General features: G+C 40.1%; 2 protein-coding genes and 1 long non-coding RNA gene across 4 annotated transcripts; 2 read left to right on the top strand and 1 right to left on the bottom strand.

Moving 5' to 3' along the window:
* Positions 1-14385: 14385 nt before the first annotated feature.
* Positions 14386-14964, bottom strand: LOC127536067 (uncharacterized protein C14orf93-like). The gene is made up of 2 exons (XM_051955465.1): positions 14875-14964; positions 14386-14718 (listed from the first exon to the last, which is right to left on the bottom strand). Exons 1-2 carry the CDS (start codon positions 14932-14934, stop codon positions 14386-14388), a joined length of 393 nt encoding a protein of 130 aa, XP_051811425.1. The 5' UTR covers positions 14935-14964.
* A 4377-nt stretch (positions 14965-19341) lies between these two features.
* On the top strand, positions 19342-41227 carry LOC127536284 (NACHT, LRR and PYD domains-containing protein 3-like). Its single transcript, XM_051956212.1, has 8 exons — positions 19342-19739; positions 21421-23269; positions 29488-29661; positions 30086-30259; positions 31774-31947; positions 34006-34179; positions 34774-34947; positions 37856-41227. The coding sequence occupies exons 1-8, from the start codon at positions 19460-19462 to the stop codon at positions 37869-37871; spliced, it is 3015 nt and encodes a 1004-aa protein (XP_051812172.1). The 5' UTR covers positions 19342-19459; the 3' UTR covers positions 37872-41227.
* Positions 41228-46688: 5461 nt separating this feature from the next.
* LOC127536290 (uncharacterized) lies at positions 46689-52306 on the top strand. Of its 2 annotated transcripts, none has more exons than XR_007945279.1 (3): positions 46689-47087; positions 47520-48522; positions 52187-52296. It is a non-coding gene; the product is annotated as an uncharacterized LOC127536290 (long non-coding RNA). The 2 variants fall into 2 exon arrangements; XR_007945280.1 differs by lacking the exons at positions 46689-47087; positions 47520-48522 and adding exons at positions 51580-51907; positions 51992-52103 and having other exon boundaries at positions 52187-52306.
* The last annotated feature ends 8485 nt before the right edge of the window (positions 52307-60791 follow it).

Raw genomic sequence — 60791 nt, 5'->3', positions numbered from 1 at the left:
TGCTCAAAAGTTTGTCTCATGCACTGAAATGGATTCATGTCTGCAGAATACGTAGAGTTTATGCTATACAGTTAGCATTGTTCGTATGAAAATGTCGGTGTCTCTGTTAGATTTAACTTCTATGCCGATGGTTTTTCTCAGTTGTCTTCATGTTATGTTCTGAAACCATTGTTGTTAACTTCAGATGGACAAAAGTATGAAATAAGATTAAAATTGATTCAAACCTGGCTGATCTGTCAAGCAGTTTTCAGGACTTTCAGAGTGAAATTGCACTGCAGATTAAAATTTTAAATGAATACACGCCACTATTCCGCAAGAATGTCGAGCGAAAAAAGACCTCTCCGTGACCAAATTAGATGTCAGACGTGAAAGCAGCCGTTTCCAATCACAAAAAGAGGTATTTAGTCTCTTGCCATGTGATTTGTGGCTTTCTGCGACACTGAAAAGGTCACAGAGCGAAGCTTCGGGTTTCCGTTAAACTCCTGCAGCTGCATTCCTGCACACCTATACACCGCTCTGCCGTTGCCATAGCAACCGGAGCAGGTACAGGCCTCAAGTCGTGGACGACGAACGAACAATGATCAGCGTGAACAGTTGTCAAAGCAAAAAGCACAAAGGAATCTGGTCCTTGAGGATCATCATAACTAATGGAGTTTTTGTGGACTGTCACACTAAAAGCCATTTCCTGAAGCAGAAGCTCGATGACCGGAATCCGTTTCCTGAAGAAAGAAGCCTTCAGGCAAGAGCTGCAGCAATTTTCCACAAGTTAGACCAATTGCAGATTTCATTTTGTTGTTTTGCTAAAGATATTTTACCTCCGGCTGGATTCTGCTGGTCGACTAGTCACTGCTTGTTGGGTAGCAGCTGAAGTTGGAGCAGGTCTTAAGAAAGAAGCTCTAAAAATAACTCCAGGAAACGAGTCTCTTCCTGTCGTGCAACTTTGGAAATAATTATTCAATCGCCTGTGTTTTCCTTCTATAAAGTCGCCACAACATGCTTTTAATACTGTAAAAAACTGTTTGAATTTAGTCATAGTGGTTGAAATTAAAACACAAAAACTCAAAATTGCTCAAACTTTTGCTAATGATGCACTGGGAAAAATAATTAAAATACATACATAAGATGTACAGCAATAAAAGCAATCTTGCAAGAATGGTGTCTGGAAAAAATAGTAAAAATTAAAAAAAAAATGTAAAAATAGAAAAATGACAGAAAATAACTGCAAAATAATATATTCCAAGCTGATTTTAATACAGTAAAACTGTGAAATTTAACACCATTGTGCAAAAGAACCAATTTTAAGATTTTTGATTATTTATGGTTTTGGTCTTTTTTAAAATCCTGTTAAAAGGGTGTTTTCCTGCACTGTCACCTTTTGGCTGCTCTGGGGGTCAGAAATATGGTTTCTGTAAAGTGTTTTGAGACAATTTGACTGTAATTGCACTATAATAATAAAACGGTGAATTGAATGAATTAAAAAAAATTTTATACGGTAAACGTGTAAAAAAATTAAATACTAAATTAATTAATTACTTTTGCAAAAATACAGATTTTTGATTATTTACAGTTTGGTTATTTTTTGTTTGTTTCACAATCAACATATAATATTTTTTCACAAATACTAAACAAGAATTAATTGTTATTGTTAAAAATATTAAAAATATATATTTTACCATTTTGTGTCCTAATATACATAATTATTCTTTCATATAATGATAACTATCTGTAAAACAATTGTTTTATTTCTTTAAATATAATTTTTAAAAAAAATTTTAACTTCATGATCAAGTCTGTTTAATTTTTTATGGTTGACGTAATTTTTTTCGTGATTTTACCAATTATCTGTAATTTTAAAGAACAGGGAAAATTTGTTACAAAAAATTGTTTAAAAATATATATATTTACCACTTTCAATCCCAATATAGAATCATTTTCTTTCAGTTAATGACAAATATCAGTAAAAAGACTGATACGTTTATTTTATTTAAATAGTACAGTTTATTTTTCTGTGGTTGACATGTAAATAAAATGTTTTGGTTTTTTCCATTATTTTACCAGGTATTTTCTGCCATGTAACAAAACAGGAACAATCTGTAAAATAGAAGTAAATTGTCCAAAAATGACTGTTAAAACTGCTCAAAAAATGCTAATTTACTACCATGTGTGATGAAACCAGTGCAAACCAGTTGTTGAAACACCCTGAGAGCAGAAGAGAGAGAAAGTGAAAGTGAAAGTAAAGTAGACGGGACCAGTAACAGTAGTTTGGGATGAAATCTTGGCAGCTGTGATTGACTTTGTTGTTGTGGCCTTCGTCATCTGGAGGTTCAGAGAGTTGATCAGGTATTTTAATGGTTCCACCAACAGGAAGAACCTCTCAAGAGTTCTTCAATAAAAGTAGAGTTGCTGAATGAATCTCCAGCATCAGCCTTTTCTTCCGCTGATTGTGTCCTTCAGTGTGTTGAATCCAGATCTACTGAACGTCATGTTCTGGTGAATCACTGGATGACCTCCAGCCTGCAGACACATTTACTGTACTCAGGCTTTAATTCACATCTCTTTGTCCTTCTACATAACTGTACTTTTACTGTAGATGGGTGACAAATTCAAACATGTATTCAATACTCTCTGTCTCTACAGTATTTACTGCATCTAAAGTTGAGTTGTGAAGTTTCTGGAGGAAATAGAAATACTAACCCTAATTTCTGGAGTTTCAGACCCTGAACTCTGTATTGTTTAATTAATAATTATTAATATTTTATATTGACTGACTGTGTTGAATGATCTGAACACAGTGTTTGCTTCTGATCACAGTTTTGAGGAGATTAATGAATGTAAAATGTAGTTTTGTGAATGCAGAAAGTAGCAAGAAGTGTTTCAGCAATTGTGAAAAATGGTTTTATATGCAAAAATTCACATAATTTCCAAGTGACACACAAAAGCATTCCAGGAAGACCAATGAAGGAACAAAAAACAGAACAGTCAACTAATATTTAAAAAAAAAAAAAAAAAAAAACTAACTATTTAAATGAAAAAGTGTGTGAGTGGGTCTCAACTTGTTTTTTAATATGTAAGCTCTGGTCAGAGTCATTAACTACTACACAAGTCTTTGTCATGGGCCCCGTTGCTACTAGTAGACTCCTATATGTAATAAATTTTATTTTTTTATTTTATTTTTATTTATATATTATATATATATATATACTATATATATATATATATATATTATATTATATATATAACTATATATATATTATATATATATTATTATGCTCTGATCGGAAGTCATTAACAACCACATTAGTCTTTGTCATGGTGCCCCGTTGCTAGTAAACTCCCACAATGCTCTCTGTTTAACATGAACTGGCCTGTAGTTACAGATATTACACATATTTGTAAAAAAAAATTTTTTTTCAGATTGACATACAGTAAAATGTCATAATTTATAGTCAGATGCTGTAAAAGATATCCTGTTTGTAAAAGTAGTTTTTTTATGTGGACATTATGTGCAGTTAACACTTATATTATTTTATTCTGTTTTTTTTTGGGGGGTTTGTACAAGATATCTGTAATTTAACAAAACTGGGAAATATATAAAATAACAGCAAAAAACTGTTAGTAAATGCTAATTCTTACATTGTTGGCCCTCTTTGCAATTGCGATGGTGTTGGTAGTACAGGAGAAACATAATTTATTATAGAAAACTTTCTTTACTTTGACTACCCAGGTTATTTGTTCCATTGTTCTCCTTTTTATTTGTCATCTTATTTTTTTCCTAACAGAGTTTCTGACTTTGCTGCAGCTCTTCTTTTCTCTCTTCACGCTACTCTGAGCTGAAAGTTTCTAATATTAATATCAGAATGATATAATCCTGTTTCAGTCTAATGCAGTCTGATGTCTCCGGAGCTTTTAGAGTCCGATCTCTGCAAAGGAGGCTCCAGATGCTGCTCACATCTGGGGAACATCAGGATAATAGAAGCTCTTTTGTTTGCAAACTAATGTTATCCAACTAAACTGGATCTCAAATCTGTTTTTAGGGAACATATTTTAGTCTTCAAATAATCATCACTTACGATGTTGTAGGTTGGTTGTTGGAGAGGTTTTAGGTTTAGTGGTTAGATTTAAGAAAATATTACAATTTTTTCATGCTACAACCAAAGTTGTCTGGTTTGGTTTGGGAAAAAGTCATAGTTGGGTTGAAATTGTGACTTTTCACTGGGAGGAAATCCACTTCCTTCTAAATCTATCTGAGAACATAGCTTAGTTGTATAAACTAAACCCTACGGTTTTCTCCTGTACTTCCTGTTCTTCCCTCCAATGAAATTCAAGTTAAAGTTTTAAATTAACATATTTGTGTGACTTGTTTACTTTTGGTTTTCACCCACTTACTGGTTTGGTTTGGTGCCAAGGAAAAATATTGTGATTTGGGTCAAGATGCAACACTTTCACTGCTTGTTTAAAGCTTTTCCTCCATTTTCTGGGTTACCGTGGTGACAAGTCCATCTGATATATGACTGGTTGGCTGAAAAGAAGCGACAGTGAGCTGTAAAGATGTGTTTATTTGTGTATCCCTCGAAAACAAGAGCTGAAAATGAAGCCTGGTTTGTAGAAATGTAATTTTGTGGAGACCTGTTGGTTAAAAGTTGTGACTGAACCACCAAAACCAGTAAACAACATCCAGCCAGTTGAGTTTACCACCTTATATGTACTTTTTGCAGAACTTAAACCGTTAGTGTCACATTATGTGCAACAATCCAGAATTACGCCTGCTGTTTTAATACTTCCTTAACAACACAACTAATACTATATATCAGTGTTTTAACAGATTATATTGTACATAAATCAGTAATAGAGTCTCTCAGCAGGCAGGTTTTGTGCACAGTGCATGAGAAATGTGTTACAAAACAAGGTGACATGACTAAAATTCCTTTGCCATGTTTCATTATTTACTCTCCGTATTGTCTGACATAACTGATGCCTGCTTAGAAATATTAAAAACCGTGATGACGAATGATCCATCGCTGACATCTTTCTGGAATCAGTCACGACTTCTGACTGCTGTAAACAGCTTCAGATATTATTCAGTCCGTGTTTGTTCTGCTGCTGGTGTTTTCTCTCTGACTAAACCCTGTGATCGTTCTTTCCTTTGTGTAAATCAGTAAATGTGAGGCTTCGCAACGTCGCTCTTCATCCATCTTCCCTGCTTCCTGCCAGAAACCCAACACCTGTTTCAATCGCAGCAGATCTGTGTCGGTCTGGAGGCCATTTCATGAAGCAGATCTTATTTTTAGCCTCGTTCAGTGACTGCAGTCTTTTATCTTAATCATATGGCTTCGTGTCTGAATGTTCACCCTTTCTTACCTGTTCAAAAAGTAGCAAATTACAAGATCAGAACAAACAGAAAAGCACTCAGAGAGCGAGTCCTCCTCCAAGGCTGCTCAGTCGTTGTTCATTTCTGACGGCTGAAATCTTGATAAAGTTGTGGCAGAAATCAACATAGATTGTGTCCATTTAATATAGATGTACCCACAAACAAAATGACCTTCCTCTGATCACAGGGTGTGTTCTGCATGTTGTATGTTATGTACGGATACTGAATCACTTGATCTAAATATGCTAGCGGATGGCATGAATTGATGGGACTCAGAAACACCCCACAATTTCATCAGTTGTTCCTTGTTTAATTCCGGACAGATAAAATCCTCAGCGGTGGATTTGTAGTAGGATCACAATCATGTGGGTCATCAGCGGGCAGCTTTCAAATTCCTTCCAAAATGACTGTAAATGGTCCAAATGGCCCAAAATTTGAACAAGATGTGTAAGAATGGTCATGAAAAAACATGAACCATGTCCAAAAGACTGAACATTTTATAAAATAACTTGGAATTGGTTCCAAAATGAGTTTAAAAAGCACTCAAAATGCCTCTCAATTCATGTAAAATGAGTGAAAATTGGTCTTAAAACTTAATCTGGACAAAAATGGGCAAAACTGACTTGTTTTGTCCAAATTTGCTAAATGGTCCTAATTTTTTATTTTTTTATATATAATATTCTTATATAATATATTTCTATATATTTATATATATAATATATATATATATAACATATATTCAATGTGATTCATGCAGCAGGCAGCGATGTAGTGTTCACTTGTTGTCATGGTTACAGTGACGGCTGTGCCACTATCTGGCAATGATACAGAAATCTGTGGATCCAGACTATAAGCTGCATCCACTGCCAAAATCTAATCACTTGGTCCTTGTGTCATTTCTGACCTTCCCTAAAAATTTTATCCAAATGTGTTAGTCCATTTTTGAGTATGTTGCTGACAGACAGACAGAAGACAGACAGACAGACAGACAGCAGACGACAGACAGCGACAGACAACAACGCCAATCGCAGCTAACTTCGCCAAGGCTCTGCATGCTTTAATACAACAGAATGAGCTAAAAATGAAGTTGAAGTAACTTATTGAAGGTTTTTCCCCAAATTTCAGCACCAATATTGATCCAAACATCACAAACATTTTTTCTCGTTCATTTTCTTGACAAATCTCACGTTATATTCCAAACTGAAATGTCCATAAAATACAACTTTCAGTGTCTTACATAGACTTTCACACCAACCATAAACAAAACTTTAACAAACTAAAGTTGAACTGAAGTCTGGTTTGTTGCTTCCAGGTGTTTGAAGGAGTCTTTCCTCTGAGTTAGTTAAATATATTTATACAATAACAGCGCTGCAGATACCTTTATTGATTACTTACGTATTATTAGAAATAATCCCTGACAGAGAAAAGGATGGATCTAGATCTAACTGATGGACAGAAAGTCAAGTGTAAACTTTTGGCAAAACAATGACAAACAAATGCAAACAATGGTGACGGAGACAAAAAAAGCACCCAGAAAGACTCACAAAGTTAAATTAAATAAGAATAGGAAGAGAAAAGAATTTTATTTTATTTCATTAAAAACAGAAAAATAAGAAAAAACTGGCGAAAAATGTGATGATTCTGCAGATATTTGCCTTTATTTTCAGCATTTTACCGTTTTACAGTATTCAAACCATTGTTGAAAAGTTTAGTAAGCATCAGATTTGTAGCTGAGGTGACCAATTGCCCCTTTTTTCATATTAAACATCATTAAATTTATTATTATTATTATTATTATTATTATTTATATTATTATATTATTATATTTATTATTATTATTATTATTATTATGTACTGTAATATTAACTAGTGTGGTTGAAACTGTTAGCTGCTTTATGACTATTTAAATTAAGTACCTTAATCTAAACTGAGTTTTTTCACATTTATATGAATTAAACCAGGTATATAACGATGAAACATGTTCTATTGTTTGCTGTATTGGTTCATATTCAATGTTGATAACAGATAGATAATAAATTTATGTACGATGACTTTGCATCTTAAAACCTCATGTGGACTCTCAAGGCAAACTAGGTGTGTCTGATTGATGTGTCGAGTTTTTAGAGTTTCTCTTCATTTTTACCCCCACCGGCTATCGTACATAATTATTATTTTTATCTGTTATCAACCAATTGATCATGAACCAATACAGCAAACATGAGAACATGTTTCTAAAATCGTTTATACCTGGTTTTAATTCATATAATGTGAAAATATCGTTTAGATTAGTCTTAATTTAAAATAGTCATAAAGCAGTAACAGTTTCAACCACACCTAGTTAATATTTTACAGTACATAATAATATATATAATATATAATAATAATAATAATAATAATAATAAATAATAATAATAATAATATAATAATACATTTATTGTTTAATATGAAAAAAGGGGGCAATTGGTTCACCTCAGCTACAAACTGATGCTTATAACTTTTCACCAATGGTTTATACTGTAACGGTAAATGCTGAAAATAAACGCGATACTCCTCCGCCAGAATCAATCACATTTTTCGCCAGTTTTTTCTTTATTTTTCTGTTTTTTCCATGAAAATAAATAATTGATTCTGTTTCTCTTCTATTTTTTTATTTAATTTTAACTTTGTGAGTCTTTTCTGGGTGGTTTTTGTCTCCGTCCATTGGTTTTCATTTGTTTGTTCATTGTTTTGCAAAGTTAACTACTTGAACTTTCTTCCATCAGTTAGATCTAGAATCCCCTCCTTTCTCTGTCCAGGGTTATTTTCTATATACGTAAGAATCAATAAAGGTATCTGCAGCGCGTTTGTTTATTGTATAAATATATTTAAACTAACTCAAGAGGAAAAAGACTCTTCAGAACACCTTGAAAGCAACAAACCAGACTTCAGTTCAACCTTTAGTTGTTAAAGTTTTTGTTTAATGGTTGGTGAAGTCTATGTAGACGCTGAAGTTTGTATTTTTATGGACAATTTCAGTTTGGAATGAAACGTGAGATTGTCCAGAAAATGAACGAGAAAAATGTTTTGTGAATGTGTGATCAAATATTGGTGCTGAATTTGGGAAAACCTTCAATAGTTCCCTTCACTTCTTTTTAGCTCATCTGTTGTTTAAAGCAGCGAAGCCTTGCGAAGTTATGCTGCGATTGGTGTCTGTCTGTCTGTTGTCTGTCTGCCTGTCTTGTCTGTTGTCTGTCTGTCTGTCTGTCTTGTCTGTCCTGTCAGCAACTTACTATCAAATGGACTACACATTTGGATAAAATTTTTAGGGAGGTCAGAATGAACCAAGACCAAGTGATTAGATTTTTGGCAGTGATTTGCAGCTTTATAGTCTGGCTCCACAGATTTCTGTTCATTGCCAGAATAACGTGGCACAGTCGTCACTGTACCCAGAAAAGTGAACACTACATCGGCTGCCTGCTTGATTGATCACAGATAAATATGTATATATATATATGATATATATATATATATATATATATTATATTTATATATTAATATTATATATATAAAAATAAAAAAGTTTAGGACCATTTTAGCAATTTTTGGACCAATATCAAGTCAGTTTTGCATTTTTTTGTCCAGAATTAAGTCATTTAGACCTTTTCACTCATTTTAACATGATGAGAGGCCATTTTGAGTGCTTTTTAAACTCATTTTGGACCAATTCCAAGTTATTTTATAAATGTTCAGTCTTTTTGGACAGGTTCTGTTATTTCCTGACCATACTTACACATCTGGTCAAATTTTTTGGGCCCTTTTGGCCATTACAGTCATTTGGAAGATTTGAAAGCTGCCCGTGATGACAATGATTGTGATCCTACTACAAATCCACCGCTGAGGATTTATCTGTCCCCGGAATTACAAGGGAACAACTGATGAAAATTGTGGGGAGTGTTTCCTGAGTCCATCATTCATGCCATCCGCTCATATTTAGTCACGTGATTCAGTCTTCGTACATTAACATACAGCAGACACACGCCTGTGATCAGAAGGAAGGTCAAATTTTGTTGTGGTACATCTAATTAAAATGGAAAACTATGTTGATTTTGCCACACCTTTTATTCAGCTTTCAGCCGTCAGAACTGATACACGCTGAGCAGCTTGGAGGAGGATGCGCTCTCTGAGTGCTTTTCTTGTTTGTTCTGATCTGTAATTTGCTACTTTTTTGAACAGGTAGAAGGGTGAACATTCAGACCGACGCCATATGAATTAAGATAAAAAAGACTGCAGTCCTGAACGAAGGCCTAAAATAAGATCGCTTCATGAATCGGCCCTCCAGAACGTTACAGATCTGCTGCGATTTGAACAGGTGTTTGGGTTTCTGGCAGGAAGCAGGAAGAGATGAAGAGCGCGTCGAGCCTCAGATTGTACTGATTTAACTACCAAAGGAAAGACGATCACAGGGGTTAGTCGAGAGAAATACACCGAGCAGCAGACAAACACGGACTGAATAATATCTGAAGCTGTTTACGCAAGTCAAGTCCGTGGCTGATTCCAGAAAGATGTAGCGATGGGAATCATTCGTCATCACGGTTTAAATATTTCCTAAGCGTCATCAGTTATGTCAGACAATACGGAGAAAGTAAATAATGAAACTGGCAAAAGGAATTTAGTCCAGTTCACACCGTTTGTTTTGTAACACATTTCTCATGCACTGGTGCACAAAATGCCTGCTGAAGGCCTCTATCTGTTAATGTACATTAATCTGTTAAACCCTGATGATAGTATTAGTTTTGTGTTGTGTAAGGAATTGTATATAACAGCAGCGGTAATTCTGGGTCTCCCTCTCCCCACAATATTTAGTGACACTAGGTTTAAGTTCGCAAAAGTACATATAAGGTGTAAACTACACTGGGGAATGGTGTTTTTACTGGTTTTGTTGGTTCAGTCACAAACTTTAACCAAACGGTCTCCACAATTACATTTCTACACAACCAGCTTCATTTCAGCTCTGTTTCAGTTGTGTAGTGGTTTATTTTTTCATAACACATCCTTTACAGCTTCATGTCGCTTCTTTTCAGCCAGCCATCCGATATCTGATGGAACTTGTCACCTACGGTAACCCAAAGAAAAATGGAGTGAAAAAGCTTTAAACAAGCAGTGAAAGTGTTTGGCATCTTGACCCAAATCACAATATTTCCCTTGGCACCCAACCAAACCATAAGTTTGTTTTGGTGACAAAAGTAAACAAGTACAAATTATGGTTAATGTTAAAACTTTAACTTGAATTTTCATTGGAGGGAAGAACAGGAGTCACGGGAGAAACCCGTAGTTTGTTTTATACAACTAGCTAATGTTCTCAGATGTAGATTAGAAAGGAAGTGGTTTCTCCCAGTGGTAAGTCACATTTCAACCAAACTATGACTTTTTTCCCACCAACCAGACACGTTTGTTGTAGATGAAAAATTGTAATATGTTTCTTAATCTAACACATATGTTTGGTGGCTAAACCTAAACTCCCAACACCAACCTCACATCGAAGTGATGTTGAGAATTTGAAGACTAAAAGTATTTCTAAAACAGATTTGAGAATCCAGTTTAGTTGGATTATTAGTTTCAAACAAAGAGCTTCCTGTTATCCTGATGTTCCCAGAATGTAGCAGCATCTGGAGCCTCCTTTGTCAGAGACGGACTCTAAATGTCCGGAGACATCAAGACTGCATTCAGGACTGAACAGGATTAAGTATCATTCTGATATTAATTTAGAAACTTTCAGGCTCCGAGTGCCGTGAAGAGAGACGAGAGCTGGCAGCAAGTCAGAACACTCTTGTAATAGGAAAAATAGATGACAAAGTAAAAGGAGAACATGAAACATAAATAACCTGGGTAGTCAAAGTAAAGAAAGTTTGTCGATAATAAACTGCCGCTCGCCTTTTAACAGGATCACGGAAATTTGTTCACATAACTCCCATCCCTCCACTGGCTCCCGGCATACCTCCGTATTGATTTTAAACTTCTTTTATTTGTTTTTTAATGTCTTCATGGGTTGGCCCTGTACCTGTGTGATCTGCTGATCCCCTACAACCCGTCTCGCTCACTGAGGTTAGCAGATCAAACTTTACTGGTGGTGCCAAAGACCAAAAAGAAGCTGAGAGGTGATCGTGCTTTTTCTGTGGCTGCTCCTAAACTTTGGAATGAGCTCTCACTAAATATCAGGCTGGCTGATTCTCTTCCTACTTTTAAATCTCTTTTAAAAACACGTTTTTTTTAACTTGGCGTGTGAGTCAGCTTAGAGCTGACTTTTATTGTACAACCTGTGTTTTATGTCTTATTTTATATTTTCACTATTTTATTTGCATTTTTTAAATTTATTTATTTATTTATTTATTTAGTTTTAATGTGTACAGCACTTTGGTTGACAGTGTAGTTTTTAAAGTGCTTTAGAAATAAAGTTGGATTGGATTGGATGTAGTTCATCTCTCAGGTGTGGTGTTTGCTCTGAATTATTTTGGTTGATCATTGAGTAGGCTGTATTGGCTGAACGAGATTGTGTTGGTTCGTTCCACTCACGTGGATCTACATGAACTCTGCTTTATAAGATATATCTATTGCTAATTAGTACCCAAAAAAGTTTCTACTCACCGTTTCCAGACATTTTTTAATAATTAGCGTTTTTGTGTCAGTCTTTTTTTTACTGTGGCGTAGTGATATTTACACGGGCGGATTAGGATTTGCAGTGCGTGCAGCGGTTTTTGGTCACGTGGGCCAATAGGAGCCGAGTTCTGTTGCTGTGGTATCAGATCAAAACAACATGGCGTCGACTGTAAGATCACGAAACGAAAAGAAAGACAAGGAAACCGGCTTCAAAAGTTACTACAAAAGGATCGAAACGATGCTATATGCATCTCACAGATGTCCAGGGCGAAGACGTGCAGGACTTTACACGGAAACGGTGGGAAACTTACACAACCTGCATTTCGGCTGTATTGGGACCATGGAAAAAGTGCCTAGAAAGTGAATTTTGCTCCACTACGCTGGATCTGTGTGTTCAATTACTGCAACCCCAGATGAAGCGTGAGTTATTGCAATGCATTAACATTTTATTAGTAATCAATTTATTACTAATTATCGGTCCTTGGACCAATACTTTTCCTTCTGTATGTAAATGATATTGAAACTGTCTCTAAATTATTGAAATGTATCTTGTTTGCGGATGATACCACTTTATTTTATTCTGGTAAAAATATAAATGATGCACTGCAAACTGTAAAGAAGGAGTTAGAGAAAATGATGAAATGGTTCAATGCAAACAGACTGTCTTTAAATATTAGCAAGACTAAATATATGATCTTTAGTTGTAGGCGCAAAGACACTGATGCTACACTAACTATACAAGATTTTGAGATTGAAAGGACAAATGTAATACAATTCTTAGGTGTTATGATTGATGAACATTTAACATGGAAAGCCCATATAGAGCATGTTAAAACAAAGGTTTCACAAACCATAGCAGTGTTACATAAGGTCAAAGAATCACTTAGTAGTCGCGCTTTGTTTCTGTTATTTAATTCACTTATTGTTCCATATCTGACATATTGTATTGAAGTGTGGGGAAATGCCTGTAAGACTTATATTGATCCGCTCTTCCTTTTACAGAAACGTGCCATTCGAGTCGTTAACGGAAGTGGCTACAGAGACCACACAAAGCCAATATTTGTAAAATTGAAATCCTTAAAATTTAATGAATTGGTTGAATTCAATGTCCTCAAAACAATGTATAAAGCTCACAAAAAAACATTGCCAGAGAATTTGCAAAACAGATTCAAAAAGAGAGAAAGTCGGTACAAACTAAGAGGAACTGAAGTCTTTTTGAAATCTGAGTCAGGCACAAAACCAAAAGAAAGATGCATCTCAATCCAAGGCGTCAATCTGTGGAACAATCTGAATTCTGAAATTAGAATGTCTCAGTCGATTTGTATTTTTAAGAAAAGAGTGAAAGAGTTGTTATTGAAGAGATACGATACTTGTGAATAACTGGAAATTGTTTTCTTAGATCATGTTAAATATCGGTTAAAATGGCTGTGTGTGACAGCCAAACAGTACTGAAATGTGTAAAAATTGTTATTGATAAGGGGCAGATACTATAAGCTACAGCTTCCCTCTGCTCCTTTTCATTCATTTAACAGATGCTGTGTTGTATCGTTTTTAATGAATGAAATAAATAATAAAAAATTTCCTCATGTTCCCTGATCGCCTCACATGCAGACTATGGTAGATGCCGCTGGGTTCTCTCAGACAGGTCTATGACCAAAAATGGCTTTGACAGAAATGCTGTTGTATGAAAAGCCAGATTATTGACCCTGTGAATTCTGAAAAACCTACCCAGTTCTCCACAGTCCTTGAATGTTCTCAGGGTGTGAACAACCACTCAGAACGGGCTGAGGACGCCCTAAAACGGAATCGATTTGTGGGGTGGGGGGGTGGGGAAAGGGGGGGAGTGACGTCGCACCTGGGGGCAAGGGGGGGGGGGAGTGAGACTTTGCACCTGGGGCATGGCAGAGGTGTGAAAACCGATTAGCATCCAGCCTTCCTGTCTACCAGGTCACTGATTGGATGAAACAGGACATGGCAACAGAAAAAAACTGTGTCATGATTGGTTGAAAGATCTGTTGCTATTGGTCAACCCCTGGGCCATGAATCCCCCCTGCACCTTACCCCCCCACCTCCTCAGCCCCCACACACAATAATAATACTTATTATTAATATTTTAATAAGGCATTAATAAATATGGGCCATGTAAAGTGTCTACTCAGTTAACCTGCATACTTGTCCTTGTTAACCAATGGGCTAAAAAATAACATTTTGAGACATTTTGGAAAAACAAGCGCTTTATTGAACAAAATCAAATCAAAATTAAAATAAGCTGTTCTTTTAAAAAAAATTTAAAAAAATTAAAAGGAAAAAATGAAATAAAAAAGTGCAAAGTTTCAAAAAAAAAAATATACATTTCAAAACAAAAATTAAAACATTGTTGAATGTCACTCCGGGCTGGTCGCAGGCATCAGCTCTAGAATTAAATGTTTCCTGGCTGCTGCCCTGTCGTATTTCAATGGCTTCAGTCTTTCAGACGGCTGTCCATTGTAGAAACGTCTGTGATGAAGAGCTGTGTACCTTCCATCAGCTTCCAGCCTGGCCTGTAGGGCAGCACACAAGTTGGAAAGCTCCTGGCTGCAGAAGGATGGAGGCCACACAATCCATCCATGCACGCCATCTACACTGCCGTCCTCCTCATCCGACATCATGTCCGCTGTGATGCCATTCCAGAACTCCTCTTCGTCTGGAGCAAGGACCGTCTTCCTGGCATCCAGCAGCTGCGAACACAATCAGTACAAGAAATCAATACATTTACTAATGTAACTGAAAAATAATATCAGAGACCAGCAATACTATTCTAACCACATTTTATATAAAACACACACTCCCATGAATGAAACTGTAATCAAATGAATCAAAGTAATATCTCTTACTCTCTTTCTTCTCTGCCGACTCCGGGCAGATGACTTAATCGCCTCCGCCTGATCCGCCATGTCGAGTTGACTATAGCGGAAATTCCTGCGCAGAGTCTCATAATGGGTTTTACAAGCGGCTGGAAAAGAGTAAAATGAAGCCGTTATTAGCTTGGAGAAGATGGAGGACGACATATCCAGTGTTGCCAACTTAGCAACTTTCTCGCTAAATCTAGCGACTTTTCAAAGCTCCTAGCGACTTTTTTTGTCAAAAGCGACTAGCGACAAATCTAGCAACTTTTTCTGCCGTTTTGGAGACTGATAGGAAAACTCAGCTCATTCTGCAGTTACTGTCCTCAACAAGCAGCAGGTGCTGCTGTGAGCTTCTTCCCCTCCCAGAGCACAGGCTGTCAGTCCAGTAACCCAGCAGCAGACCCAGTGAGGGGAGGGGGAGACCCACATCACTCCGCGGCCAGACGGCAGATGAATCGCGCATGCGCAGTCACTACAGATCCCATCCAGACTTAGGGAGCCATATAAACGAAAATGTTTCTTCACTGTCATGCTAAAATAAACCACAGCATTTAGCCTCCAGTGAAAAAATATATTTTGGGTGTTTTATACTCACTTTTTGGTCTCTTCCACAACGTTATTCCTCTCTCCTACAACGTTGATTACAATTACATGCAAACTGGGAAATATGCAAATTAGGCGATGACGTCATTTAGCGACTTCTAGCGACTTTTAGGACAGCCAATAGCGACTTTCCTTACTGAGGAGTTGGCAACAGTGGACATATCACTGCTTAACGTTACCAATTCAGAAAATTGTACCAAAACTCAATAAAAAATATCCTACAAATGGAATATATCCTTACCGCAATTTTAGGACTGTGCTCTCCTCTTTTCCGCTGAATTTCCTCGCCGCCCTCGCGCTGGAGAAAGTGTTTATTTGGGCTTCCATGGCGGACATCCTCTCCTGCAGCTCAGACACCGCTCCAACTTCTCCTCCAGCTTCTCCTCCAGCGGTGCTCTCTGGCAGACAGCCCGCTGATAACGCTCAAAAGTTTCTTCTCAGTGTCTGACTGAAACCAGTCGGTCATGTCCAGGCTGTTCCATGCGAGGAGCCTGTAGTGAGACTGGCGATACCGGGCCGCCATTGTAGAAACTCACGTAACAAAGACCGCTTCTTTGTCCGTTCGTTTATCGCGCGGTTCTTGCGAGACGACGCGTGTGATTGGACGAGCAACTCTAACGCGATGACGCAGCAGAAGTAGCAGACTTCTCCAGGCCTGCTTTGTGTGGCCACAGTCAAAAAAAAAAAAAAAGACTTCTCCAGGCAGCAGAAGGAGGTTTAGAAATGTAAAAGTTTTTTCACTTAAATTCTACCTTCAAATTTACATGGCTTAAAAAATGTTTGGACCTACCAGAATCACTCTGGAATTTTATTCCACACAATGTATTTAAAAAAGTAGGAGGCTTACAATTTCTAATGAGCTGCAACTTCTCAGTTTCTAAATTGCCACTGAAACTCTCAAAGTATTATCAGCAGGCATTACTTTCTTGGAAATTGTGTTATGTTCACAACTTTTCTCCGCATAAAGAAATACTTTGGCACAATGGGCAAATTACCATTAAAAACTAAACTGTATATAATGAGAGCTGGATTGGGAGGGACATAATCTTTGTGACATCCTTATTTGATGATAATGGAAGTCTTTATAGCTATGAAAACTTCCTAAAGGCTAAAGCCTTTCCAGTCAAATACAGATAATTTGTTACTATTGTGAAGGCTATTCCATCTGGCATGATTGAGTTAATAAAATCCCACTTAAGTTATCAAAATGTTAATGTTCAAATACCTGTTGAGGGCATTGCTGGCAGATGTGTGGTGAACACATCCACTGTACAGTTAAGCAACACAAGAGAAAAGGTGACTGTAGTCATGCTGCTCTGCTTGGAGTTTGAGATGTAGGATTCTGACAGTGTTAAGTGCCTGTGATGCGCTTTGATTTTACTTTTATAAAAGCTGTATGAACCCTGATTCAAATAAAGTATATACTGTTTTGTTTGTGTAGGGTCCTTTTTCTCTAAAAACCAGTTCAAGTGTGAAAAGTCAACCCCACCCCCAACCCCCTACCTTACACCCTCCACACCCACCAACCCTTCCACCACAGACACACACCCATCAGTCTGATTTGCATTTGTATAGCTCACAGCATTTTCATTGACACTGGAAAGTTCCCCCCTTGGAGATCAGCCGTCCATCTCAATTCCTGACAATTCTCAGTAGTTTTTTGTGCTTCCTCAAAACTGCTGTTTATTGCAGTTAATTTGAAATTCCAAGGAAATTTTAATGTCAGATTTATCCAAGCTGACACCAAGTCATTTTATCTCCATCATCTGTTTTCAGAGTTTTCTACCAGTGGAGCTCACAGTGAATACCACAATTGATCAGTTTCATTTAATGTGGAATGCCAAAATCATGACTGTGGTTAGTATTCACTTAGTTTTGCTGCTCTAGTGCTGTGTGAACTTTTTATAATGAGGTGTGTCTGAGTCACACCTCTCCCTCTCCACTAGCCTCCTCCTCTCTTCTCATTTAGTTTTGAAGAATATCATCCACAGACTGCTTTATTTTTAGAATATGCAGCAGCTGAATATCTCTCAGAGCACCACATGCTTTCCTTTTGGAGTCTGTTTCCATTTTCTTGTGAAGCAATACATGGCATGGATCTGGTCCCTCTCTCTGTTCCTTTGCATCAAATGACGTTAACTTGTGGGTTGGTTGAGGCTGACATGGCCGTTGGCTTTCAGTCTCAGCTCCCAGTAGAGGAGGAGCAGCTGATGCTTGGTAAGGATTTTGCCGTGGACAAAGTGTGGACCGGCTGGTAATCTGAATATATTAAAGCAGCCGACACCACGCCCTGCAGGGACTCCCTAGTGAAGTTTCTAGACTCTGATGGGGAGACTCCAGGTGATATTTTCCCAGCCTGTATCGTTACTTGAGCTGCCTCAGATGCTGCACAAGTCGTGGTTGAGCCACAGTGTTTGGAGTTGCTAGGAATGTTCCAGATAGACCAGCAAGCTGTTTTCCAGGACTGAGTTGGGGGGAGCACAGAAAGCAGATTCTATTTTGTCTCCATTGTTTGACAGAATTGTGTCAGCACCAACAGTGAGGAACAGCACTCAATGCTATTTCCTCCAGATGCATGTTAAACATACCAGATCTACTGAGTTTCATGCTCAGAGTCAGGGTGCTTTGGAACATTTCCTTTACCCAGTGATGTCATTTGGTTTCAGCATTCGATGAACTAGAAAGTTGCTGGTCTCTCCGGGTGTGCAGTGTGTTTGGAAGACATAGTGGTTTATTCATGCACTTGATGGGTGCATGTTAACTGTGTGTGTGTTCTGTTTGATAACTGCTCTGGCCACAGTAACTATCAACTTGACAAAATGTGAGTTTTCCACGTCCACTGTAACATATGTTGGGAAGATGGTGGGCCAAGACCAAGTCCATCCAGAGCCAAGATCTCAGCTGTGCAGCAGTTTCCCCAACCAGAAACCTAAAAGGAGCTGAGACGTCTTTTGGGAATAGCAGGTTATGTGAAAACTTTGCATCGTTAGTCTCCCTGCTGACAGACCTGTTAAAGGAGAGAGCTGAGTTTATCTGGACTCCACAATGTCAGGAGGCATTTCAAGGAGTAAAAGCTCTGTTGTTTTTAGCTCCAGTGTTATACAGCACACTTTGATCAGCCATTCAAACTACAGAGAGATGCCAACCAAGTGGATGGTGAGGTGTGATTGTTGTTGTTGTTGTTGTTGTTATTGTTGTTGTTTTTGTGGTAGAATGCCCTGAGCGTGGATTGTTCTATGAGTTTCTTCTCAAAGAAGATTAATAAACATGAACTAAACTAGTGAGTCAATGAAAAGGAGACGATGGTTCTGGTGTGGACTTTGCAGCACTTCAATGTTTCCAGTGATTGTGAAGTGTTGCCCCTGGTGGTTTTTACTGCCCATCATCACATAGTCAGTGTAAAACCCAAACCAGAGACTGATGCATTGGACTTTATTTCTCCAACCGTACAGTTAAGTTGTTGACCATATTAAGGTGTTGGGGAGGGTCATTAGACTGAACTGGTTCTACCTCTGTAGGCCTCCACTCAGGTTACTTTGGTCTAAACATCGTCTCTCTCTCTCTCCTCTAGGATCCACACCTCTTGTCTGTAGTTTGTTTCCTCATTTGTTTCTCACTGGTAACACTCACACACATGCCTCACTCATCCACCAACACTACTGACACTTGGATTCCTCACACCTCAAGCTCATCATTGTCCTGATATTCCTTCTGAAATGAAACATAGATGTGGCATCTTAGACTTGTTTCTCCTCTTTGTCACTGGTTGTGAGCTAGCTTGTGATAAGTGCTGTTGTGATCTTCAGATATCTCATAAATCAAAAAATTAACCAGTTTCACTGCTGATGAAAATTTAGACAACAGCTGCTTCAATAATGCAGACTGGTGGTGAATTGTAAACTGTGCAGCTGTTTCCACAGTAATTATTCATTTTGTCTGTCATATCTGTTGGATCTTTACAGGGTGAAAGATGACGACGCCTCAAGAAATCCTTCTGAGGACTTTGGAAGAGTTGGGAAAAGAGGAGTTTGACAAATTCAAATGGTACTTGAACCAGGAAGGAGTCTTAGAAGACTTCAAATCAATCCCAAAGTCTCGATTGGAGGAGGCAAACAGGGTCAACACTGTGGATCAAATGGTCCAGATCTATGGAACTACAAATGCCATTAAAGTCACTGAGAAGGTTTTAATGAAGATGAAGAAAACTGAACTGGTGAGGAAAATCTCAAAAACCATCAAAGAATGTACAGGTAAGTCAGGTGAAAGTTAAAAGTGAGATGTTACAGAGATACCAAGGAGAATACATAGATGTTAGAATTATCAATTAACATGATCCATTAATACAAAGTGTCCTTGTTAAACTGCAACCAACAAATCAAATTTGACAAAATCTGGGGACAACACAAAACACATTATCCACATGGAAATCATTGGTTTGAATCTGCCAATATTTTCTGACCTCATTCTTCGTGTCTCCACACACAGGAGACACTTTACTGATCAAAAACCAGTAGAAAACTAAACCACACAAAAACTGCCCCCTAAAATTTGAAACATAAAACATTAGATAACAATCTGCACATGAATGTAATTAAAGTCAAAATGAATTCAGGAACTGCAGAAAATAGCTCCGAGATTGATCCCAAACACATTTTGTCCATGTGGACAACCAAAGCAAACACACTGCAGTTGGTGTCTCCAGTCTCTTAGTTTAAGGCTTCATTCACACTAATGTGGACATTTTCCAAGAAGGATATCGTCACACTTCACATACTACACTTAAAAAATGACACAACCGTCATTTTGCACATCTGTACTCATGACAACGTAGAACCGATTGACTTGTATCAGTGGACTGGTTGGTAAAGGTGTGTCCATGTGTGAGTAAGAGACAGAGATGGTGGGAGACAGTGGAGTGGAATTAGTGATCTGCAGTACATTATACTTTCTATACTTCTAAATGTACACAAACACACATTTCTCAATACACACATACACAAAATGAGCTCCACAGCAGTTAATGGAAAGAAGCCTAATTAGCGTTGCTGCTAACCTGCTCCAGAGGAGGTCATGTTCAGAGTTTGGAATTTAATCGTCTGTTAGAAACATCTTCCTTTCACCAGTTCTTCTTCTGACAATTCTCTTTGAGTGAAACCGATTCTCAGCTGAAGTTTTATCTGAAAGCCACTTGATCTGAACATTAGTGATTACACTGAATGAAGCTATGCAGGTACAATATTTCACAGTGTATGTGTTGTGTTGCCATGGGAACCCACATGCTTTCACTTGCTGCTGCAGAAAATTCTGAAATAAGGATTTCATACTTGGTCCTAAGTGGCTGCCCAGTCTGTTCTACACTGCTGGTGCTGCAGTTAATAGAATAAAGATTACAAATTGATTAATCTATCGGTTTTTATTTCAGAAAATTTTCAGTAAGATTAATTTCACTTTGGTTTGGCCATAAACCAAAGTGAAATCCTTTATTATGGGATAGTGTAACAGAAATATTGAGTATCATGTCTAAATGAATGAAGTTTAAAGTTTAACAGCTCTAGTTTGCAGCTATAAGTTAAAAATAAGCAGCTGCATTGAGAATCACTGAGTAGGAAAATACATATAATAACTGACAGCATTAACAGTTTTCTGCCAGAATTACTCTCTGGATTCATAACTGTCGTTAAACTCTGATTTTAATATCTGTCAAACCCCAGTAAAACCGTTCATCTCTGCTTGGATTCAGTCTGTGTTTGCATCATCCTCTCTGATTTCATGACACAAAGGATGACTTTACCATAAAACCTCCCACCCAGTGAGGATCTGACAGTCCAATAAGAAAAATCTATAACACACCTCCCAGAATATGTTTTCATTCAGACATTTTTAAACAGGATCTTCTCATTTGTGTATTTTTTTTGTTTGTTTTTGATGCAGAGATTCTGTCCAGGTGTCAAGATAAGCTCAAGTCTAACCTAAAAAAGAGGTTCCAGTGTGTGTTTGAGGGCATCGCTAAAGCAGGACAGAAAACCCTTCTGAATGAGATCTACACAGAGCTGTACATCACAGAGGGAGGGACTGCAGAGGTCAGTGATGAACATGAGATCAGACAGATTGAAGCAGCATCCAGGAAACCAAACAGAGCAGAAACAACCATCAGACCAGAAGACATCTTTAAAGACCCATCTGGAAAAGACAAACCAATCAGAACGGTGATGACACAGGGAGTGGCTGGCATCGGGAAAACAGTGTTAACACAGAAGTTCGCTCTGGACTGGGCTGAAGGCAAAACCAACCAGGACATCCAGCTCATGTTTCCATTTATGTTCAGAGAACTGAATTTACTGACAAAGAGAAAATTCAGTTTGGTGGAGCTTCTTCATCACTGTTTCACTGAAACCAAAGCAGCAGGAATCTGCAGCTTTGAAGACTTCCAGGTTGTGTTGATCTTTGACGGTCTGGATGAGTGTCGTCTTCCTCTGGATTTTGACAACAATGAGATCCTGACTGATGTTACAGAGTCCACCTCAGTGGATGTGCTGCTGACAAACCTGATCAGGGGGAAGCTGCTTCCCTCTGCTCGCCTCTGGATAACCACACGACCTGCAGCAGCCAATCAGATCCCTGCTGACTGTGTGGACATGGTGACGGAGGTCAGAGGGTTCACCGACCCACAGAAGGAGGAGTACTTCAAGAAGAGATTCACAGATGAGGAGCAGGCCAGCAGTATCATCTCCCACATGAAGACATCACAAATCCTCCACATAATGTGCCACATCCCAGTGTTCTGCTGGATCACTGCTACAGTTCTGGAGAAGCTGCTGAGAACCAGAGAGAGAGGAGATCTGCCCAGAACCCTGACTGAGATGTTCATCCAACACCTGCTGGTTCAGACCAAAGTCAAGAAGATCAAGTATGATAGAGGAGCTGAGTCAGATCTAGACAGCAGGAGGATGATTGAGTCTCTGGGAAAACTGGCTTTTGAGCAGCTGCAGAAAGGAAAGCTGATCTTCTATGAGTCTGACCTGACAGAGTGTGGCATCGATATGGAAGCAGCCTCAGTGTACTCAGGAGTGTTCACACAGATCTTTAAAGAGGAGAGTGGACTGGACCAGGACAAGGTGTTCTGCTTCGTCCATCTGAGCGTTCAGGAGTTTCTGGCTGCAGTCTACATGTTCCACTGTTACACCAACAGGAACCAGAAGGTTCTGGAGGACTTCCTGGGAAAAGACTGGAAAGACAAGAACAGAGACACTCTGGATGTGTTCATGAACAGAGTCATGGAGAAATCCAGGACTTTCTTCAGGAACACATCCAGAGTGTCTCTGGATGTGTTCATGTACAGAGTCATGGAGAAATCCCTCAGCAGTAAAAATGGTCACCTGGACCTGTTTGTTCGCTTCCTTCATGGCCTCTGTCTGGAGTCCAACCAGAGACTGTTAGGAGGCCTGCTGGGTTGGACAGAGAACCATCCAGAAATGATCCAGAGAGTCATCAACAACCTGAAGAAGATGAACAGTGAAAAAATGTCTCCAGACAGAAGCATCAACATCTTCCACTGTCTGATGGAGATGAAGGATCTCTCAGTACATCAGCAGATCCAAGAGTTCCTGACGTCAGAGAACAGATCAGAGAAGGAACTCTCTGAGATCCACTGCTCAGCTCTGGCCTACATGCTGCAGATGTCAGAGGAGGTTCTGGATGAGTTGGACCTGAAGAAGTACAACACATCATGGGAGGGAAAACAGAGACTGATTCCAGCTGTGAGGAACTGCAGAAAGGCTGGGTGAGTCCAGATGTGATGAACATGATCAGTCAGTGTAGATCAGTAGTTCAGTTCTTCAGATGTTCTCCAGAACATTCTCATTATTCTCAGTGTTCCACTTGTTTATTTCAAACATCACATGTCAGCTGTGTTTAGTCTCAGATGTTCTTGAGATGTTTCAAACGCTGTGAAAATGTAGATTTTTCATTTGCTTGTGTTTAAAGTTGTTAAATTAATAACTGTTTTATGTTTCATTCTAATATTTGGTCATCTGACAGTTTTTTCTTTTGTGTTTCTTCCTTTGGCTGATGGAGCAAACATGCAGATCTACTGAAACACATGAAGAACTGTAGATGTTCTTGTCCAGGTTTTATCACAGCATCACTTTATCACAACCTGTTGGAGGTTCAGACAGTTTTCAGTGAACACACTCAAGTTATTTTTACATGAGGAGCTTCTGAAATCAGATTTTATTCACTCCTGTTCAGAGTTTAAATATGATCTGAATCATTTTCTAAAGTCTGGGACAACAGCTTGAATGGATCTGTAGTATTTTTCTTGAGTTGCTCTCAATTTATTCTTTTTGTATAAGTTTTTATTCATCTCAAAGATTGATAAGTTGTTTTGCAGCACTAGATAGTTCAACAGATAATTCCTCTAATTTAAACTGAGTATCTAAGTTTAGCTGAAGCAGCTGCTTTGGTCACACGACAACGATGAGATGATGTTGAGGCTGAAACAGTGGTTTGGTTTCTCAGATAGAGAATAATCCAGAGACCAGTGAAGTGATTCAGTCACTTGTCCCACAGTTTCTATCTAAAGCTTGTTAACGTGGACATGAGGCTCCATAAACTACTGATTATACAGAGACTGTCACTGCAAAGTGTGTTAAACTGAGTCATGGAGAATTTTATTGATCTGAACTCAGCTGTTTATTTTTTAACAAAATGTCTATTTTTTTTTATACAAAACAAACACAAACATAATGCGCAGAACAAAAACAAAACAAGAATAGCTCAGGTGGGACAAGACAATAACAAGTTCCAGATCAGACAGGAGTTTACATCGGCAGGCTAGGCCAGTTTAGGAAATCCTGATAGTATGGGAGAAGACAGTGTAGGTCCAATATATTTTAAGTATGGTTTCCAGACTTTATGGAAAGTGTCCACTGTTGAGTGCAACATACAGGTAATACATTCATTAGGGATACAGTCCATTTGGAGATTGTGCCACGATTTCTTTGTTGGGGTGGCGTCCTTGCTCCAAAAGAGCAGAATGTTCTTCCTTGCAGCAAAAGTCAGTAATTTGAAGAGTCTTTTATGCTTACTGTTGGTAATATGAACATCGAGGAGACCGAGTATGAGGCACATAAGGTCCAGCAGTAGTGACTTACCAAAAATAGTGGAGAGTTCATTTGTAATATCTAGCCAATACCGCTGTACTTTAGCATGACTAGAAACAGTGCACATAATCACCAGTCTCAGTATTACATTTCCAACACAATGAGGAGGAGTTAGAGTCTAGTTTGTTTTTTAGAACAGGTTTGATATGGACACGATGTAGAATTCAAAAATGAATAGATCTGGCCTGGTTACAAACAGATATATCCACAGCATGTGCCCATACCTCCCATCAGGCTGCACCGTCTATAGAGATGTCCAGGTCTCTCTCCCAAGCTTTCTTGGTGGGCTGGGCGGTTGGAGGTAGATTGGAAATAAGTGCCTTATAGAAAATAGTAATATGTTTCTTCCTAATCTAAGCTTCCTAATCACATCGGAATTATTCACAAATAAAAGGTTAAACAGCGGACATTTGGACTGAGAGGATTCTACATCAAGCCAAATGGAGGCTGGATCTTGTTTAAGCCAGTCAGCTATCACCCGTAGGTGAGCTGCAAGCTGATATAGTCTCACATTAGGAACATCTAAACCACCATCAGAAGCAGCCATTTGAAGTTTTGTCATCTTGAGTCTGGGTTTCCTTTTGCTGCAGATAAAAGCACTTAGCCAGCCTTCCAACACCTTAATAACCCTGTTTGATAAAAGAATAGGGATCATTTGCAGTGGGGAAAGCAATCTGGGTAGAATGTTCATTTGCAGTTGTTCAGCTGTTCATTTTAAAGAGGGAAGTCGTGTTCCAGAGTTCAGATTTTATATCTTTACTCATTTTCAGTTTCTCACAGACAGAATCTCAGGTTATCAGAGCAGAATGGTAGAAGTCAGACTGTTTCCAGAAATCTGATTCACTCAAAGCTCAGAGTTGTGTTTTAATGCTACAAACCCTGATAATGTGTTTGTGATGACTTTATGATGGAAATAATTCAGCTATGTTGGTTTGTTCTTTGTGTTTCTGCTGAACAAGTTTCTCAGAATCTCAACAAAGAACGTTGAGGACAAAAGTTGACTCAGTCGTCTGTCGTCACATCAGAATATTTCCTGATGTTCATATTAATGCTGTTCAGGTGTGATGTTGTCCAGTGATCAGTTTGATTTGTGTAGCGTTTGACAGCAGACTGTAAATGTTGAGTGATGGAGGTGAAGCTGACAGCAGCAGGTCCACAGCAGAGACATCATCATCTTTCTACTGGAACTGTTTATACAAAACCAACAAGCAGTAAAGTCTCAGTAAAACAGGACAGAAAATGTTCTTCTGATCCAGATGTTCTCCTGAGAACTTTGTGAAGTCAGATGTGGGATCAGATCACACTGACAGACTGTGGACAGTATGGAGGCCTGAACGTAACTCCATCTTCTGTCCTCCATCTGCAGATTCAACATTTACAGTGCATCCGGAAAGTATTCACAGCGCGTTACCTTTTCCACATTTTGTTATGTTACAGTCTTATACCAAATCGGATTCAATTCATTTTTTCCCTTAAAATTCTACACACAACACCCCATAATGACAACATGAAAAAAGTTTTTTTGAGATTCTTGAAAATTTATTAAAAATAAAAAACTAAGAGACCACATGTACATAAGTATTCACAGCCTTTGCTTAATACTTTGTTGATGCACCTTTGGCAGCAATTACAGCCTCAAGTCTTTTTGAATATGATGCCACAAGCTTGGCACACCTATCTTTGGGCAGTTTTGCCCATTCCTCTTTGCAACACCTCTCAAGCTCCATCAAGTTGGATGGGGAGCGCCGGTGCACAGCCATTTTCAGATCTCTCCAGAGATGCTCAATTGGATTCAAGTCCGGGCTCTGGCTGGGCCACTCAAGGACATTCACAGAGTTGTCCTGAAGCCACTTCTTTGCTATCTTGGCTGTGTGCTTAGGGTCGTTGTCCTGCTGAAAGATGAACCGCCGCCCCAGTTTGAGGTCAAGAGCGCTCTGGAGCAGGTTTTCATCCAGGATGTCTCTGTACATTGCTGCATTCATCTTCCCCTCTATCTTGACTAGTTTCCCAGTTCCTGCTGCTGAAAAACATCCCCACAGCATGATGCTACCGCCACCATGCTTCACTGTAGGGATGGTATTGGCCTGGTGATGAGCAGTGCCTGGTTTCCTCCAAACAAAACGCCTAGCATTCACACCAAAGAGTTCAATCTTTGTCTCATCAGACCAGAGAATTTTTTTGCTGATGGTCTGAGAGTCCTTCAGGTGCCTTTTGGCAAACTCCAGGCGGGCTGCCATGTGCCTTTTACTAAGAAGTGGCTTCCGTCTGGCCACTCTACCAAACAGGCCTGATTTGTGGATTGCTGCAGAGATGGTTGTCCTTCTGGAAGGTTCTCCTCTCTCCACAGAGGAACGCTGGAGCTCTGACAAAGTGACCATGGGGTTCTTAGTCACCTCTCTGACTAAGGCCCTTCTCCCCCGATTGCTCAGTTTAGATGGCCGGCCGGCTCTAGGAAGAGTCCTGGTGGTTCCAAATGTCTTCCATTTACGGATGATGGAGGCCACCGTGCTCATTGGGACCTTCAAAGCAGCAGAAATTTTTCTGTACCCTTCCCCAGACTTGTGCCTCGTCACAATCCTGTTTCGGAGGTCTACAGACAATTCCTTTGACTTCATGCTTGGTTTATGCTCTGACATGCACTGCCAACTGTGGAACCTTATATAGACAGGTGTGTGCCTTTCCAAATCATGTCCAATCAACTGAATTTGCCACAGGTGGACTCCAATTAAGCAGTAGAAGCGTCTCAAGGATGATCAGTGGAAACAGGATGCACATGAGCTCAATTTAGAGCTTCATGGCAAAGGCTGTGAATACTTATGTACATGTAATTTCTTTGTTTTTTATTTTTAATAAATTTGCAAGACTCTCAAAAAAACTTTTTTCATTTTGTCATTATGGGGTGTTATGTGTAGAATTTTAAGGGAAAAAATAATTGAATCCGATTTGGAATAAGGCTGTAACATAACAAAATGTGGAAAAAGTGAAACGCTGTGAATACTTTCTGGATGCACTGTACATTTTATGTGCAGTAGAAACCAGAAGTTTACATACACTGATGAAAAAACACCTAACTTTTTTTTTTCACTGTCTGACTTTAAATCAAACTAAACTTTTCCTGTTTCAGGTCACTGAGAAAAACCAAAATTATTTCTTTTCACTCAGTGCCAGAATAATGAGACAGAATTTTTTGGGGAGAATTTTTAATTACTTTCTTCAAAGTCAGATGTTTTTGTACACTAAGATTACTTATGCCTTTAAACTATATTGGAATGCCCAGATGATGATGTCATGGCTTTGAAAGCTTTTGATAGGTTCATAGACAACATTTTATTTCATTGGAGGCCACCTGTGGATGTATTTTAAGGCACACTTCAAACAAAATGCTTCCTTGTGTGTCATCATGGGAAAATCTAAAGGGTTCTGTGTCCCAGATATGAACATGTTTGGGTACATAATGTGTGTATCAACTCCAGAAGAAAAGCTGAAGACCTACGGAAGATACTGGATGAAGCTGGTAAGACAGTGTCATTATCCACAGTGAAATGAGTCCTATACCCACATGGGCTGAAAGGCTACTCCACGAGGAAGAAGTCATTACTACAAAAGCAACATAAAAAACTCATATTACAGTTTGCAAATGCACACAGGAACATAGACCTTAATTTTTGGAGACTTATCCTGTGGTCTGATGAAATTAAAACTGAACTGTTTGGCCATAATGACCATCGTTACATTGGAAGGAAAAAGGGAGAAGCCTGAGTACACCATCTCAGCTGTGAAGTACATCAGTGGCAGCATCATGTTGTTGGGGTGTTTTGCTGCAGGAGGGACTGGTGCACTTCACAAAATAGATGACATCATGAGAGAAGATTATTTTGTGGAAATATTGAAGCTACATCTCAAGACATCAGCCAGGAAGTTAAAGCTTGGGCACAAAGGAGTCTTCCAGATGGACAATGACCCTAAGCATTCTGTTAAATTAATTACAAAGTAGCTTATGGAGAACAAAGTCAATGTTCTGGAATGACCATCACAAAGTCCTGATCTCAGTTCTGTAGAAAATTTGTGGGCAGAGCTGAAAAGACGTGTGAACAAGGCTGACTAAAACCTGACTCAGTCACACCAGTAACTAAGTAAAATGATAAATTATTTTAAAAAAGTCAGATTTTATGTCAGACGGTGAGAAAACAAACGTTGTGTCTTTTTCTTCAGTGTGTGTAAACTTCTGGTTTCACCTGTATTTCTATAAAATGGTTACAGATTCGAGGAAGCGTCCAGGTGGGATCCGATCCTCCTGGGAGAGTGAGGCAGGGGAGTAAGGACAGAGCAGAGGCAGGCAGAGTCTGAGACCTCCTCCAGAGGTGAGAGTAGGTATTCATGGACAGACAGGAACGACCGGGCAGCACGGCCAGCAGAAACTACAGACACAAGAGAGCACAGGTCAGGTAAAGCATGAGAACTCCAGCAGACCTGTGTGTGAGCCAAAACACTAACAGCTGAAGCCACTATCTGGCAGGGTGTGGAGTGTGGAGCCGGTTTCTATTGTGGAGGATGAGGGACAGGTGTGCTGCCCGGAGTTCTGCTGATGAGGCTGACTGAAGATTGCAGAAAGCTGCTGGAGAGAGTGAGGGCAGGAGAACAGAGAGAGAGAAAGAACTAAGGAGTGTAGAAGAGGAAGAATAAGGGAGGAGGAATTCAGAATTCAGTTTCATGTCAAATACAGAGAAGATCAGCTGAACCACTGATGTGTCCAAATGTTCTGCTGTCAAATGCATGAAGGAAATATAAAATGTTTGCTTTCATGTTAATATGTTTTGTCATTTATGTGTCTTTACAGACTTTCTGACTGTAGACTCTCAGAGAGTCACTGTGAAATCGTGGCCTCAGCTCTGAAGTCCAACCCCTCCCATCTGATAGAACTGGACCTGAGTAGAAACAAAATCCAGGATTCAGGAGTGAAGCATCTTTCTGCTGGACTGCAGAGTCCAAACTGTAAACTAGAGACTCTCAGGTCAGTTCACTGTTTTCAATATATTCAGTTCAAATCCTGGTTTGTGGTTCATAAATTTTCAGTGGAAGATTTGAATGAGACAAATCTATGAAGCTGATTTCCACAGAAGAAGAAGGTGATGGAAAAAATGAAAGAATGAAGAGATTTGATGTTGATCCTGTAATGAGAGAGTGGACTGAGGTCAGCAGATGTTACTGATGTGTGGACATGAATAGGTGGATGAATGTTGTGCTGACATGTGGATGATGTGTGTAGAAGGCTGACATGATGATGATCCACAATAAGAGAAGGACAAAGTCACTCTGCTGCTTTTAGAGAAAAACTGATTGATGAGGACAAAGTAATGTTGATCTGCACATTCAGAACCTGAACACATCTGATGGATCATCAATGATTTTATCTGCATCTTTTATTCTTTATTCAGATTGGAGGGCTGCAGGTTGTCAAAGATCAGCTGTGATTCTCTGGGCTCAGCTCTGAAGTCCAACCCCTCCCATCTGGAACATCTGGTCCTGAGTTCCAACAAGCTGCAGGATTCAGGAGTGAAACATCTGAGTGGTTTTCTGGAGAGTCCAGACTGCATCCTGAAGACTCTGGAGTCAGTTCACTGTCTGTCTGTTACTGTTGTAGATCTGATGTGTTTAATGACAACTGAAGCTCATTTATGTTCAACAGAACTTCCATCCATGAAGCTGTAAATGTGCTGTGGTTCATATTTTCTGTTTTCTTTAGTGTGTTGAGACAAGAGACGAGTGTTTGTAGCAGAAAGTGTAGAAAATGTTCATTGTTAGTCGTTAAAGTAAATCATGATGAAACTCTGAATGATTTTTTCGTAGTTTCTCTGATGTTCGTGAAGTGCAGGCGGAGAAGAATCATCCGTTGACACTGACTTGATTAATAATAAGTTTATTATAAGAACGAACAGCATCAATCAGACAGAGAGACTGTCTGGGAGGATCCGGCCAAATTAATCTCCCCGAATAGCAACTGGAGGTCACTTTTATATGTTTTAAACAAGTGGAACCATGCCACAACATGTGATTCATATTAGAAGACTAAAAAACAAGAGCCTCATTGATAAACCCTGTTGCGGAATGCACAGGATAATTTCCTAGACACAGGAACTCCTTTCTAAGACAACATTGAGTTCTTTCAGCAAGAAGATTGTCACGGTTCGGGCAGGAGAACCCAGGCAGAGAGCACAGCACTGCGGCTAAACAGGTTTCACAACAGGCTTTATATGGAGGGGTTAGTGGAGGAGTCGGAGGCAGATCCGGGAGGGAGATGTGAGGGAATGTCCTGGGGTGAAGCAGCAGAGCCGGAGGTCTGCGGCGGGAAGCCAGGCATGGATGGTCCGGAGCGGCGAGACGACAGGAGCCCAGCAGGAGGAAACGTCGGAACCGGAAAGCCAAGGACAGCGGATCCGGGGTGGTGAGGCGGCCGGAGGGTTCGGAGGTCCAGGAAGGCGGCAGGAAGGTCCAGAAGTCCAGCAAGGCAGCAGGAAGGTCCAGAGGTCCAGGAAGGTGGCAGCAAGGTCCAGGGGTCCAGGGAGGAAAAGCCAGGAAGGAGTCCAAAGGGGAACACGAGAGCGAAGGCAGGAAGGGAAGGGGGTCCGGGGAGCTGGGTCGATCTCTGAGGAAAAAACAGGTAAACGTTAGTGCTAATTTTTGAACTCTTAACAGAGTTCAAGGTGCGAGAGCGAAACTGACAGCGTCGTCGAGTTTACAATCTGGCGATGGTTGACTGCAGGAACCAGTCTCTTTATTGCGCGGGGTGTAATCACAGGAATGGCCCGCAGCTGCCCGGAATCTGTGGAAAGACTGATTACCAAGTGGAGCCACCCATGAGACTGAACTCCACCTGGCACAGCGGAGCCGAGAGAGGGAGAGAGAGAGGGAGAGAGATAAGGAAAAAGGGAGCTGGAAGTCAGGCTGGACAGGGGCAGGAGGAGGCCCTGACAAAGATACACTCCATTCTAACATACAGCACATGTCTCAGGTTAATAAACAGCACACGTCTAACAACACATCAAGCATCACATCTCAGGACAGATACTACAATTTCAAGCAGGAACTTTGTCTCCTCAACTCACATCTTTTATTCTTTATTCAGATTGAGGAACTGCAGGTTGTCAGAGATCGGCTGTGATTCTCTGGTCTCAGCTCTGAAGTCCAACCCCTCCCATCTGGAACATCTGGACCTGAGCCGGAACAACCTGAAGGATTCAGGAGTGAAACATCTGAGTGGTTTTCTGGAGAGTCCAGACTGCATCCTGAAGGATCTGAGGTCAGACATCATGTTTTATTTGTGTGCTGAGATGAATGCGATGTAAAGTTGTGGTGACACTAAACTGCAGTCATCAGGCTGATATTCTCTATCTTCTACTCTTCAATTCAAACTGACAGCAGCAACTAACAGTTGTTTTGTATTATTGATGGAGCTGTCAGTTATTTCAGTAGTTTAGTTCATCAAATGTTAAAAACTGAAAAATGTTGATCCCAGTTTGTCAGAGTTGAAGGTGACGTCTTCAAATGTCTGGTTTTGTTCCAGCAACATTTTAAAACCACAGATATTCAGTTTAACCCTTTAAGCTTCAGTCAATTCCAGCTGTTTTCAGTACAAAAAATCGCTAATATTCTATTTTTAAATAAAAAAAAATACGAAAAATACGGGGAATATTGGACGCACATCACGAGGTGCATTTCCTTGAAAATGACAGATTCGGGGATTTTATACGACTTCAGGACATGTTTTGGACAAAATAGTTTACTGGCTTGTGTCGTCTGGATGTAAAAGGTTGGATTATGGCCGTTTTTTGTGGAATCTTTTTTTTTGTGTGTAGTAATGAACCCGGAAATGTGAGTCGCGCTGTGTGCGTTGAAGCCGTGTATAGAGAACGGATGGATGAATATTTGTTTTTGTCGGACAAATGTGTTTTTCTCACCCGCTGTAGTAATCGCATCTGAAAGTGGTTTATACCGGCGGATTCATGAGAATCTAAGCTTTCCATCGGCGTATAGTGTTTGTATAATCGTGGTTGCAGCCGTCAGACATTCTTGAAATTCCTATGCAAATTAGTAGGTGTACCGCCGGCGGTACACCTACGACGCACTGAAGCGTAAAGGGTTAATGTGACAGAAAACATAAAGTGTTGACAGTGAACAAAGTAGAACCAGTTTGATGTTTTACTGGATAAATAACAGAAACCATGAAGGAAATGTTTCTGATGTTTTGTTCATGGACTCAGCCAACAGTTGACTGATAGTTTCAGCTGTAATTGAAGCTGTTTTTCATCCTGAGAGACAGAAACTAATATTCAACATCTGCTGGTTGAACTCTTGGATGAAGCCGTGTGATGTTTTAGAAAGTGAAATGTTCAAATCCAAGAGACCTCCATTGACAGAAAAATTATGACAGTTGATGAACAGTTGAAGTCATTTATCAGGAACAATGGAACATTTTCTGCTTCAGTTTCTGCTGATTTTCTTTTTTCCATGAAAGAAAGGGGCAGCATGGCTCAGTGGGTAGAGTGGCTGTCTTGTAATCGGAGGGTTGCCGGTTTGATCCTGGCCTGGAGAGCTCATGTTGAAGTGTCTCTGAGCAAGACACCAAACCCCTAATTGCTCCTGATGGGTCGTGGTTAGCGCCTTGCATGGCAGCTTCCACCGTCAGTGTGTGAATGTGATGTATAATGTAAAGCGCTTTGGGTATCGCTTCAGGTAAAGTGCTTTATAAATTCAGACCATTTACCATTTTCTCTGGTTTGAGTCATTCGAAGTGAAGATGTTTGTGTTTGAGAAAACAGTTTGAAGACGTCACCTGGTCCTCTGAAAACTGTGATGGACACTTTCCACTATCAATGACAGATGGATCAATAATGAAATCATGTGAATGTAGAGTCCTGATTGAAACATCTCCATGGTTCCAGAACATGAAGATATTTTCGAGTCTGGAGCCTCATTTTGTCCACGTTTCCTTCTTGTGTGTTTGTGTGACTCTGAGCAGAAAGTGAAATAAATGTCAGAGTTTTTTTCTTTGTGTTTGTTGCTCAGCATGAGTTTGTGTGAATGGAGCCACTGGTGGAGCTGCAGAGTTTCAGAGCTGAAGTCACTCCGTCTTTATTGAAGCAGCAGCGTGTTGTCATTAATATTAATGAGAGCTCTTCTTCACTGCTTCTGTTGGACTGTTTGAAGCTGCATCCTGTTGGCTTCAGCTGTTTGGAGTTTCCATTTTCTGAACTTGGACATTCTGAAGCTTCTTCATCTCTGAACTCATGATGAAACTCTGAATGATTTCAAGCAGGAACTTTGTCTCCTCAACTCACATCTTTTATTCTTTATTCAGATTGATGAGCTGCAGGTTGTCAGAGATCAGCTGTGATTCTCTGGTCTCAGCTCTGAAGTCCAACCCCTCCCATCTGGAACATCTGAACCTGAGTGACAACAACCTGCAGGATTCAGGAGTGAAACATCTGAGTGGTTTTCTGGAGAGTCCAGACTGCATCCTGAAGACTCTGGAGTCAGTTCACTGTCTGTCTGTTACTGTTGTAGATCTGATGTGTTTAATGACAACTGAAGCTCATTTATGTTCAACAGAACTTCCATCCATGAAGCTGTAAATGTGCTGTGGTTCATATTTTCTGTTTTCTTTAATGTGTTGAGACAAGAGACGAGTGTTTGTAACAGAAAGTGTAGAAAATGTTCAGTGTTAGTTGTTAAAGTAAATGAATGTTTGTAATTTGAGCTGAAGAGTCACATCTGGATCCAGAAGATCTTCTGAACTCAGATCAGTTTAAAATGACAAAATTTAGTGAGTGAAGTAGAAATATTTATTTGGAGTTTTGTTTGACTGATCCTGATCCTGTTGATGATGCAGCATGTTATTGATGTGTGGATATGAATAGGTGGATGAATGTTGTGCTGACATGTGGATGATGTGTGTAGAAGGCTGACATGATGATGATCCACAATAAGAGAAGGACAAAGTCACTCTGCTGGTTTTAGAGAAAAGCTGATTGATGAGGACAAAGTAATGTTGATCTGCACATTCAGAACCTGAACACATCTGATGGATCATCAATGATTTTATCTACATCTTTTATTCTTTATTCAGATTGAAGCTCTGCAGTTTGTCAAACATCAGCTGTGATTCTCTGGTCTCAGCTCTGAAGTCCAACCCCTCCCATCTGGAACATCTGAACCTGAGAGGAAACTACCTGCAGGATTCATCAGTGAAACATCTGTTAGATCTTAAGGAGAGTCCAGACTGCATCCTGAAGACTCTGAGGTCAGTAGAAGGTTCCATCAGTCTCTGCTGCTTCCAGCAGTTTTCTACTAAACACAGTCAGTGTCAAAGCAAAGATCCAGTGTCTCCTGTAAACCTGCAGCTTCTCAGTGAAGCTGTGAGAGCAGAATGGAGACAGAAACACAGAGACAGCAGTCAGCCAATCAGAGGAGCCACAAGCTTGTTGTCATGGTGTGTTTGAGTGGATGTGAAGCCGACTGTTGTTGTTGTGTTGATGTGTTGAGGAAATAAAGCTAATTCCAGCTGTCAGCCTTCCAAATGTGCAGAGACAGTGGTCCTCCTTCATCAGAGTGTCCATCAGATCTGATCTCACTGTTTGTTGTCTCATTTCAACAGTGATCAGCTGATCAGTCTGATGTTTGTCACAGCTCTGAGATCAGTGAGACTGAAGCCTGTAAACCAGCAGCTCTTATTTCACAGCAGCATCATCACATGTAGGAACCATGAGGTGTTTCTACAGAGCAGAAGCTCTGCTCAGGTCCAGCAGTCACATCTGGATCAGTGTCCTTTCCAGTTCCTTAATACCAAGTATGCAAGTCTGTACTTGATGAGAACTTATCTTGGTTCATGTTCAAACATGAGCGTACTTGATGACGTCACCACCTCGTCTCATCTGAACGATTATCTTTACCGTGAAAAACAACAAAATGGAATCAGACATAAAAACACAGCCCTATATGTTCATGTTTTAATACAACAGTTTATACAACAGTTAATGGATGCATGCATTCAGGTTTGTCAGATTGTTATAAATCTTCAATTCATCTTTAGAGGCATTGATTTATTGACAACTGAACTGAACCGTCTTATTCTCAGTTCTATCAATGGATCATAAAAACTTTTCTGAAACTGATCACTGAAAAATATGAAACCTTCACCAGGACTCCTCATGATGCAGAACTGTTTTATAGGAGCACATGTTTTATCTGAATACAGCTCATAAACAGGGATGGATGGTTTACAGTTTATTATTAACACTAAAATACATGAATCTACATCCAGAGCTGATGTTTGTCCTCCAACATCCAGAAGTTTATAGTCTGACAGATACACAAACATCACTACACTTTAATGTGATCACCAGGACTTCTGGATGCTGAACATCATCACTGATTAATGAGAGAAGATTTCATGTCAGCTGCTTTATTCAAAACCTGAACACAGGTGAACTCCTACAGGTGAGCTCCTACAGGTGAGCTCCTACAGGTGAGCTCCTACAGGTGAGCTCCTACAGGTGAGCTCCTACAGGTGAGCTCTTCTTCTGCCTGTCAGGTAATAAAACAGAAACATTTTCAAACATCAGCAGCATCTGATCAAACAGGTCTGACTAAAAGAAGATTAAATTCTGGCTTTCATGATTCAATTCATTTTTTGAACACAGTTAAAATATTTAAGTGCAAAATGCTGAAATACATTGAATCATTTTCTATCCTTCAGTTCCATGAACAGCATCCTGCTGGTCCAGATGCTGAAGATGGAGCTGCTGATGTTCTGTCTGTGGAGTCTCCCAGCAGTCAGTGAGGATCTGGGTTTCTTCAGATGTCCTCTAATAAAATACAGCTGAAATATTATTTTAATGCACAGTAACAGTCATAAGAGTAGAACAAAGTTGTACTACAGGTAATGAAGACAGACAAGAATTCAGAAGTACAAAGTCGGTGATGGTGTCCAACATTGAATAACAATAGAAAGTTATGAACCTTAACTTTGACCTCATTCAAACCAATTTTCCTGTGAACAATAAAAAAATACACTGAGACCAAAATGTGATTGTTAGAGACCCATAAAACTACTAATATCCTGTTTAACCGCTATAGAAGCGTCAGAGCAGCAGATTGTAAAGTCTGGTCCAGATAAGGAGCTCTGCAGTGAGGCTGACCGTCCATCATAGCTGTCTAACCTGGACGCTCACATCTCTGAAATCATTGGAGAAAATTTTTAATCAAGGCTTAATTTTGATAAAATGACCACATATTTGACATTTATAAGACTACTTTCTCTCCTGAAATAATCTTCAAGCCACATTTTGTGTCACAATAACTTTATTATTCCCAACAATACTTGTGTTTCCTCTGAAAGTTTCCTCCTCGGTCTTTGCTGCTGGTCTAAATGCATTGTGGGTTATTTGGCTCCAAGTCCACACTAGTCTGGTCTGATGATCCTCCATAATGTGGGCGGAGCCAGAACACATCCGGGTGTTTCATCTGTTCTTGGTCAGATACGTACGTTGAACTGGAACTGTAATAGAAATTTCAGCCAACCCCTTTATTCTGCTGCTTTACTGTTACTGACGGCTGAGTTGGATTTTTGTCTTGACACATGCAGATAAAGATGAGTAGAAGTGGATCCAGTTCATCCCAATGACCATTTATTGCTTGAACGAATATACAGATAAGATGAAAATAAAATAACAAAGCTTTAAACTTCAGAGTCTTTTTAGAAGGCCTCGTTCCTTCTTGCAGCCACACGGTCAAAAAACCTTTTCCTTCCTCAGCCTCATCCAGATGTTGTGACAGCTGGTCTTGGGTTCCACCTACAGCTTCCTCAAGGACACACCTACACACTCTCTCTCTCCCATTCATATCCACGTACTAACAAAAAGAAAGAACGAGTGAAAATCAACATAAATTTCAGTTTGGATCCTACAGGAACAGTACTTGGTCTCTGACTGATGACGTTTCACAAGTACACGAGAACTCAAGTATGGACAAGTACACATACTGAGAAATGGAGGTTGTGTCTGATTCCATCCAGATGTGCTGACTGACAGCCTCCATGTTGGTTTGTCAGCTGAAACTTGAGGACCAGATGAGATGTTGCTGCTCTTTATCCTGATGAGCTGCTGATCAAACTCATTGATCTCCTCTTTTCTTTCTTCTTCTCTCTGCAGATGGGGGTGGTTCTGATCAGGACGGTGTTTGTGGTGAGAGGATGAAGTGTGTCCTGATGATCCAGAGGTTGAAGTAGCAGCAGCTGGTGTGTAGAGACTCTGACTGGCCCATGTTACTGGGAGGTGGACTGGGAACCAGTGTAAAGTGTGTTGTTATCACTGTGTAGTTTAGTGTTGCAGCTCCACACTGTGAATGATGGAGAACTGTAGTTAATGTTGACATGAAACGTTGGAGGTTGATGTCAGGTTGCAGAGTGTGCAGGAAGTTTCAGGATGTTTGTGTCAGTGCAGGATTATATTTCAGTTGACTTTCTATTTCCAGCTGCAGTCAAAGTTGTTGAGCTTCTCTACCTGCAACACATTGAGCTGATGAGAACAAAGTGTCCTGGAAACATGTCAGCTGAAGCCTTGGAGCCCAGAGAGACTTTAATGAAGCACATTTTACTGGGTTTTGATCACATCATGTTGAGGAGACAAACAGCTCTGAAGATGAATCCAGTTTAGTCCTCAAAGGTCCAGAAGCAGCTTGTTGAGCTCAGAGTTCATATTTATTGTCAACATCCTTTGACCTTTCTGAGCTCCAGTAAATGTTTCTTCTAGTTTCTCTCTTCTTCACCTTCACTCGGTTCCTCGTGTTCAGAAGCTTCCAGATCACTGATATTCTTTGTTTTCTGAGCTGCTGCTTTCTTTAAATCCCTCCAAAGATTTTAACTGGGATTAAATCCAGGACTGAGACGAATCCTTCCAGGACTTTCCAGGAAGGATTTCTGAAGCAGGCTTTGGTGGACGTTTGCTTTGGATGCTGGTCCTGCTGAAAGTCCAGTGAGCTTCAGTTTCCTCAGATTGTTCTTGTAACTGTCCTGGTGTTTGAGAGAATCCATGCTGCTGCTCACACGCTCCAGTTTAGCAGCTTCAAAGCCACCAACAGGACTGTTGATGCTGTTCTTCTGGTCCTTCTGCCTCCAGACGTTCTGCCCAAACAGTCCACTTTAGTCTCATCAGTCCATCAGAGTCCCAGAACTTTTTTTTCTTTAAATATGTCCTTTTTATATTCTTAATTTTGAAACAGTGTAAAAATCAGAAGAGTGCCTCATTCAGAAGAATGATGGGTTGATTATTTTTTGGGAAAATGTCTTTTTTATACATTTTTATAAGTTGGTTGTTTCTTTAAATATGTCCTTTTTATATTCTTTGATGTTGAACAATGAATACTGGTCTGATATGATTCAGGAGGAGAGGAGTGATTGATTGTGTTTTTCAAATGCATATTCCTGAACCTTTGTTTTAGAAGTGACCACTAGAGGGCAGCACCTCACTGGGAGCAGTGAGGGCCTTGGTTACCAGAGGGGTCAGTTGGTTAAGGTTTACTATTACTATATAAATGAGAATGCTTTCAAGGTTTTGATTACTGTGAAATGTAGATGTTTACAGAAGAGTTTGATCACCCTGGAAGATAGGGGATAACTAAACTAGTCAGTAATCTGGAGCTAAGATAGGTTAGTATTAAATAATGCCCGTAGAGGTTCATTAGCTCTGTATATATTTTGGGGGAATTTCTTGTAAGTCTGTGCTCATTGTGCAGAAATGTACAGTGTGGGTGGCAGAGAATCTTAGACACTGACACCAGATTCTCCCATTTCCCGACCGGAGGCCTGTGCTGAGCGGCGGATGGAACAAATACATTAACAGAAAGTTGAGACTGGGTGAAAGGGCTCAACAGAGAAAGCTGGGGGGTTTGGTTCCTCCGGAGCCTGCAGGGGCCATGAGGTCGGTGCATGGGGGAGTGCACAAGTGAGGAGGGGGGAGGATGTTTGCTGTAAATCGCATATGTAAATTAAAGTGTGCCGTCAACACGTATGTAAACAGAATATGATGTCACCACATATGCAGAGTCAAGAGAGTTGTGATGTATAAAATGCACCTGTTGGAAGGAATTTGTGGGAGTTGTTGCGGGGTAGTCACCTGATGCAACCCAGACATCAGTCTGAGCAGAAGGGGGGATTACCACGTAACTTTGGACGGGTGGATTAACTTGATCTGCAAAGAATAACTGTTCTGATGGAATTATGGATTAAAGGAACGACTCTTTCTGCATTGTTGGAGGATTACAGAACTGTGATCTGGAAACAGCACTGACTGATGGAACATTACTGGACTCCATTATTTCAAAGGAATAACACCAGAGTGGATTACAACAAAGTTTATTGGCCCAACAACAAAATTGGATCAAAAAAAAAAAAATTGGAGCAGCAGCACATTTTCAGTTTACCAGTTTTACTGTCTGTTGGTTTGTTTTAATCAGTTTTCAGTTCAGTAATTGGGATCTTCAGCTGATCAGACCAACAGACACTGAAGGACTCCAACAGCTGTTCACTAAGTAAACGTTTATTTATTTATTGGTGCCAGTTTTAAGGCTTTAAATGCAGCTTTAGAGTCAAATATAATGTGTGCAGTGAAGCCCAGAAGTTGGTGCAGTTTATTTGTGTGTGTTGACCAGAGAAGAGACTCAGCATCCAGTAAATACTGAAGTGTGTTGTGTTCCTGTAATGTTGGACATGAAGGTAATAAAACTGGTTCACGTTAATGGAACGTTTAGGGAACTTCAAAGTGATTAAAACGGGAACGTTGAGGTTCTACGTTGTCAGTAATCAGCTTTAACTTGAGACTCAAACAGACTCTGATAGTTCTGAAGTGACATCAGTTGCATGAGTTTGTTGAAAATGGTCTCATTTGTTGTTGTGATGTTTGCTGCTGCCTCATTTTAAAAGCTGATGATCCGTGTTGAAGACCAGTTTAGTTCTAGTATCAGAAGTAAAGAAGGAGAATAGAAGTGTAGTGCTGCTGCCTCTAAAGATGAAGGAAGAAGAAAATAACTGAGTCTTTCAAACACATCAACATTTGTACATTCTTTACATGGGACATTTTACATTTTATTTTTTACAATTGTTTATTTTTATTTACTGCATATTTTTGCTCATTTCTCTGTTTTTATGGTGGTGGAAACTGGACTCTTTCTGCTGTAGCGACCGCTTTTCCCCTCAGTGATAAATCAAGCATTTCTATTCTGTTCTATTTATGCCTGGAACTTTATTTTCCAGCCATGAAATAATAAAATAATCACAGATAATGGAAATATAAACAGCAGAGAAAACCTCTGAGAAGGATTTCTTGAAAAGGCTGTGAGGGAAAAGCAGCTTTTGACCCTGAAACATCAGGATGGACTCTGTAACATCTGCATCTGACAGCATCAAGTCAACCACAGAGAAAAGACTAAAGACATTTCTGATTTTTTTTTTCTAGTTTTTCACTTTCAGGGCTTCAGTTCCTTAAACTGCATTAAACAGCTGAACTCCTCCTCAGTGCTTCCATGGACCGTTTGTTGGTCGTTGCTGTTCTACTGACTCTGACTTTTGCTCTGTTTTTATCAGCAAACATCTTTAAAAGTATTTTTCTCTTCCATCCAGTTGATGAAGCTCTTCAGCATCATTTCTCTTCCAGCAGGTCTGGACAGACGACATGATGATCACAAACACTTTTTATCATTTTATCAAAGTGCTACATTTAAGATATAAAACGGATAAAACCAAAACAATCATGTAATAAAAACAGAGCAATCAGATAAAATAACAATAAAAATAGAAACATTCAGAGGCATGTTTAATTAAAAGCTTTTGTGATGGTTAATGTTGTAAATAAGTTTGATTGGTTTTTCTACTAGTTCACAGTGCCCTCTAGTGGCGAGAGTTAAGATGAAGCTCAGTATGTAACTGTCATGGCCGAAGTGCAGCTATTGAAGAGCTGAAATGGAACAAATGTCTGTTTTCTTTCCTTGACGATGTGCTGGACCGAGGAGGAGGAAAAGTGAAAGAGATCAGGAGCAGGGCCGGACTGGGAAAGAAATTCAGGCCGGGAGATTTCAATCAGTCAGGCCACTTCCGCCACCGCAAGGGTTGTGTCACGTGGGATAATGCACCAAAATTTTGTTTTTTTTCCTTCCAAAAATAAGCCTTTTACAGTTATGTTAGAGTAATTACAACACTACTAAACAGACAGTAAGTCTATTAAACACAACCATAACGACAGCTCCATACAGTCCAGTACTTTTCTCTTCTGTAATCTCTTCACTCCCCTCACCAATTTTTCCAATGTTTTCCTTTTCCTATTATTTATATAACATGTGGAATTAAAAAATATATATTATTTTGACAGCAAATCGTTTAGATGTCAGCTGGTCATAGCTAATACACACGTGGACAAAATTGTTGGTACCCCTCAGTTAAAGAAGGAAAAACCCACAATTCTCACTGAAATCACTTGAAACTCACAAAAGTAACAATAAATAAAAATTTATTGAAAATTAAATAATCAAAATCAGCCATCACTTTTGAATTGTTGATTAACATAATTATTTAAAAAAAACAAACTAATGAAATAGGGCTGGACAAAAATGATGGTACCCATAACTTAATATTTTGTTGCACAACCTTTTGAGGCAATCACTGCAATTAAACGATTTCTGTATTTGTCAATGAGCGTTCTGCAGCTGTCAACAGGTATTTTGGCCCACTCCTCATGAGCAAACAGCTCCAGTTGTCTCAGGTTTGATGGGTGTCTTCTCCAGATGGCATGTTTCAGCTCCTTCCACATATGTTCAATGGGATTCAGATCTGGGCTCATAGAAGGCCACTTTAGAATAGTCCAACGCTTTTCTCTCAGCCATTCTTGGGTGTTTTTGGCTGTGTGTTTTGGATCGTTGTCCTGTTGGAAGACCCATGACCTGCGACTGAGACCAAGCTTTCTGACACTAGGCAGCACATTTCTCTCCAGAATGCCTTGATAGTCTTCAGATTTCATCGTACCTTGCACACTTTCAAGACACCCTGTGCCAGATGCAGCAAAGCAGCCCCAAAACATTACGGAGCCTCCTCCATGTTTCACCGCAGGGACAGTGTTCTTTTCTTCGTATGCTTGGTTTTTGAGTCTATGAACATAGAGTTGATGTGCCTTACCAAAAAGCTCCAGTTTGGTCTCATCTGTCCAAAGGACATTCTCCCAGAAGCTTTGTGGCTTGTCAACATGCATTTTTGCAAATTCCAGTCTGGCTTTTTTATGAGTTTTTTTCAGCAGTGGTGTCCTCCTTGGTCGTCTCCCATGAAGTCCACTTTGGCTCAAACAACGACGAATGGTGCGATCTGACACTGATGTACCTTGGCCTTGGAGTTCACCTTTAATTTCTTTGGAGGTTGCTCTGGGCTCTTTGGATACAATTCCAATGATCCGTCTCTTCAATTTGTCATCAATTTTCCTCTTGCGGCCACGTCCAGGGAGGTTGGCTACTGTCCCGTGGGTCTTGAACTTCTGAATAATATGAGCCACTGTTGTCACAGGAACTTCAAGCTGTTTAGAGATGGTCTTATAGCCTTTACCTTTAAGATGTTTGTCTATCATTTTTTTTCGGATGTCCTGGGACAATTCTCTCCTTCGCTTTCTGTTGTCCATGTTCAGTGTGGTACACACCTTTTCACCAAACAGCAGGGTAACTACTTGTCTCCCTTTAAATAGGCAGACTGACTGATTATGAGTTTGGAAACACCTGTGATGTCAATTAAATGACACACCTGAGTTAATCATGTCACTCTGGTCAAATAGTTTTCAATCTTTTATAGAGGTACCATCATTTTTGTCCAGGCCTGTTTCATTAGTTTGTTGTTTTAAATAATTATGTTAATCAACAATTCAAAAGTAATGGCTGTTTTTGATTATTTAATTTTCAATAAATTTTTATTTATTGTTACTTTTGTGAGTTTCAAGTGATTTCAGTGAGAATTGTGGGTTTTTCCTTCTTTAACTGAGGGGTACCAACAATTTTGTCCACGTGTGTAGTATATGCAAACACCAATGTTCATTTTATAACTGAAAATTGTAAGTCAACTGCCTATCCTACCTGAAGAGGGGGTCTCAAACGTTTTCAGGCTTCCTGCAACCCACCTGACACCTGTGGAGCTTATTTGGGCCTGATAACTGACAAAATGAAACAAAGTTTTCTAATCTAGTCAAGCAAATCAATAATATACCAATCATTTTTTTATTATATTTTGGCCTTTGAGGTCTGATGATGCATTTGTGAGAAGAACCGACCGTTTGTAAACTTACTTGAAGTAGCAGCATCATTTATTTTCAACTGTACACTGCTGGACCTGTGCGGGGGTTGATGAAACGTGTGTTATTTTATAACACTTTGCCCCTTCCTCCTCGAGCAACCTTTTTTTCTTCTCCATCTCCCTCTCATGTCCACCTTTTCTCTTCGTCTTTTCTCGTTTTTTGCCTCCAGCTTTCTCAGGGTGCTCCATAATCTTCACTCCTTCCACTCTCTGGCCTCACTCTCATATCACCGCTCTCCAGTGCATGCTTCCCCGTTCTGGCTATGAAGGGGCGGGCCATAAAGCAACTAACCAATCATGGCACGTTTCTTCTAAAAAAATGTCACTTTGACCAATCCCTATCCTTCTGATTTAGAGCTCAGAGCACTTGCTTTGTGTGAGTGACAGGAGGGTGGGCGTGTACTCTGTAAGGCTTCTGGCGCTGCAGTCTCTGGCCTGTCTGCCAAAAAGCCGATCAACTTTTTTTCATTGGCCTGCCAGTCCGTGACTGGCCTGTCCAGGCAGGCCACCGGGAAAAGTCCTGCCTCTCCCGATTGCCAGTCCGGGGCTGAATCCCAAACCGCCCCCGACACACTTTCCCTACACACTACCCCTCCGCTTGCACGTTCCCGTGGAGGGTCCTCCATATTAAGGGCCGTCCCAAACCGCGTAGTGCGGAGGGAGAGTGGACTGTTCAGCCCTTAAATAGCGAGTCTGCATCGATGCTCACTCTGGACAACTTTTTCAGGAAGTGCAACGTCGAAATGGAGGAGGAAACAACATATCGATGTAAGTTCCACATGCGTCCATTATTTCTCCCACGCCTTTTTCACACTGAGAACATCACAAAAAGAGTGATGTAAAAAGATAAATCAAAAGAAACAAATCTTCTTCTCTGCTGACGTTTGATTTAATTGTGCACCCCCTGACACCTTAAAATTTGAACACAACTGACAGAATTCATTTATTGGATTTGAAATGCCAGATAATAGGATTTGAAAACATGTGGGATGACTTCAAATTATTTGAAGCAGAATGTAGCCCCTACATCATTGCCTGCAACCTGTGCCACAGTGCTACAGCCATGCACAGTAGGCGTCTTTGTGTTACCATGGCGATGACGTCTTCCGTTTTCCGGTGAGGCGACAGGGCGCCCCATTCCTGACGATCGTATTTATACCCTCCCCCTTCAACAATACACACGTGGACAAAATTGTTGGTACCCCTCAGTTAAAGAAGGAAAAACCCACAATTCTCACTGAAATCACTTGAAACTCACAAAAGTAACAATAAATAAAAATTTATTGAAAATTAAATCAAAATCAGCCATCACTTTTGAATTGTTGATTAACATAATTATTAAAAAAAAAAACTAATGAAATAGGGCTGGACAAAAATGATGGTACCCATAACTTAATATTTTGTTGCACAACCTTTTGAGGCAATCACTGCAATTAAACGATTTCTGTATTTGTCAATGAGCGTTCTGCAGCTGTCAACGGGTATTTTGGCCCACTCCTCATGAGCAAACAGCTCCAGTTGTCTCAGGTTTGATGGGTGTCTTCTCCAAATGGCATGTTTCAGCTCCTTCCACATATGTTCAATGGGATTCAGATCTGGGCTCATAGAAGGCCACTTTAGAATAGTCCAACGCTTTTCTCTCAGCCATTCTTGGGTGTTTTTGGCTGTGTGTTTTGGATGGTTGTCCTGTTGGAAGACCCATGACCTGCGACTGAGACCAAGCTTTCTGACACTAGGCAGCACATTTCTCTCCAGAATGCCTTGATAGTCTTCAGATTTCATCGTACCTTGCACACTTTCAAGACACCCTGTGCCGGATGCAGCAAAGCAGCCCCAAAACATTACTGAGCCTCCTCCATGTTTCACCGTAGGGACAGTGTTCTTTTCTTCGTATGCTTGGTTTTTGAGTCTATGAACATAGAGTTGATGTGCCTTACCAAAAAGCTCCAGTTTGGTCTCATCTGTCCAAAGGACATTCTCCCAGAAGCTTTGTGGCTTGTCAACATGCATTTTTGCAAATTCCAGTCTGGCTTTTTTATGAGTTTTTTTCAGCAGTGGTGTCCTCCTTGGTCGTCTCCCATGAAGTCCACTTTGGCTCAAACAACGACGAATGGTGCGATCTGACACTGATGTACCTTGGCCTTGGAGTTCACCTTTAATTTCTTTGGAGGTTGCTCTGGGCTCTTTGGATACAATTCCAACGATCCGTCTCTTCAATTTGTCATCAATTTTCCTCTTGCGGCCACGTCCAGGGAGGTTGGCTACTGTCCCGTGGGTCTTGAACTTCTGAATAATATGAGCCACTGTTGTCACAGGAACTTCAAGCTGTTTAGAGATGGTCTTATAGCCTTTACCTTTAAGATGTTTGTCTATAATTTTTTTTCGGATGTCCTGGGACAATTCTCTCCTTCGCTTTCTGTTGTCCATGTTCAGTGTGGTACACACCTTTTCACCAAACAGCAGGGTGACTACTTGTCTCCCTTTAAATAGGCAGACTGACTGATTATGAGTTTGGAAACACCTGTGATGTCAATTAAATGACACACCTGAGTTAATCATGTCACTCTGGTCAAATAGTTTTCAATCTTTTATAGAGGTACCATCATTTTTGTCCAGGCCTGTTTCATTAGTTTGTTTTTTTAAAATAATTATGTTAATCAACAATTCAAAAGTAATGGCTGTTTTTGATTATTTAATTTTCAATAAATTTTTATTTATTGTTACTTTTGTGAGTTTCAAGTGATTTCAGTGAGAATTGTGGGTTTTTCCTTCTTTAACTGAGGGGTACCAACAATTTTGTCCACGTGTGTAGGTGCCCTCCACAGCTGCGAGTGTGACTTCTTTTGGAGTGACACTCGGTAGTGTAGGGGGAGTGTGTAAGGGGCGGTTTGGGATTCAGCCCGGGCCTGATCAGGAGCCAAAACTAGAAGCACCTGGACACAAACAGAAGTCTGAGGAGTCACAAGCAGAAGGAGATTTCCAGAATCACCAGAAGAAGCTTCTGGAAACTGTGTGTCTCTGATCACCTGCAGCGTCGATGCAAAGAGAAGAAGAAGCTCTGCAGCCTGACGGTGAGTTTCACAAACTCAGTCTGATCACTGCAGCTGATCTCCAACCAGCTGACAAACCCAACAACTGAAGCAAAGCCTCAGACAGACTTTACAATCATACAGATCTGTCAAACGCCACACATTCAGATGTTTAAACTCTCTTTTTGCATTCACTAACTTGTTGCTGATTTGTTTACTGGTGTCTTTATTTCCTTCATCTGTCCAGCTTTGACCCTTTTCTGAACTAGAACAGAGAAAACTACAGTTTATTCATTCAAACTAGTAAAAATAATGAGGATAAATTAGTGATTAAAGACAGAGCAGATAATCAGACTGAGATGTTGATGTTGATCCCTCATGTTCCACTGATCTGTCTGCTGCTGCTCAACACGGACTCTCAGAAAACTTGTAAAATCCATTTTTGTTCCTTGAATGTTTGCTTGATGTCAGCAGGGTGGGGCCTGGCTAGTTCCTGGATGGGAGAAGCTGGGAATAGCAGATAGATGCTGGAAGCTTTTATCTGTCCAACCTGCAGAGGGCGCTGCTGCTGCTGGACTGGAAACAGCCTGAAGAACCAGAGAAGGAATTATTCTGAAGATATGGAGAGAAAACACACAAGTAAACAGTGGAGCAGCTACAATCAGTGATTTTAGACACTGTTGGCTGATTTCATCTGGAAGATATCAGATAAATGGAGGAAAATGTTCAATATTTCACATTAAAACAGCATGAAAGTGAATTAGTGAGGCAGGTTCTCAGCTGTAAGGACATTAAATGCTCCTTAAAAACAGAATTTACAAAGTGATGTTGTGGGTCTAGAGGCTCAAAGTGTGACATTTACCAAACTGTGTGTAATTATGAGAGTCAAATATACGAATGAAGCAATGAAATGGGAAAATTATTTGAAATTCTTCAAAGTTTCAATGGATTAATTCAATCTAAAAGACATTTTAATGAATGTGGAAAAACAACAGGAAGTTGTTTAAAGCAAAGACACAGAAAAAACAGGAAGTGATCAAATCCAAGAAGAGACTAAAGGAGAGCAGAACACTAAAGTATTGAGCTTCCACATTGAAATGAGGAGTGGATTAAAGTCCACAGCAGCAGACAAAGAAGAAGATGAAGCCACAGAAGGTTTGGATTCCTCAGGTGACATGTAGAGTGTAGATTCCCTCTCTGACTGTAGTTCCTGTAAAACAGCTTCTCAGGACATTTAGTGTTGAAATGGAGTCATCACTTCTGGGATTGATTCTTCTTTATTCTTCCTAAAAGCTTCATATTTATAGAATTAGAAAGAAATGGAAAATGTTCCCAAACACACATTTTCACCACAGACTGATCCATCAGGTTTCCTGCTTCGTTTCCCTGACAACAGTGACGTTACGGCCGTTCCTGTTCCTCAAAATAGTTCTGCTTTTACCGTCTTCATGTTGCAGCTTCTTTTCTCCGTCTGAAGGTGAGTAAAAGACACTTTAAACTGTTTTTATCTTTTATATAGGTATGTCACAATAAAACTGATTTAATCATTCATCATATTTTAACTCAAAAACAACGCTGTTGTGACACAACTGGAATATTAAGTGAAAAAATCTTTTTTAAAAATCTTCAGACATTTTTGGGTGTTCCCAACCAGCAGAAGTTATAAAACTGACGCAAATACTGCTGAAATAAAAGTGTTTTATAAATAAATGTCATTTCATGGGCCAGACCAGATATTGGTACCATCTCGGGTCAGGACAACCTGGATAAAGATTATGAATACTGGAAGCATGTCCTTTGGTCAGATGAGACCAAACTAGAGCTCTTTGGCCATGAAATGTTGCTGATGTTTGGAGAAAGAAGGAAGAGGTGTAGAACCCATTGTATTTGTTCTCAGTTCTAAATATGAATTGTTCTTATTAGTACAACTTCAGTGCAACAGTTGTAGGATGGAAATGATTAACATTTGATTTTAAATAATGCATGTTTAACAGTAGGACTGTGTGGACCATATCTTTCTGTATAACAAGGATCTCCATTCACACTCATGACTTTGGAGTATCTGTATGAAGGTATTTCAGGTGCAAAATGTTTGAGCACCTGTAACATCGAATTTGTAGTTGTGTACATTGAATTTGTATGTGTATCAGCAAATCTGGTTTCCCACACTCTATGAGTTGTGTACTTGTAAAATAATTTCTTGTATGTGTCGATTTTTTTTCTTCCCACAAATACAACACAAAAATACACATTCACAAAATCGTAATTACAGGTGCACAAATCACATTCACAGGTGCACAAATCATATTTACAGGTGCACAAATCATATTTACAGGTGCACAAATCCTTCTCTACAAGTCACATATTTCAACACTGACACGCTCACATTTTGCACCTATTGTTGCAGGACACTAAGTGCAAAACATACTTGTGCACCTGTATTGTACAAAGTGAAGTTGAAGTGAGAATTTGAATATGTGCAAATCTGAATGTGAACTTGTGCAATAAGTATGTGAAATAATTTACCACGAAAATAGCTGTGTCCTCTAACACACAAACACAAATTGCTACTTACAACCACTCGAATCCTCCCCACAAGTCACACATTCTCTGTTTTCTACAGGTGCAAATCAGGAATCGTACTTCCGGTCCCGCTGAGATATTTGGTGCAAAACTATAAAATGATCCGATCTGTGTATAAATTCTATGCTCTGAGATTGACAGGCTTTTCGGCCAGTCAGAGAGACGCTTTGCCCGCCCAGCCAATCAGAGGTTTTTATTCCATCCGAGGTCGCTTTACCGACTTCCAGGTGTGGAATTTCACGATGGAGAGAGTGTAGGCTTTGATTTCAATATACTAAGAGGAATGGATAAGTTATTTGAGTCATTGGGAAATGCGCATTATAGAGATTAGAGCAGACCAGCCGTCCAAACAAGAACTGCCTACACTCTCTCCATCGTGAAATTCCACACCCGGAAGTCGGTAAAGCGACCTCGGATGGACACAGGAAGATGTTTTGTATAGGGGGTGTCTTGAAGAGCTTGCTGTTTGTTTTTGTAACAGCTTTCTTGGGTGGGTAGGGTGTGTGGGTGTGTGGGTGTGGGTGTGTGTGTGTGGGGGGGGGGGGTCACCACTGCCAGTGATGCTTGGGTTCTCAATTTGGTTTAGTTCTTTTTTTGCCAGTTTTTACCTGCCTGCACTTTTTCACTGCAGTTCCTGCTTGAAGCTGTTATGTTACTGTTCACTTGTATTACACAACCTCTTTATTTAGTTCTATACTATGGTTGACCGCTTGAAGTTTTTGAGTTGGAATGTTAAGGACCTAAACCATCCAGTTAAAAGGAAAAAGATTCTTTCACATATTAGACACCTTAAATTAGAAATAGTTTTTTGCAGGAAACCCACATCCATAATTCAGATAATAGCCATCAACTGTCAGGATGGCACGGGCAACAGTTCCATTCCTCTTTCCAAGCCAAAACAAGGGGGGTTTCAATCCTTATTAATTAGGGTGTTTCTTTTGAATCACACAGTGTGGTTTCTGACAAGTCTGGGAGATATGTGATGGTCTGTAGTAAATTGTATAATTCTTTGGTGGCACTTGTGAATGTCTATGCTCCTAACTCGGATAATGTAGCTTTCTTTGAACAGCTGTTCTCAACTTTGCCAGACCTTAAAACTTACCGTCTCATACTTGGGGGTGATTTCAATTGTTGGCTTGACTTAACTTTGGACAGGTCATCCACCAAATTAGCACAATTAGGAAATCTGCTTCCTTTATCAAAACTTTTCTTTCTGATTATGGCATTTGCGATGTGTGGCGCACTTTGCACCCCAATGATAAAGAATATTCCTTTTTCTCACCAGTTCATCATACATATACCAGAATTGATTACTTCTTTGTTGACAAACAGCTCCTCCCACTGGGCCTGTTTCACGAAGCAGGTTCACTGAAAACTCTGAGTTTCTTAACCCTGAAATGAGGGAAACTCAGAGTTTTCCGTTTCACGAAACGAGGTAACTTAACCCTGAGACAGAGGGGTAACTCTAGCCTGCTTCACAAAGAGGGGTAACTTCAACTCTCGGTCAGTTACCGCAGTAACAGACTCTATGACTCTAACCTGCTCGCCAGCAGGTTTATCTGAGAAAACCTCGAGTTTCTCTCTGTCTCCGCCCTCTTTCAGCCACACACGCTGTTTCATTTCCTCATTCATTCAGTCAGTAAGCGAGCGAGTTTTGGCGTAGAACAGCTTTTATTAACGATCCAGTGGATAAAGGAGCAGCATTACTGCACAGATAATTAAATATTCGTCGGTAGATTGTTATCAGACCGAGCATAAATGTTCTCGCATTTCCGGACAATTATCGGTTTGAGCGGTACCGTTTCGTAATCGTTTCAAGTCCATAATCTACATAAACAACCTAATCCGTCCTTACATTTACATTACCAGCCGCAGTCATGCTCTCACATCCAGCAGATATTGTGTGTTGCGCTGCGGTTCTTTGGAAATGGAAGTTTTATATAATGTAGGAGATGCAGAGCACTACAGTAAGACAACTGTATGCAGGACAGTCAGAAAAGTTTTCCTGGCTCTGAAAAGGCTTTTACTCATCATTGTGGTTTTCCTGGACACAAACCTGTCACAGCATCAAGGAGGATCCATGGGATTGCAGGTGAATGATGTAGAGATCTGTTAAATTTTAAATCATATTCTGTTCATGACATTGTACTGCAGCTTCAGACTGGGATTAGTCATTTGAATTTCTTTTAGGATTTCCCACTATGATAGATGCACACACATCCCCATCACAGCTCCCTCACATCATGAACAGGAAGTCCATTCACAGCATAAATGTGCAGGTAGGCTACAGGTAGACTGACTACTGTTTCTAAATGTTAAATACTGCATCATAGTTCAACATCTGTCATTCTCTGCACTGTCAGATCATATGTGATGCTGCATGCATCATTTCTAATGTGGAGGCCACGTGACCTGGGTCTGTTCATGACTCCAGGATTTATGGAGAGTCTAACCTGAGCAACAGACTGCAGCATGGTCAGCAGCCTAAAGATTTTCACAATAGAATTCTCTTGTCTCCCTCCTTTAATATACTCTGATGTATCCACTATACATTACAGGAGAGTTTGATGGCCTTCTGCTGGGTGACAGGGGTTACCATGCCAACCCAGGCTGATGACCTCATACCCTGACCCTGAACCAGGCCCCCAACAGAACTTCTACCGGACTCACTGCAGGACCAGAGCCCGGGTGGAGATGACCATAGGCCTGCTGAAAGCCCGTTTCCAGAGCCTACGTCTCCTCAGGGTGACCCCTGAGAGGGCCTGTGATATTACTGGGGCATGTGTTGTTCTTCATAATATTACCACTATTAGAGGAGAGCAACACCCTGTGTCAGTCTGTGCAGTGGAAGCTGAGGAACCATCCTGCTGCTGTCCAGCCATGCTCTGTTAAAAAGGATGAGAATGTGCAACACTTCAGTGTAGGCTAAATGTCACACTCTATATTCCATCCAAAATCTGAATGGGAAGCGAACTATCAGTAACACACCTCTGTATAAAACTTAAACTACCATTTGGATAAATCTTTGGAGTGTTGCCTACTTACAGTTACAAGGTCTGTTGTGGTGTGAAGGGGCCAAAAGACAAAAAAGACACAAAAGAGAACTAAATAATCATATGTACACACACACACACACACACACACACACACACACATATATATATATATACATATACATCCATGACCTTTTATACCACCATTTTACAGGCATCTACTTTCTTTCTGTTGGCTGAGCAGAAGTCTATGTTAGTTTAAATAGGCTTAATTATTTAACAGGACATGATATGGATGCAGACATTTAGGCTATGTGTGGATAAAACAACTGCACAGTCAAACAGCCACTTAATATTTAGGCTACTTTACAATGTAAAACATGATCAACATGAAGTACCTCCATGAGATAATGCCGAGGTCTGACCCGTTTGAACAATATTTTTATAGTTCATCTTAAGCTGCTGCCCCGTGCGCTTCTCCCCCGCGGGATTTCACCTAAAAGAAATAACTTAATATTCTACCATTCAGACAGTTATTCCCTGTAATATTATTACGATTACAAAGGACTACATTTAAACTTACGCATTGATCCGGGCTGTTCTCCACGCCGTCTCTCTCTCTTTTGCAGCTGCAGCGGTGTTGCACTTCTTTCTAAAAACGTGTTCAAACTCGCCATATGAGCGCGTTAAAAACTTCCAGTTCAAAAACGCAGCCTTTCGCTTCCCGTTTCCATGGTGACTCGTCGAATCGGGGTTCTATTGATGCTGTCTTTTCAGAGTTGTGGTGCACGCGCTTAACTCCGGGTCTAACTACTCCGAGTTGATTAAACCAACTCAAATCAGCCGTTGTGAAACCGAAACTCAGAGTTTTCTATCTCAGAGTAGATCAACTCAGAGTTGCGGAAGAAACTCAGAGTTTCTTGAACCTGCTTCATGAAACAGGCCCCTGGTGATATTTTCCCAGCCTGTGCTCTTATTTGAGCTGCCTCCGGTGCTGCACAAGTTGCAGTTAGTTGCAGCTGCTATGAACGTTCCAGGTAAACCAGATAGCTGTTTGTAGCACTGAGTTGGTGGCAGCACAGAAAGTAAGTTCTGTTTTGTCCCAGTTGTTTGACAGAGTTATGTCAGCATCAACAGTGAGGAACAGCACTCAATGCTATTTCCTCCTGGATGGGATCTTTGTTGCCACATAGTGACCACTTTGTAAGAGAGCCCATTTTCTAAGTGGTGGTTCTGACAAGTCTGCATGGCAAAGTACCCCGATTTTTTACATTCCAAAAATGATCCAATCTGGTCAAGTTTCCAATTTTACATCCAATTTGTTTGCTCAAACAGATTTTCATGCTAAACAGAACAGATCTACTGAGTTTCATGCTCAGAGCCAGGGTGCTTTGGAACATTTCCTTTACCCAGTGATGTCATTTGGTTTCAGCATTCGATGAACTAGAAAGTTGCTGGTCTCTCCGGGTGTGCAGTGTGTTTGGAAGACATGGTGGTTTATTCATGCACTTGATGGGTGCATGTTAACTGTGTGTGTGTTTCTGTTTGATAACTGCTCTGGCCACAGTACTATCAACTTGACAAAATGAGAGTTTGCCAAGGTCACTGTAACATACGTTGGGAAGATGGTGGACCAAGACCAAGTCCACCCATAGCCAAGATCTCAGCTGTGCAGCAGTTTCCCCAACCAGAAACCAAAAAGGAGCTGAGACGTCTTTGAGAATAGCAGGGTATGTGAAAAATTTGCATCGTTAGTCTCCCTGCTGACAGACCTGTTAAAGGAGAGAGCTGAGTTTATCTGGACTCCACAATGTCATGAGGCATTTCAAGAGTAAAAGCTCTGTTGTTTTTAGCTCCAGTGTTATGGCAGCACAGAGAGATGCCAACCAGTGGTATGCTGGTTGTTGTTGTTGCTTTTTGTAGGAGAATGCCCTGAGCGTGGGTGTCTTGTGAGTTTCTTTTCAAAGAAGATTAATAAATATGAAACTGAACTACTGAGTCACTGAAAGGAGATGATGGTGCTGGTGTGGGATTTGCAGCACTTCAATGTTTCCATTGATTGTGAAGTGTTGCCCTGGTGGTTTTTTACTGCCCATAATCACATAGTCAGTGTAAAACCCTGCCTGTAGTTTATTTCCTCATTGTTTATCGCTGGTAACACTCAACACATGCCTCACTCATCCACCAACACTACTGACACTTGGATTCCTCACACCTCAAGCTCATCATTGTTTGTCCTGATATTCCTTGAAATGAAACATAGATGTGGCATCTTAGACTTGTTTCTCCTCTTAGTCACTGGTTGTGAGCTAGCTTGTGATAAGTGCTATTGTGATCCCCAGATATCTTCTGAATCAAAAATGAACCAGTTTCACTTGCTGATGAAAATTAATATATCAGCTGTTTCAGTCATGCAAACTGGTGGTGAATTGTAAACTGTGCAGCTGTTTTCACAGTAATTATTCATTTTGTCTGTCGTATCTGTTGGAATCTTTACAGAGTGAAAGATGACGACACCTAAAGAAATCCTTCTGGAGAGTTTGGAAGAATTGGGAAAAGAGGAGTTTGACAAATTCAAATGGTACTTGAACCAGGAAGGGGTCCTAGAAGACTTCAAATCAATCCCAAAGTCTCGATTGGAGGAGGCAAACAGGGTCAAACAGCGTGGATCAATGGTCCAGATCTATGGAACTACAAATGCCATTAAAGTCACCAAGAAGGTTTTAATAAAGATGGATAAAATTGAACTGGTGAGGAAAATCTCAGGAACCATCAAAACACCTAAAGGTAAGTCAGGTGAAAGTTAAAAGTGAGATGTTTCAGAGATAACAGGAGAATACATAGATGTTAGAATTATCAATTAACATGATCCATTAATACAAAGTGTCCTTGTTAAACTGCAACCAACCAAATCAAATCTGACAAAATCTGGGGACAACACAAATACATTATCTGGAAATCATTGGATTGAATCAGCCAACATTTTCTGACCTAATTCTTCGGTGTCTCCACACACAGGAGACACTTTACTGATCAAAAACAGAAGAAAACTAAACCACACAAAAACTGCCCCCAAAATTTGACAGAAACATAAACATTAGATACAATCTGCACATGAAGTATGATTAAAGTCAAAATGAATTCAGGACTGCAGAAAATCGCCCCGAGATTGATCCCAAACACACTTTGGTCCATGTGGACAACCAAAGCAAACACACTGCAGTTGGTGTCTCCAGTCTCTTAGTTTAAGGCTTCATTCACACTAATGTGGACATTTTTCGAAGAAGAATATCATCACACTTCACATACTACACTTAAAAAATGACACAACCATCATTTGCACACCTGTCCACATGACAACACAGAAACGATTGATGTGTATGAGTGGACTGGTTGGTAAAGGTGTGTCCATGTGTGAGTAAGAGACAGAGATGGTGGAAGACAGTGGAGGGAATTAGTGATCTTGCAGTGCATTATACTTTCTATACTTCTAAATGTAGAAAAACACATATTTCTCAACACACACATAAACAAAATGAGCCCCCACAGCAGTTAATGGAAAGAAGCCTAATTTAGCGTTGCTGCTAACCTGCTCCAGAGGAGGTCATGTTCAGAGTTTAGAATTTAATCATCTGTTAGAGCATCTTCCTTTCACCAGTTCTTCTTCTGATAATTCTCTTTGATTGAAGCAGATTCTCAGCTGAAGTTTTATCTACAAACCTGTTGATCTGTACATTAGTGACTGCACTGAATGAAGCTATGCAGGAACAATATTTCACAGTGTATGTGTTGTGTTGCCATGGGAGCCCACATGCTTTCACTGACTGATGCAGAAAATTCTTAAATAAGAGTTTCATACTTGGTCCTAAGTGTCTGACCAGTCTGTTCTACACTGCTGGTTGCTGAACTTAATAGAACAAAGATTACAAAATCGATTAATCTATCGGTTTTTATTTCAGAAAATATTCAGTAAGATAATTTCACTTTGGTTTGGCCATAAACCAAAGTGAAATCCTTATTATGGATAGTGTAACAGAAGATATTGAGTATCATGTTCTAAATGAATGAAGTTTAAATTTAACAGCTCTAGTTTGCAGCTATAAGTTAAAAATAAGCAGCTGCATTGAGAATCACTGAGTAGGAAAATACATATAATAACTGACAGCATTAACAGTTTTCTGCCAGAATTACTCTCTGGATTCATAACTGTCGTTAAACTCTGATTTTATATCTGTCAAACCCCAGTAAAACCGTTCATCTCTGCTTGGATTCAGTCTGTGTTTGCAGTCATCCTCCTCTGATTTCATGACACAAAGGATGACTTTACCATAAACCTCCCACCCAGTGAGGACCTGACAGTCCAATAAGATGACAATCTAGAACACACCTCCCAGAATATGTTTTCATTGAGACATTTGCTAAACAGGATCTTTCTCAATCTTGTGTCACTTTTTTAAAAATTTTAAATGCCAGAGATTCTGTCGCGGGGAGTGTCAAGACAAACTACATAGGTCTAACCTAACAGAAGAGGTTTTCCAGTGTGTAGTCTACGAGGGTAATTGCTAAAGCAGGACAAAAACACCTTTCTGAAGTGAGGATCTACAACAGAGCTGTACATATCACAGAGGGAGGGACTGCTAGAGGTCAATGATTGAACATGAGGTCAGACAGCATTGAACGGCAGCATCCAAGGAAAACTCAAACGAGAAGCAGCAGAACAGCACCATCAGCACGCAGAAGACCATCTTTAAACGACCCATCTGGAGACACAGACAAACCAATCAGAACCCGTGATGACACCTGGGAGTGGCTGGCATCAGGGAAAAACAGTGTAACACAGAAGTTGACTCTGGACTGGGCTGAAGACAAAAAGCAACCAGGATATCCACTTCATGTTTCCATTCACGTTCAGAGAACTGAATTTACTGACAAAGAGAAAGTTCAGCTTGGTGGAGCTTGTTCATCACTGTTTCACTGAAACCAAAAGCAGCAGGAATCTGCAGCTTTGAAGACTTCCAGGTGTGTTCATCTTTGACGGTCTGGATGAGTGTCGCCTTCCCCTGGACTTCAAAAACAATGAGATCCTGACTGATGTACAGAGTCCACCTCAGTGGATGTGCTGCTGACAAACCTGATCAGGGGGAAGCTGCTTCCCTCTGCTCGGCCTCTGGATAACACACACGACTGCAGCAGCCAATCAGATCCCTGCTGACTGTTGGCACATGGTGACGGAGGTCAGAGGGTTCATCCGACCCACAGACGGAGGACGTACTTAGGAAGAGATTCAAAACGAGGAGCAGGCCAGCAGCATCATCTCCTCCCCATGAAGACATCACGAATCCTCCACATCATGTGCCACATCCCAGTGTTCTGCTGGATCACTGCTACAGTTCTGGAGAAGCTGCTGAGATCCAGAGAGGGAGGAGATCTGCCCAGAACCCTGACTGAGATGTTCATCCACCACTGGTGGTTCAGACCAAGTCAAGAAGGACAAGTATGACAGAGGAGCTGAGACAGATCTAGACACCAGGAGGATGATTGAGTCTCTGGGAAACTGGCTTTTGAGCAGCTGCAGAAAGGAAAACTGATCTTCTATGAGTCCGACCTGAAAGAGTGTGGCATCGATATGGAAGCAGCCTCAGTGTCTCAGGAGTGTTCACACAGATCTTTAAAGAGGAGAGTGGACCTGTACCAGGACAAGGTGTTCTGCTTCGTACATCTGAGCATTCAGGAGTTTTCTGGCTGCAGTCTACATGTTCCACTGTTACACCAACAGACCAGAAGGTTCTGGAGGACTCCTGGGAAAAGACTGGAAATACTATAACAATGACACTCTGGATGTGTTCATGTACAGAGTCATGGGAGAAATCCCTCAGCAGTAAAAATGGTCACCTAGACCTGTTTGTTCGCTTCCTTCATGGCCTCTGTCTGGAGTCAACCAGAGACTGTTAGGAAATCTGCTGGTGGGACAGAGACCGTCCAGAAATGATCCAGAGAGTCACAGGCAACCTGAAAACGATGAACAGTGATAAAATGTCTCCAGACAGAAGCATCAACATCTTCCACTGTCTGATGGAGATGAAGGATCTCTCAGTACATCAGGAGATCCAGAGTTCCTGAAGTCAGAGAAAGATCAGAGAAGGAATTCTCTGAGATCCACTGCTCAGCTCTGGCCTACATGCTGCAGATGTCAGAGGAGGTTCTGGATGAGTTGGACCTGAAGAAGTACAGAACATCATTGGAGGGAACGGAGACTGATTCCAGCTGTGAGGAACTGCAGAAAGGCTGGGTGAGTCCAGATGTGATGAACATGATCAGTCAGTTCAGTTCTTCAGATGTTCTCCAGAACATTCTCATTATTCTCAGTGTTCCACTTGTTTATTTCAACATCACATGTCAGCTGTGTTTAGTCTCAGATGTTCTTGATGTTTCAAATGCTGTGAAAATGTAGATTTTTCATTTGCTTGTGTTTAAAGCTGTTAAATTAAAACTGTTTTATGTTTCATTCTAATATTTGGTCATCTGACAGTTTTTTCTTTTGTGTTTCTTCCTTTGGCTGATGGAGGAAACATGCAGATCTACTGAAACACATGAAGAACTGTAGATGTTCTTGTCCAGGTTTTATCACAGCATCACTTTATCACATGTTGGAGGTTCAGACAGTTTTCAGTGAACACACTAAAGTTATTATTACATGAGGAGCTCTGAAAGCGATTTTATTCACTCCTTTAGAGTTTAAAATATGATCTGAATCATTTAGTAAAGTCTGGGAGAACAGCTTCAATGGATTTGTAGTATTTTTTGAGTTGCTTTTTATTATAAGTTTTTATCATCTCAAAGATTGATAAGTTGCTTTGCAGCACTAGATAGTTCAACAGATAATTCCTCTAATTTAAACTGAGTATCTAAGTTTAGCTGAAGCAGCTGCTTTGGTCACACATGACAATGATGAGATAATATTGAGGCTGAAACAGTGATTTGGTTTCTCAGTATTACATTTCCAACACAATGAGGAAGAGTTAGAGTCTAGTTTGTTTTTGAGAACAGGTGTAACATGGACACGATGTACAATTTGATCCAGTTTCTCACAGACAGAATCTCAGGTTATCAGAGCAGAATAGTAGAAGTCAGACTGTTTCCAGAAATCTGATTCTCTCAAAGCTCAGAGTTGTGTTTTAATGCAACAAACCCTGATAATGTGTTTGTGATGACTTTATGATGGAAATAGTTCAGCTATGTTGGTTTGTTCTTTGTGTTTCTGCTGAACAAGTTTCTCAGAATCTCAACAAAGAACGTTGAGGACAAAAGTTAACTCAGTCGTCTGTCGTCACATCAGAATATTTCCTGATGTTCATATTAATGATGTTCAGGTGTGATGTTGTCCAGTGATCAGTTTGATTTGTGTAGCGTTTGACAGCAGACTGTAAACGTTGAGTGATGGAGGTGAAGCTGACAGCAGCAGGTCCACAGCAGAGACATCATCATCTTTTAACTGGAATTGTTTATACAAAACCAACAAGCAGTAAAGTCTCAGTAAAACAGGACAGAAAATGTTCTTCTTATCCAGATGTTCTCCTGAGAACTTTGTGGAGTCAGGCGTGGGATCAGAGCACATTGACAGACTGTGGACAGTATGGAGGCCTGAACATAACTCCATCTTCTGTGCTCCATCTGCAGATTCAACATTTACATTTTATGTGCAGTAGAAACCAGAAGTTTACATACACTGTATAAAAACACCTCACTTTTTTTGTCACTGTCTAACTATTTGCTCAATGCCAGAATAATGAGACAGAATTTTTTTTTGAAATTTTTTAAATTACTTTCTTCCAAGTCAGATGCTTATGTACACTAAGATTACTTATGCCCTGAAACTATTTGGGAATGCCCAGATGATGATGTCATGGCTTTGAAAGCTTTTGATAGGTTCATAGACAACATTTTAATGAATTGGAGGCCACCTGTGGATGTATTTTAAGGCACACTTCAAACAAAATGCTTCCTTGTGTGTCATCATGGGAAAATCTAAAGGGTTCTGTGTCCCAGATATGAATGTGTTTGACTGCATAATGTGTGTGTATCAACTCCAGAAGAAAAGCTGAAGACCTACGGAAGATGCTGGATGAAGCTGGTAAGACAGTGTCATTATCCACAGTGAAATGAGTCCTGT

Source organism: Acanthochromis polyacanthus, chromosome 11 (genome assembly GCF_021347895.1).
Source record: "Acanthochromis polyacanthus isolate Apoly-LR-REF ecotype Palm Island chromosome 11, KAUST_Apoly_ChrSc, whole genome shotgun sequence".
NCBI lineage: Eukaryota > Metazoa > Chordata > Actinopteri > Pomacentridae > Acanthochromis > Acanthochromis polyacanthus.
The sequence above is the reverse complement of the archived record's forward strand: the minus strand, read 5'-3'. Positions and strand labels throughout refer to the sequence as shown.

Coding starts and splice junctions, on each gene's coding strand:
- LOC127536067 (XM_051955465.1), bottom strand. CDS start 14,934: ATGGCGGATCAGGCGGAGGCGATTAAGTCATCTGCCCGGAGTCGGCAG. Junction 14,719..14,874: donor GTCGGCAGAGAAGAAAGAGA/GTAAGAGATATT, acceptor TTGTGTTCGCAG/CTGCTGGATGCCAGGAAGAC.
- LOC127536284 (XM_051956212.1), top strand. CDS start 19,460: ATGACGACGCCTCAAGAAATCCTTCTGAGGACTTTGGAAGAGTTGGGA. Junction 19,740..21,420: donor AACCATCAAAGAATGTACAG/GTAAGTCAGGTG, acceptor TTTTTGATGCAG/AGATTCTGTCCAGGTGTCAA. Junction 31,948..34,005: donor TGCATCCTGAAGGATCTGAG/GTCAGACATCAT, acceptor TTCTTTATTCAG/ATTGATGAGCTGCAGGTTGT.